The 72,089-nt window shown below is 36.6% G+C and overlaps 1 protein-coding gene, 1 long non-coding RNA gene and 2 pseudogenes across 3 annotated transcripts; 3 read left to right on the forward strand and 1 right to left on the reverse strand.

Moving 5' to 3' along the window:
- The first annotated feature begins 8,660 nt into the window (after window positions 1-8,660).
- LOC147504113 (uncharacterized) lies at window positions 8,661-10,197 on the forward strand. Its single transcript, XR_015220340.1, has 3 exons — window positions 8,661-9,236; window positions 9,347-9,405; window positions 9,511-10,197. It is a non-coding gene; the product is annotated as an uncharacterized LOC147504113 (long non-coding RNA).
- Window positions 10,198-25,591: 15,394 nt separating this feature from the next.
- On the forward strand, window positions 25,592-27,002 carry LOC147504114 (germin-like protein subfamily 1 member 7; annotated as a pseudogene).
- A 4,477-nt stretch (window positions 27,003-31,479) lies between these two features.
- LOC147504115 (putative germin-like protein 2-1) lies at window positions 31,480-32,461 on the forward strand (annotated as a pseudogene).
- A 9,376-nt stretch (window positions 32,462-41,837) lies between these two features.
- On the reverse strand, window positions 41,838-49,510 carry LOC147504116 (chromatin remodeling protein EBS-like). 2 transcript variants are annotated; one of them, XM_086557205.1, is made up of 5 exons: window positions 48,935-49,510; window positions 48,514-48,856; window positions 48,346-48,414; window positions 43,298-43,436; window positions 41,838-42,140 (listed from the first exon to the last, which is right to left on the reverse strand). In XM_086557205.1, the coding sequence occupies exons 1-5, from the start codon at window positions 49,005-49,007 to the stop codon at window positions 42,114-42,116; spliced, it is 651 nt and encodes a 216-aa protein (XP_086413331.1). In that variant the 5' UTR covers window positions 49,008-49,510; the 3' UTR covers window positions 41,838-42,113. The 2 variants fall into 2 exon arrangements, with proteins under 2 accessions (XP_086413331.1, XP_086413332.1); XM_086557206.1 differs by lacking the exons at window positions 41,838-42,140; window positions 43,298-43,436 and adding an exon at window positions 47,499-47,699 and having other exon boundaries at window positions 48,935-49,143.
- Between the last annotated feature and the right edge of the window lie 22,579 nt (window positions 49,511-72,089).

Genomic DNA, 72,089 nt, shown 5'->3' on the forward strand with positions numbered 1-72,089 from the left:
ATGTTAAGTTTTTTGAATTTAGTTGTTAGATTTGTATTCGGTAGTTAATTGTATTTGAATTTGAATTTTAATATAATTTGTTTTCTTTCAAATTGTGCTTTAATTTTATTGTTAATTCAACCTTCCCGAATTGTTTGGGGGTGATATTATTTAGTCTAGCATGATTTTTATATGATCCAAAATTTATTATATAATTTTGCGATGATTGTTGGGAATGTTGCCAATATGGGCATGACTATGAGTAGATATTGTGGTAGGATGAAATCTCGATGAGTTAGGCAGTTACTATCCTAAATTCAACCTAAAAGATATTAGGTTTGTTTTGGAATAGAGAATATGGGTTGTTTCCGTTTTCGGGTTCGGAAATATTTTGTTTCCGCAATTGCCTTAAAACTTTTTGGCAACTTGCTGATTCGTTTTGGAAGTTCTCAACCTATATAAACTTCCTTCATTCGACACTCACAACCCACACTACATCCCACTTTCATCTCTCACCTTTCACTCCCACATTTTCCTTTTTTTTCCTTCCCATTTCTGCATTTCAGCATCTCGGAGCGCACCTGCGCCCTAGGCACTGCCAGTTAAAATTTCTTCAGAGCGCGACCCGCGCCCTACCAAGCCCAAACCTGAGCGCAACCCGCGCCAAAAACACTGGAATTCCAATTTTCATCCTGAGCTCAACCCGCGCCCTACCAAGACTACAAGTGAGCGCGCCCTGCGCCTAAGTGCCTGAAACTCGAAAATCACCAAGGCGCACCCCGCGCCCTACCCAGGCATAGGTTGAGCGCACCCCGCGCCCTGACCCCTGTGGGCATGAAAAATTCCAATTTTTTGTGGGTTGTTCCAGGATCGTTTGCAGCTGTTCTAGAGAGTAGTTTTGTGATGACATCTCTTATAGTGATAACGGAGCAGTCTTTCGAACACTTGTTGGGAAGTGCGAGACTTATGGACATTGGTTCCGCGAAAGGATCTTGCAGTTAGGATGGAGGCATCTACTGGTAAGTGAAGACGACTCGTATTCACCTAAGCTTACTGAATATTTTTACAATAATGTTAGTTTATATTGTAACCAGGATGGAGAACAAGAATTCTCCGTCATGGTTGATGACACGCCACTAGAATTTAATAAGTATTTGGTAGCGTTAGTTTCGGGAATACCAATACCTGACCCTATTAACACAGGGGGATATATGACCGATAATGCATACCTCTATGACTATACATATTTCCATGAGTATTATGGGGGAGGGGTCTTTTGTATAATGGACCAAGGGAATTATAACATAGCCCTTGGTAACATGTCCCTCAATGTAGGCACCACCATGTTATTCATCCTGATGAATATTTTAGGGATTGGCAGTTTACCTCTGCAAATAGTACTGTTGGTGACGTTTTCCTTGCTTTAGCTGAGGGACGTCGTTGATATGACATTCCCTGAGTATTAGTGGCTAATCTTAAGAGAGCCCAAAGCATGAGGCATAAGTATCTTCTTATGCCTGTTTTGGTTTGCCGCATCATTCTCAGTTGTCTACCTGAATTCTGTACCCGGTTCACGGATTGGAAAAGGGTTAAAGTTATGAGACCCACCAATTGGGTGGTTCGCTCATTTCGAGTAATGACTTGGTTGGGATGGCATGTGCAACCTCATTTGGTTGCTCCTTACACCCCATCAGACATAGTAACACTCGACAGGTTAGCACAAGTTGATGACATACGGCGACGGGTTTGGCAAGTTATCATGGCATGGCAGGATACGAAGGAACCTCATCTCTTTGAAGAGGAAGGATAAGGAGGATGATGCTTAAACGGGAGAGTTAAGGTAAGTTTTAGTTTCAGTTAGTATCTGCTTATGTCCCAAGCAATTTAATTCTTATTAACCCCATAACGGGTGGAACTCCTATAGAGTTGCGTCAGTTTTTATTTTATATATTAGTATGTTAATGTTGTTTTGTCGATGTTCCAAAATTTCACGCGTTTCAATGGTATTTCTCTACCCTTTTTGTTTAAATACTTTGAGGACAAAGCATGCTTCTTGTTTGGGGGGGGGGGCATAGAAACACGTGTAATTAAGGCATCTGTTAGGATATATATATATATGTACAGTATGCACTTGTTTTCTAGTAAAAATTCAATTTTTTTAAAAATATAAATAAAAAGTTATGCTATACATTTAGGAATATTGGTATTGTTTTCTTTCTCTATGCTCTGAATAATCTAGAAGTCTCACGTAGCTTTTGCATTAGAATAATTTTTAGAAACTTAGGTTAATATGTAGATAATAATCTTTGCATCTATCTATAAGTATATTACATGAGTATTTATGATTGTTTGGCAGTAAGTTTCTGAAATTTTGGCTAGAGTACTTATTCTACAAATCCTGTGAGAATATAGCCTAAAGCCTTATATGAGTGAAACATTTGAGAAATGACACAAGGGAGAAGTAAAATCCGGATAGAGAAATTGCACGTCCACTTGCTTGATCACTATACCATATCCTAAGCGAGAATTTAGGCCCTCTTTGGATCGATATAGCCAAAAATTCAAACCTATAAAATTATTTTCCGCTAGTCGCCCCTCTGAGCCTTTCTTTAGCCTTCCATAAGCCGCAAATTCTTTACCCTATTACAAAAACAAAATAAAAAATATATCAGCCTACCCATTCTTTGAATGAGTCTGAGAATAGAGATGAAGAATAGAAAAGAGAAAGACCTTTGAAATCAAGAATTTGTTAGTCACTTCAGAATAAGAAAAAAAAGTTTCCATCCAAATAAAAAAAAAAATAAAAGAAAATAAAGATTTAGAACTCCAAAATTAGAATCAAAGGAGTCAAAAGCCAAAGAAAAAAAAAATATGGCTAAGGATGGAAACAAAGTGTAGAAGCAAAAGTAAAGAACAAGGTTTTCTCTAGTTACATAATATGAGGACTCTATTATCTCAGACTTGTCTTTTTTGAATATCCATTTCCTTCCTTCTTAAACCATCTCCTAATCCCCGCAACACCTAATAAAGACCTCTAGCTCAATTAGGAATAGGTTAGTGTGATAGTAAGTGGCAGATGTGTTTGATCGACTCTGGTTTCCTTGTGTGTCATTGAGATTGTAAGGTAAAGTGTGCCCACCGCATTAATCGGAGTAGATGTAAACTTGAGCGGAAAAAATCGAGTGGTTTTTGTCTTGACATTTATGTGAGGACCTACTTAAGGACGCTATTTTGAGTATCAGAAATGGACCTGCTAGTGCATTTCATAGTATTACTCATTGTATATATGTTTATTCGTAGATGATTGATTATTATGCATATATTAGATTAGGTTTCGACTTGATTAATCTGTATTCATTGCTAGTGAGATGTATAGATAATTGAGGCATAGTTAAAGAAACAATAGTTTTATTTCTTAGTCGTTGTATTATAGATGAAGTTTGTGAGTACCTGCATTGGAAAACTCTCACAAGGCTATAACTCGTCCACTAGGGAATTCCTAGTGGTTTAAGGCTATGTTGCATATGGTTAATACAATCGCACTCGGCGAAACGAGATTAGTTAGAACTCCATTTTTGGTCACTTATGCTAATTTCTCATATTTGCTTGAGGAAAAGCAAAATGCTGTTTGGGGGTGGTTTGATAAGAGCCCAAAACTGTAGTTTTAACCCCTTAACAATAATACTTTTAGACCAATTATGCGAGTAATAAATAAGAGTTAATGCTGATTACGTGCTTTTATGTATTTCAGGCATTGAAGTCAATTATGTGCAGAAATGTGCCACTTTGGCGAGATAAAAGAGCAAGGGTTGGTTGCTAAGGAGTTCTGTGATTAAAGGCCAAGATTTAAGGAGAAAAAGCCTTTGTAAAGCCCAGTCAAAAGCTGAAAAGTCAAAGTCAACGCGGGCAGAAACAACACACAAAAGTCAGCAGAACTTTCGAAGACCGTATCCTTGGACTCAGGCCTCAGAATTGGGCCTACCTTATATAAAAACGACCGGCTCGGAAAGAGCTTTCCAATGGTCTAAACCTTGACCCAATCATAGGAGCAAAAGTGGACGAAAAGCCTATTAAAGTCAGATCCAGCTGAAAAGGGCCCTGTGGACGGAAGAGATTGGGTTTTGGGCTCGATTTTCCACCCCAAAACATGGCTCCTCAGCCTATGCATGAAAATGTGGATCTGGTCTCCTCCATTTCAACACATAAGACTTAGCTCTTAAGAAATACTTAGGTTAGGTAGCAAGTAGCCATTAGAGAATAGTTTTAGATCTAGATCTAGTTTTACATTCCATTAATTAGTTTTCTATTATCTTGTTTTAGTTTAGATTATTGAATGATTGTTAATTCTTTATTTGATTAATAAAAATAGTAGTTCTTCATAATTTCGGTTTTGATTTATTAAAGTACTTAGCTCTAAATTAAATTACTTAGTTGTTAATTTTTTCATAGTTGTTAATTTAGTTTTGAATTAGTGATTAGAATCTTTATATTAATAAAGTTAGAATCTTTATATTATGTCTTGTTTGAATTCCATGAGAAATGATAGCATAATGATTCTAGACTAAACCTCCATTAGAGGGGGTTGAAGAAGCCTTGATGAAGCTTGATCTTTGTTAACTTAGAAATTATCGTGATAATCTATTCAATTCTAGAAAGTGATTAGTTCACCATGAGAATGGGTTTGGTTACTTCACATGCTAGTTATTAATTGGTAGAGATTGTCATGTATAATTAGGGATTAGAAATACAATTTTGATATGCGAAAGCATTGAAATTTGGATCACGACGAATCTTTGTTAGTTGATTAAGTCGAGTTAAGGTAGAATCAATCACCCCAAATTCCTTATCATATAGTCAATTTAGAAATTCCGTAGTTTGAATTAGTGTATCTTGTTATTTGAATTTGCATCGTAGTATAAAATTCCCACCATTACTCTCACTAACTTTGGCTAGGACTGATAATATTAGAAAACATTGAATGCTAAAGAACTAGGAGTGGAACGAATCTTTTACTCCACTCTATTTCGATAGATTCGAGAGTAGACTAAACTTTGATAAATATAGTAAAGTCGAGTTTTAGTTTTACTTGTGTTTGAGTTTCATCGTTTAGCCGTAGGTAAAACTATTCAATTTACGTTTTATCAATTAGGGCGTACAAGCTTTGGAACTACTTTAGAAAGCTTCCTTTCCGTGTTTTAATCCCTTTTGGAACTATCCAAATCGAGTTGAAGTGGTGGAGGAAAGCTGCGAAGGGTGCTGTGAAAACATTGTAATTCTGACAAATTCCGAAGAAGGCGCGGGTCGAGCTCTGACATAGGCTTCTTAAGGTGCGGGCGCGCTCTGAGCTCTTGACAACAGTACCTCAACTTTTCACAGTAGCTTTATTTTATCTCCTTCATAATATTCTCCACCTTGTTTCATGAATTCTCTATCGTATTCACGTTAATTCCTGCAAAACTAGTGAAACAGACTAATCAAAGGAACTTATACTAATTAACTAGACAATATAATATAAATATGGGCATAAATGCATAGCAATTTTGCACTTATCATTAGTTCATGTAAAGAACTGTCCAACAACCTTCAGATAAAAAAAACCACCCCAATTCAAGCATCTTTCAAACTCAGCTATCTTTCATGAGAAAAGAAGACATTATTAAAATCACCTATCATGCACCATGGCCCAAAACTTGAGTTACGTAGAGCACATACCTCAGTCCAACATCTCAACCTATCAGTTGGGGAGTTACTAGCATACACTACAGTTATTAGGAAGCTAGCATTCAAAGGGAGTAAAGTGACTTTAACATGAATCCACTGTCTTGCTTCTTTTATCTTAAAAACTCAGACCATCAGAGGGTCCCAAGTAATCCATATCCTACCATTAGGATCACTACCATAATTTTCAACAATAGACCAGCTAGGACAAACAATATTTGAAATACTACTAACATTGCTTTCCATCACCTTAGTTTCCAAAATACCTAAGAGACACAATTTATTATCAGAAATAAGCTTAAAGACTTCCTTAGCTTTATTTTTGTCATTCATTCCTCTGACATTCCAATTACCGACACTTATCATCTTTTTTTTTATTGGTTTTGCTCCTACCTCCCCCACCTCTCTTAGGTTTGCCATGCGATTTCTTACCCGAACCACTACTCTGTTGGGACTATGCTGTTTGAGCGGCTTCCTTTCTAGCTGCTCTTGAGTTTTGTGTTAATTAGGGTATTACACCTATATAAAGGATGGTCTTAGTTTGTATTAGGGTTTTAGTCTTGATTGAGATAATAATATTAGGAGTTTATTATCTTGTTTCCATTGTTTTGGTATTCCTTGTGTATGAATCAACAAACTTTGAAGCCATTAATCCCTGATATTTCATAAGAAATACCACTACTTTGTCGTGACTATGCTACTTGAGCGGCTTCCTTTCTAGCTGCTCTTGAGTTTTGTGTTAAGTAGGGTATTACGCCTATATAAAGGATGGTAGTTTGTATTAGGGTTTTAGTTTTGATTGAGATAATAATATTAAGAGTTTATTCTCTTGTTTCTATTGTTTTGGTATTCTTTGTGTATGAATCAACAAACTTTGAAGCCATTAATCCCTGGTATTTCATAAGAAATCAATAGGTTTTAGCTAGTGTAGGTTGTGGAAACCTGCAATTTATAAGTTCTTTCCTAAATCAACATGCCTTAATACAAATTTTATTACCATTAATACTGACTTTATTATAGGAAACCCTCATAGTACTTACAAACAAGAGAAATGAGATATCGCCTAAGTTTAAAAGCATGTACATCAAATGAGCTAAAATTCCTCGATTAAGAAAGAAGCTTTAAGATCTTCAGATTGGTCGGGAATGTAGTTTCACTGAGACAGAAAATACACAATTGAGTTTGTTATCACTTATCTTCTCTTGCACCGTTTTCACTCTAGCATTTATTGCACTGGGATGTGATACCTCTTCCCACATATTTCATCGTTCTTATCATGTTGCTTCTAATGAACTAAGGAACCTGTGGGCACCTTTAAAACTTAAGATGGCTTTCAGTTTCTCAAGAAGTTGGCCAGAAGGGACATGTCACTAGTTTCTGCAAACAAGGACGAGGAAAAATGTAGCAAATGAGGTAGAAGACAAGGATTCAGTTAAGGAAGACAAAGAACCAGTGATCGAAGACAAGTTGCCAACAAAGGAAGAGAAGGAGCCAGTTAAGGAGGTACCGACTAATTCTATTTGATGGTCACGTTAGTATAAATTTTTTGGTTTATCTATTTGAAAGTCATGTTAGTATGAAAATTTTGGTTTATCATTAAGAGATGTTGAAGTATGTTCTCTTGCTTTTTTGAACTTTTCAATAATCTATCTTCAATGAAATTTTCTTTATGGTGAAATGTATACCTTAGCTGAAATATCCAATTCTCTGTGTGCTTTATTATGTCTATCTGAATATTATGTCATGTGGCTTGAAGTGTTGAAAACAAAGGACCTTTTGGTGCTTATGGCAACTCCCTACCTTAAGAAATATCCATTTACCAATAAAATTGTTGTGTGGCTTGAGTTTTTCAGTCAGATACAAACCTCTCTAAAAAGACATTTGATTTTGATTACTGATCATTCATTTATTTTAGATACATGCGAATAGTTCATGCCTGAGCACTTTTGTTTTCACTCTCTATACAAATTTCTATTTGTCTCTATTTCTTTTGGGTGGCTTCTATGGTGTAGGTGCCCTAATAGGTAACCAAAATCTTGATGTTGGTACCAGCAATCTAATCTTAGCTCGTCATTTCTCCAGGTCTTAAATATTCTTTCAATTTGGTTTAGTACAGTATAATGTTTAATTTATTCAGCTAAACATAGCTAATTGTGTTCTTTTAATTTGATTCGTCATCGAAGCTTTCTAACATGCATGGAATACGCAAGCTGGCTTGAAGAGAACCATAGGCTGATGTATGTGTGAGCTACTACCTATTCTAATAGAAAAAGAAGATACATGGTTTAATACATAGCAAAGCACATTTAGTTACTTGGTTTGTTTCAAAGGTGTACTCTAAAATTTAATATAGAAACATCAACTTTTCTGTTCCATCCTTATTTATATTTGATTTGTGACCTTGGTGTTCTATTGTAAGAAAGGTAAGGAATTATATAGCTTTGGTCTCATCATTATTATGGATCATCTTACACTGCAAGAACAAATCATAATGAAATCGTTGTGTGTGAACTGCATGCACATCCCGTGCTTGGTGATATGTCCCCTACTGGGCTAAATCAGCACAATTTTTATAGGTTCTAAATATATATATATATGGGGTGGGATAGAGGCACAGTCACTATAGTCACATTATAGGCACAGTTAATCTAATCCGTCGATCTGTTTCCAATCCTACGGTTGGATCAGTTTAAATCAAACACCGAAATATATCTAAACGCGAATGGTTTTCTCTCTTCTATTCTTCTCTCTCCAACAACACAAAATCAAACAACAACAAATTTAGCAAGCAACCAACTATTTTTTCGATTTTCAGCACCCAAATTTGAAGAATCCATCTCTGATTTGGGGTTTAAAATTCGATTTGAACCAATTCTCGATTTTTTTTTTTTTTTTTTTTTTTGATTGGTCTGGAGCAGTAAATTCGTTAAAATAGATATATATATATATATATATATATATATATATATGATCGATCTCGATCTGTCGTGAAATAGTTCCCGTTGACCGATGCTTACCCGAGCTCCTTGCTTCTCTTTATCTTGGAAGTGAGGCTGAAGCCGCCTTGGTGCATTGGAAAGCTAGCTTTGTTGAGTAAAAAAGCGGATTTGGACATTTCGCTTGAGGAATTCAGTATACTCTTGTTTCTCTTGAGAGGAAAGAGACGCACTCACTTTTTTTATCTTGGGTTCTTAAGGAGTTACCAAGTTCACATATTAAGTTTCTTCCATGATAGCCTTCGATTTTTATTCGAACCGATCGAACACACGTTTGAACTCCTCATCACCTGCTGCTTGCTTTTGGCTTGCACGTTCGTTTTAGCTGCTATTCGCCCCCCTTTCCTTGGTAGAAGTGAGTTTGCACAGTGTAGTTTAGTTCTTCAAGACCATACCTAGGCTTAGAGAGTTAAGTTCCTCGAGACCTTGAAGTGTATAGTAAGCTTTCTAGACCTTGAAGGGAATATTACGCTTTCTAGACCTAAGAAATAAGTTAGCAGCAGCGTAGTCGCTTCGCTCTAGTTGCTTCTTCGCTCTCACAATGTATTGAACCCATTTTCAGTAAGTGTTTTTTTTTGTTTTTGTTTACGTAATAGTAAAATGTTGGTATTGTTATTATTTTAATTGCTTTATGTTATTATTTGTTGAATTAGAGAATGCTATGGCGGAATTAGGGAGGCTACTTATATATGAAGCTTGTAGGGATTGGCTGGTGAGTTGATAAATTTTGTTCATGCGTGTCGTGGGTCGAATGTTTTATATTATTGTTATTTGTTTGGACTTTGGATTTACATTTTTAATGTTTGATTGTTTCTAGCCTACTGTAACTGGGGAAATTCAGTCACCTATGGGGGTGGCTTCAGTTGAGTTTATTGATCCAAGAGGCGTTGAAGGGTTTGGAGTATCTTCACAGGCAAGGGTGTATACATCGAGATGTCAAGGCTGGAAACATCTTAGTCGACTCACATGGAGCAAGTAAGCTCGGAGATCTTGGTGTGTCTACTTCTCTTTTTTTATTCTGATGATAGGTGGCACAAAAGAAATACAATAACAGGGACACCTTGCTGGATGGCGCCGGAGATCTTGGATATGGAAGAAGGGCATGGATACGACTTCAAAGCAGATATATGGTCCTTCGGCATCACAGCCATAGAGCTTGCCCACGGTCATGCTCCTTTCTCAGAGTATCCTCCTGTGAAACTGTTTCTTACAATCCTGACAGATGATCCACCGCGTTTAGATGATATAAAAGACCAGAAGTTCTCAAAGCAATTTAAACAGATGATTGCTAAGTGCTTAGTAAAAGATCCATCAAAAAGACCTTCAGCAACAACACTTTTGAGGGATCGATTCTTTAAGAATCACAAGTTTAGTTGCGTACGAGTACTGTTGGGAAAAGCCCGAAAACAGTGAAGGTGAACGTAGAACATATGCAAGCACCTAGTAATATTCAGGATGTGCAAAAGGAGGAGATATATCGCATAATCGGTATGTAAGGGGAGTAAGCAACCTGGAATTTTGATATCGAAGAACCAAGGCAGGCAGCCCTTATTGAGGACGAGGAGGAAAGTTTTTCTGTTGAAGCATCTTCAGAAAATGGCGACGAGGGAGACAAAGATATTAATGGCCAAAATCTCCAGCAAAAAGGGCGATCGATCAACGTGATATCAGAAAACGCCGACTTAGACAAGGTTTTGGTTTTATAATGAAAAAAAATAACTACGTGTTAGCTTGATCCCGTCAATGGGGCAAGGCTTTATGTCCCCTCCATGGGTGCGTAGTCACCTTTAAGAACTTGGATTCAGCACCAAATATAAATATATAAATAAAAAGTTCAATTCTGTGCAAATTTTTGAACATGTATAATTTCCTTTCCACACTTCTCTTTTTTACACGAACAATACAAATATTTTTTGTGTGGGCTGCAAGTGATTCACATGAAGGTGTTCCCTGACAAAAAGGGTTTGTAATGTGAATTACTATAAATATAAAAAAACACTATTGATAATCATAACTGAGAAACTGACGTTGGGACCTTTGGATTAAAATCTTACGAAACAGTACCTCATTACAACTAAACAAAAACTCTTCAAACTAAGCTGCAAATACTTCTGGCTACATTCTCATAAGTCTGAGGATCTTTAGAACAACACACTGCAACAGGTAACATAAACAAAACAAAGGCCATCCTCGAGCAGTGCAACCCTATAACAGTTCCCAACAATCATTTGGACTTCTTTCCTTGCTTCTTCTTGATGACTTCATCAACATACATGATACCTTTGCCTTTATAAACCTCGGGAGGTTTACAACTGTGGAATAGCGAAGCAAAAACTGGTGCACCCTCGTTTATCTGTCCCAAAGGCAAACAAACTATGTTGGGTTTGAAACAAAACACGCTAACATTTGGTGGAACACTCAGTTCCACTTCATGGTTGTAACCCAATTTCAAATACGAGAAAGTTGCCCCTCGACTCACTCGGCTTTGAATCCAACCCCAACAATCTTTAGAAAGCGAAAGAATTTGGCTTCCATCTACAACTTTTGAACAAAGACGCTTGCAATGTCTTCGTACATGAAAAAGGGCGAAGGAAGAAAATATGTAGAAAAATAAGCAAATTTAATGGTAAAACCAACGAAAAAGGAAGAATGAAAGAGTGATATAACAAAAATTCTTTACTTTCTTGAGTCAACCACTTATCTATTTTTTTTTATTTATCAACATTATTAGTAATATTACCTTAATCGGTAGAATTGGGTTTGATACCCACAAACCTCTCAATCGAGACAGACCGGGAAATAAATGAGATTAATTAAATTTAATAAAGACAAACTATCACTCATTTATTAGGTAGGCGCCTACTTGGCAAGATTAGCTACTTCACGCTTGCTTGGCAAGATCACTGCTATTTGGTAGGCGCTTTACAACAACTAATAAAAAATGACATTCTTATCTACACTCTTCACTTGAGTTTCTCCACAACATTATTCACCTCTACATTCAGTGGAGGGGCAGAAAAAAAGGGCGCTAAAAAGCCCGCAGCTTTACTAGATTTTTCTTTTTTCTCACCACGTTAACAAAACTCAGAGTGGCTATGCTACAATATAAAGATATACCGAAAGCTTCTAGGGAAATAAATAAACAAATTCAGACCAATCGTGACATCTAACCTAAGGAGATTCAATAACTAAAAATTTCTAAGTTTTAATCCTTGGGCACTAACTCTCAATTTTTTTTTTTGTTTTTGTTTCTTTTTAGAAATCTTAAGTCTCTCGAACCCTATCTCTTGAGGAGTGGACTTCTTCGTCTCGACAATGTTTATATTAATGGCAGAGAAATATTGCTTACCACAATGACACATCACATAAGCAAAATGTGAAAGGGCACCTAGCATCCAACTTCAGTGGATACATTACTAGTTGGAATCCTTAACGTTTTGCTACATAATATAATCTGATGGAAACCATCCAACTTTACCTTTGCATTCCCCTTCAGACCATCCCGATGGAGCCACCTAAAAAAGATAAAGTTTCATGACATTAAACAAGAATCCTGGACCTCAATTCACAAACACTATGCATACAAAGAGAGCACATAACAAGAGAAATGGTCACTATTAATCTCCTGGCATTACAAACTATGATAGAAGCTATGAGTCTGACTTTCATGAATGAATATACAGACATCCAAAAGTAGAACAAACCTTATCTTTTTCTCCACGAAACTCGGTAGTAGGATTTCCATAGTGCCCATATTCCAAACTTGCATAACGTCCCATCGTTCTGGTAAAGTTCCATTGTTTTGCAAAGAAGGAACCAACAGTTCGAATACTACCCATGACATCGTTTGCAACTTGACAGGAAGAGCACAAGCCAGTAGACCACTTCGAGCGTCCAAACACTTTCATGTTTAACTGCAGCTTGTAGCAGACTACTACTACTACCCCAATCTCGATAAGTTGTCAATGAGAACAACACCATCTACCTATGGAATCAGTCGACTAGGGAAAACGAAATTGTTGCAAATACTATACCTGTCTTGAAGATTTACCTTGTCAACTTGGTATACGTTATATGGCTTCGGTACATTTAAAAACAATTAACAACCAAATTGAAAAAAAATAATAAATAAATAAATAAAATCAAGGTCTAAAATATAGTTAATTGATTAAAAATTATACTTGCAACTAAAAATAAAATAAAATAACAACCAAATCGAAAAAGTAAAAACATCGAGGTCTAAAAAATAGTTAATTGATTAAAAATCGAAAAAAATAAATAAAAATAAAAATTATACTTGCAACGAAAATAAACAAAAACAATTCACAACTTGTTCTTCTACTATTACCGAACCCATTTCATTAAAATCGAAAATAAAAAATTGAAAATCAACAAAATACATACCTTCTTCCAATTTGTGCTTGATTTTCTCAATTTGGAGAAAGGAGAAGGACAAATCTAGCTTTTCGGTTTGAATTTGGAGGTGTTTCGGTGTTGAATTTGGAGGTGTTGGTTTAGATTCGGATAAATTTGGTGAGAGAAGAATAGGAGAGAGAAAACCCTTCGCGTTTAGATATATTTCAGTGTTTGATTTAAACTGATCCAACCGTAGGATTGGAAACAAATCGACGGATTAGATTAACTGTGCCTAGATTGTGGCTATAGTGACTGTGCCTCTATCCCACCCCTATATATAGAGAAAAAAGAGTTTTTTCTGTTTTTCACGTTAAGAGCGCCTGGCCAGAGTGAAGCGACCCGCTCATGGCTCGGTGTTTTGGGCGACCAGCGCTTTCAGGTCCTTTTTTGTAGGCTTATTCACCGTGAACCGTGATTTTGGTTTTTGGTATAAAAACAAAATCAATTTTTTGGAAAACCTAACTTTTTCCAAAACCAAGAAAGAGAGAGATTATAAGAGAGCAATTCTTTGTGAGTTGAGTGTTCATTCTTTGTGAGTGAATTGAGAGATTTGTAATCTGTTACTCAGGACATCCAGTAAAGCTTGGAACTCGCAGTGTGGAAGTAGGCAAATTGCCGAACCACGATATATCTCGTCTTGTGGTTTGTTCTTCCTTTACATTAATTGTTTTACTTTATATGCTTGTTATTTGATATTGAGAAGTGTTGGGATATTGTTTGGAGGGTGTTGAAGTCTTGTCTAGTGTGAAGGATCGATCTTTGTGTAGGATTGATCCGTTTGTTGTGGGTAACGTTGTTTCCGCACTTATATATTCACAACAATTGGTATATCGAGGCGTAAGTATACGACCTAGGATTTTGAGTTTAGTCCTCAAAAAATTTGTGTAGACAAGGTGTTCGATTAAATTCGAGGTGAAACGTTTCTTTTGGGTTATTGTGTGTAACTTGAAAGATGGCTCCCAAGATGTCAAGCGCAAGGTTTGAAGTAGAGAAGTTTAATGGGAAGAATAACTTTGGGATTTGGCAAGTCCAAGTAAAAGACATCCTCATCCAACAAGGTTTGCCAAGGCTTTAAAGGGATTAAATCTAAGGCGAAGTATGAGTAATGATGATTGGGAAGAGTTCGATCTTCAAGCTTATTCATCAATCCGGTTATGTCTTGCTAATGAGGTTATGTATAGTGTGATGGGAGAAAATACCGCTGCCGGTATTTGGCTCAAACTAGAGTCTATGTATATGACCAAGAGCATGACGAACAAGATGTACCTTAAGAAGCGTCTTTATCGGTACATGATGGTCGATGGTTCAACGATGCAAGAGCACGTTAGTGAGTTCCGTCGACGTCTAGCGGATTATTTGAATGTTGGTATGAAGATGGATGATGAGGATCAAGCGGCATGTTTAATATTCTCCTTGCCAGAAAGCTATGAGCATCTAATGACTACATTCATGAACAGAGAAGTCGTCGATCTTGACGAAGTTCAAAGTGCACTTCTTTCTTATGAGTTGATGAAGAAGACACGTGTAGAGAATAACATTGATGCAGGTCAGGGGCTAGTGGCAAGAGGAAATTCGTATGAACAGAATTATTCAAGTCAAAAGTAATGAATTATTCAAGTCCAAGTCAAAGAAGCCTTTAAAATATGTACAGTGCTACAATTGCAATGAAAAGGGACATTATGCAAGTAATTGTCCTCACCCGAAGAAAGAGAACAAGAGAGATGGTCAGAAGAAAGGTAAGGCAAAAATTGAGGCAAATTATGCTTCAGGCTCTGAAGAGGATGAATTCAGTCTCTGTGTGCCCACATAAGACTATATGACCGAAAAGTGGATTCTTGATTCTGGATGTTCCTATCATATGTGCCCGAATAGAAAGTGGTTTACTTCTTATGAGAGCATTGATGGTGGTTCCGTTTTAATGGGTAATGACGTTGCTTGTAAGACGGTAGGAATTAGAACTATACGGGTCAAGATGTATGATGGTGTAGTGAGGATTTTAACCGATGTGAGACATGTTCCTGAGCTAAAGAAAAGTCTTATTTCTCTTGGTACCTTGGATTCCAAAGGCCACAAGTTTGTGGGCGAAGGTGGAGTCCTAAATATTGTTAATGACTCTTTAGTTGTTATGAAGGGTCAAAAATATGGAACCTTGTATACTCTGATAGGTAGTACGGTGATAGGCGATGTAGCAGTGGGTGCATGTAGTAATGATTCTGAGTGCACTAAGATATGGCATATGCATTTAGGGCATATGAGTGAAAAGGGTTTGTCTGAGTTGTGCAAGCGAGGGTTCTTGAAGAGCTTGAAGAAGCTGGCACGGGTTCCGCGGAGCATTGCGTCTATGGGAAGCAGTGCAGAGTCAAGTTCAAGTCAAGCAAGCACACGACAACATGCATCCTTGATTATGTGCATACGGATGTTTGGGGACCCTCCAGGGTGGCTTCCAAGGGAGGTAACCGCTATTATGTCTCATTCATTGATGATCATACTCGCTATGTGTGGGTGTATATGATGAAATCGAAAGATGAAGTGTTTGAGACATTTAAGAAGTGGAAGGTAAGGGTTGAGAATCGCACAGATAGGAAGGTAAAGACATTACGGTCTGACAATGGAACTGAGTATACCTATGGACCTTTCCAAGAGTTCTGTGCGCAACAGGGAATTGCCAGACACTGGACAGTCAGGGGCACGCCACAGCAGAATGGAATGGCAGAGAGGATGAATAGAACTTTGCTTGAAAGAGCAAGATGTTTATTGTCTAATGCCAGTCTAGGCAAAGAGTATTGGGCAGATGCAGTGTCCATGGCGTGTTACCTGTACAATAGGTCACCAGTACCAGCTATAGATTGCAGGACACCTTATGAGGTGTGGTCAGGTAACCCAGCTGATTATAGTATTTTGCGAGTGTTTGGATCGACAGCTTACTACCATGTGAGGGACAGCAAGCTAGATCCTAGAGCTAAGAAGGCCATATTCTTAGGCTTCGCAAATGGGGTAAAGGGATATAGATTGTGGTGTCTAGAAGACCACAAGTTCCTGGTCAGCAGAGATGTTACCTTTGATGAGACTTCCGTGTTATCTTTCAGTAAGCCGGAAGTAGCTGGGCAGAATGGTGAGTCTATAGAAGTTCAAGCTAATGAGCTTGAGTTGTCTGATGCAGCAGATGATTGGTTAGATCATGATGAGGTACCAAATTATGGAACCACCACAAAGAGGGAAGAAGAGCAAGAGCATCCGCAACTTGTAGTGGCTGACCCTAGGCCACAGAGACAAGTTAAAGAAGTGCACAAGTATGGGCACGAGAAGCCGGTGAAACACTATGGTCAGGTGGATTTAGTGGCATATGCACTGAATATCGAAGATGATGAGCCAGATAGCTTCAAGGAAGCTGTTAGAGATGCTCATTACAGAGATTGGTTGGTAGCTATGCAAGCAGAGATGGAATCTCTTGATAAAAATCACACATGGGACCTAGTTTTATTGCCAAAGGGCAAAAGGACTATCGGCAGTAAATGGGTGTTCAGAAAGAAAGAGGTCCTTCCTGAGTCCGACAGTACTGGGTACAAGGCAAGAGTGGTAGCAAAGGGTTTTTCACAGAAGGAAGGAGTTGACTACAATGAGGTATTTTCCCCGGTGGTCAAACATATGTCCATTTTTTGTGTTATTAAGCTTAGTTGCTTACTTCAACTTGGAGTTAGAGCAACTTGATGTGAAAACTGCTTTCTTGCATAGGGACTTGGAAGAAGAGATCTATATGAGACAACCTGAAGGTTTGTCGTTGCTGAGAAAGAAGATTATGTATGCAAATTGAATCGGTCTTTCAGATGCGGGTTAAAGCAATCGCCCTGCAATGGTACAAAGCGCTTTGACACATTCATGATGCAACATGAGTACACCAAGTAAGTATGACTAGCGTGTCTACTTTAGAAGGCTTCGTGGTAATGACTTCATCTATCTCTGCTTTATGTGGATGACATGCTTATTGCTTCCAAAAGCATGGTGGAGATAGACAAGTTGAAATCTCAACTTAGCTCTGAGTTTTAGATGAAAGACTTAGGTGGAGCCAAGAAGATACTGGGCATGGAGATTGACAGAGATAGGAAGAAGCGACGGATAGTTGTATCTCAGAAGAAATACATTCAGAAAGTAATTTCTCAATTTGGTATGGAGAATGCAAAGTCGGTTTCTACACCTTTAGCTGGGCATTTTAGGCTTTCAGCTAAGTTCTCTCCTAGTTCGGTGGAGGAACAAAAGCATATGGCAAATGTTCCTTATGCAAGTGTCGTGGGCAGTTTGATGTATGCTATGGTGTGCATTACTGCATGGACATTTCAGGCGATTAGTGTTGTCAGCAAGTATATGACAAATCCTGGGAAGCAGCATTGGGAGGCAGTGAAATGGGTACTAAGGTACTTGAAGGGTACCTTGGATGTGGGATTAGCTTATGGTGGAGGCACTTGTTATGTCAGTGGGTTTGTGGATTCTGATTATGCAGGTGATCTAGATGAGCGACGATCGACTCACTGGTTATGTGTTTATGATGCATGGTGCACCGGTTAGTTGGAGGTCTATGCTATAGGCTACAGTTGCTCTATCTACTACTGAGGCAGAGTATATGGCAGTGGCAGAGGCAGTGAAAGAGGCACTATGGCTTCGAGGTCTTCTAGATGATTTGGGTATTGAGCAGAACAGTGTTGCTTTGTATTGTGATAGTCAGAGTGCTATTCATTTGGCGAAGAACCAAGTTCATCATGGTCGGACCAAGCATATTGATGTCCGTTATCACTTTATACGGGATGTCGTTGAGGATGGTGATGTAGCACTTGAGAAAGTAGACACCCATGACAATCCTGGCCGATATCTCGACGAAAGTTGTCACCGGAGTTAAGTTCCAACACTGTTTGGACTTGCTCCAAATCCTACATGTTTGAAAGAGCCCTGTGTGGGCATAGCCCGCCAGGCGGTTGATCCGCGAAGTCTTCCTTTTCGGAGGTGTTCCCTTTGGATGTGATCTTGCTAGATGTGTTTGGCTTGGTTTTATGTGTTAAAACCTCACCGAGGTGGAGAATGTAGAGAAAAAGTTTTTTCTGTTTTCACGTTCGAGGCGCACTTTCGAGTGGGCCCGACCGCTCATGGCTCCATTGTTTTACGACCACCCGCTCGGAAGAAGCGGCGCTGCGCTTCAGGTCTTTTTGTGGGCTTCGCTCATAAAGAACGCGATTTTGGTTTTGGTATAAAAACAAAATCAGTTTTTGGAAAACCTAACTTTTCCAAAACCAAGAAAGAGAGAGATTATAAGAGAGCAATTCTTTGTGAGTTGAGTGTTCATTCTTTGTGAGTGAATTGAGAGACTTGTAATCTGTTACTCAGGACATCTAGTAAAGCTTGGAACTCGGAGTGTGGAAGTAAAAAAATTGCCGAACCACGATATATCTCGTCTTGTGGTTTGTTATTCCTTTACATTAATTGTTTTACTTTATATGCTTGTTATTTGATATTGAGAAGTGTTGGGATATTGCTTGGAGGGTGTTGAAGTCTTGTCTAGTGTGAAGGATCGATCTTTGTGTAGGATTGATTCGTTTATTGTGGGTAACGTTGTTTCCGCACTTATATATTCACAACAGTATGTATGTATTTTGTAGTCAATTATACATGTTTACAACTGTAATGATGATATGGTTATTTTCAAGAGAGAAGCACATTATACCAGTTGTAACATTAAGTTGCAATTATTATCACATATGATTGAATATTAGCAAACATCACTTATATTTTTGGATCTAAATTCTGGCTAATGACTCATCTAATTTAGCTTATTGAACCTTGCTTAAGCTTTTTCAACATCTCAAGTATATGTTATCATGTAACTATGAAGGCTTCTAGCGAAATACTTAGCATGAATGAAGTAAAGTAGTCATGCTTTGATAATGAAAAATACTAATTCATGCATGTCAGCCCTTTCGTTAATTTTGCTACCCATGAGTCTCGAGGCTTAGGTGCAAATAGACTGCTCCGCAAGGTGATCTCAAAGCTATTATTACTTTATTCTTCTGAAGGCCAAGGATTGAATGATGTTTTTTTTGTTGACTTTCATCTAAACACTTGGTTGTCTCTCTTCAAGTCATGTAAGTGGATTTTTATTTTATTTTTGTTTGCTTGCTGTAGAGAAAAAAAATAGTTTTTTCTCTTTTTGGTGAACAGATTGTTAGGGGCGCGCGACTCTATGTATGCCTGGACAAGGGCACTCCCGCGCTTTTCTCTTTGGCTACGAACAGGTTGTTAGGCACACGTGCACTCGACTTTACTTTCTTCTTCTGCAGGCCAAGGATTGAATGATGTTTTTTGTTGACTTTCATCTAAACACTTGGTTGTCTCTCTTCAAATCATGTAAGTGGTTTTTATTTTATTTTTGTTTGCTTGCTGTAGAGAAAAAAAGAGTTTTTTCTCTCTTTGGCGAACAGGTTGTTAGGCCCGCCCGCGCTCTATGTATGCCTGGACAAGGCCACGCCCACGCTCCTCTCTTTGGCTACGAACAGGTTGTTAGGCGCATGCACACTCGACTTTTTGCGGCATAGCGCTGCGCTCCCCATTTCAGCGGGGACTTATTTGTTTCGGAAATAGTATAAATATAACTTTTTTCTGTAAAAACTTAACCTAACCAAAACCAAGAAAGAGAGAGATTGTAAGAGAGCAATTCTTAGTGAGTTGAGTGTTTATTCTTTGTGAGTGAATTGAGAGCTCTTGTAATATGTTACTTGATAAAACATAAAATGAAATAGTTTACCTACGAAATGAACGATGAACTCAAAACGTAAGTAAACTAAAACTTTTTTACGTGTCTATGTTTATCAAAGTTTCTACTCTCAATTCTATCAAAATAAAGTGGAGTAACAAGTTCGTTCCACTCCTAGTTCTCTAGCATGGAATGTTTTCTAGTCTAATTAATCGGTCTTAAGTCTAATGAGAGCTTTATGAAGGGTGTTATACTACGATACCTATATGGAATATATTATGTTGAATTTAACTATGAATGCTATGGAAATATGATTGTTTTTGAATCTAGATAAAGGATTAGAGGGGAATTGAATCCACCTCGAATCCAACTTAATAACCTAGTATAGATTCCTGTATCTCGATTCTTACGTTCTTACGGCAAGAATTTGAAGTTCTAATCCCTAGTGTTCATGGCATTTCTACCGAATACTAACTAGCATGTGAGGTCGTCCACCCATTCTCATGGCGAATCACGACCTTCTAGATTGGAATAGATTCTACAATGCTTCTACACTATACCACTAAGTTTTCGTCAAGGCTTCATCAACCCCTCTAATGGAGGTTTTAGCCTTTAGTCATCAACCCATCATTTCCCATTGAATTATAACTACACATCATATTAAAATTCTAACTTAACTAAATTAACTAACAATGTTTCAATCTACTTAAACTACGAAATGGTAATCAACAAGAATTAAAACTAGATCTATAAATTGAGATGACAAAAATTGAAATGGACAAAATAACTATTTTATTTATCTAATCAATCAAGAACAATGATTCAAAGACTTAATCTAAAACAAGAATTGAAAATAGAACTAAAACTTAATTAAAATATTGGAAACTAGATCTAGAATTATCTATATTGTTTTAGGTCTAACTAGCTACCATTAACAAAGAGCTAAGCTTTTGTTTTTATGCTTTCAGATCCAAAAATCGTGCATGGGCTTAGAGCCATGTTTTGGGCCAGAGAATCAGGCCCAAAACCCAATTCTTTCAGTCTAAAAAGGTCTCTTCAGCTGCAGTTGGCTTCAACAGACTTTTCGTCCACTTCTGCTTCTCTGATTGGGTCAAGGCTTGGACCATTGGAAAGCTCTTTCCGAGCCGGTCGTTTTGACATAAGGTAGGCCCCATTCCGAGGTCTGAGTCCAAAGATATGGCCTTCGGAAGTTCTCACGACTTGTGTCTTTGTTTTACGCTTGGCGTCGACTTTTCAGCTTTTGATTGGGCTTTAGAAAGGCTTTGTCTTCTTGAATCTTGGCCTTTAGTCACGGAACTCCTTAGTAACCGACCTTTGCTCCTTTATCTTGCTAAAGTGGCACATTTCTGCACATAATGGACTTTGAAGCCTGAAATGCATAAAAACACGTAATCAGTGTTAACTCTTAATTATTACTCACATAATTGGTCTAAAAGTATGACTGTTACAGGGTTAAAACTACAGTTTTGGGCTCTTATCATTACTCTGGACATCTAGTAAAGCTTGGAACTCGCAGTGTGGACATAGACAAATTGCCGAACCACGATATATCCTTGTCTTGTGGTATGTTCTCTTTTACATTAATTGTTTTACTTTATATGCTTGTTTAATTGACATTGAGAAGTGTTGGGATAGTACTTGGAGGGTGTTAAAGTTTTGTCTAGAGAGAATGATCAATCCTTGTGTAGGGTTAATCTATTTTTAATGGATAACGTTGTTTCCGCATTAATTTATCCACAACAATTGGTATCAGAGCGGGGTATACGACCTAGGATTTTGAATTTTGGTGAAGAACTATAGTGCTCAAAATTTGCGTAGATAAGGTGTTCGAGAAAATTCTCAAGTGAAAAATATTTTTTGGGTGATTATGTGTGACTTGAAAAATGGCTCCAAAGATGTCAAATGCAAGGTTTGAAGTAGAAAAGTTTAATGGGAAGAATAACTCTGGGATTTGGCAAGTCCAAGTAAAGGACATCCTCATCCAATAAGGTTTGCACAAGGCTTTAAATGGGATTAAATCGAAGGCAGTGAGTATGAGTGAGGAGGATTGGGAAGAGTTTGATCTACATGCTTGTTCACCAATCCAGTTGTGTCTTGCTAATGAGGTCATGTATAATATAATGGGAGAAAATACCGCTGTCGGTATTTTGCTCAAAAGCTAGAATCTATGTATATGACCAAGAGCATGACGAACAAGATGCACCTTAAGAAGTGTCTTTATCGGTATATGATGGTGGATGGTTCAACGATACAAGAGCACGTTAGTGTAAAGTCCTGAATTCTTATTAAAGGTAAATTAGTAAAAGACACTTGAACCTTAGGGGCGATGCATTATGTGGCGGTCGGATAGGCGGTTAGCCCTGACGTAACGTAAATTAATTTAACACCGAATCGAAACCAAATTAGTTCGGAAAACCACTTGAAAAGTTCTAAGATTTCATATAATTGGTTACTTAGAATATACGAAAATTGAAAAGAAGTTAAATAATAAGTGATAAAATAATTCGATACATAGTAAACTCGTGGGCGCCTAACTAAATAATTTAATAGTCAATAAGAGTTTGTCGCCTGTAAACCTGGAAACTGTAAAATTGGACAAGTCATTCGACGACGATTGTCGCATTGATGCGGTATCACGCGTCATAAACTTGGTGGTGTAACACCACGAGGCGGGGGATTCAAAACCTTGTTGGATGCTAAATTAGAAGGTAAGGGTAGGATGGTCTTTTGGCTAAAAATTAGACAAAATCGCACCAAACAAAATTATCGCACCCAATTTCTTCAATTCGTTTCGTAACTTAAACCTAGGTGAGGGAAAACCCAATTCTTGCAATTCCCATCGATTAAAAACCAAAAATTCAAACACCCAATCCTTAGAAACCATAACCTCAAGCGTGGGAGTTCGAATTTTCAGCGTACCGAAGTGAAATCACAGCGACAGGTGAGTTAAATTCTTCTCAAATCGATAGTTTAAACTCGATTTCGATGGAGTGGGTTGTATTGATGAAAAATAATTGAAATGGGGTGGTATTCATGTCGGCAGTAGCTCATTGGAGGGATATGGCGTAGCGAATTGGTGGAGAAGAAAGCTAAAGGAGCGATTTTTGCTGACTTGGTAAGAATTTTTGGTTATTCACTCCAATTTCGAGAAATTCATGTCGCGGTTTATAATTGGTTAAGATTTAACTGAGTAATGATCGAGAGATAAAGGTGTGGAATAAGAGTGGAATTAATGTGAATTGAAGGGTGTGGAATTTGTTGTTGTTGTAGTTGGAAATTTGGAAGTGATACGATTGGTGTTGGCGTGAGGTACAGTGCTAGAGATGGCCTGTAGCTCTGTTAACCGTAGTTAGAGGAAAAATTTTCTGAAACCAAATTCGTAGCGTCGAGATTCTTCTCGACTTACGTTAGATAAGAAGTTATCGTTCGTTCAATAAATTTTAATAACATACGTGTATATGATGTTATAGGAGTTAAATAAGAGTGGATTCGGTTGAGTGGGCTTGATTTGGTTAAGTGGGCTTGCGGAGAACGGAGCTTGCTAAGGTAGGAACCTACATACCAATATGTAGCATGCTTATTTTCATGCATGATTTGATTTGATTTGATTTGTTTAAATTAGTAATAGATTGTTTGCGTATCAACCATGCATGTATATATATGATATTCATGTTTTGCATTGTAGTTTTCCTCAATATAAACTAAGTATATGGATAGCTTTTGTGTTAAAAGAAATGAGTTTGTGAAATCGGGATAGTTGGGATTGCTTTCTTTGTTAAAAGAGTAAAACTGGTTTTGGGAAGGGTTCTCGTCTCTTGTCTTAGTAAGGAGACAGAGAGATGGATTTTGTAATGCGGGTAAGGATTACCCGGTTGTTTGTAACTATGTGTGAGGTTCTGGATTGTTCCATGGATGGTTCATTGTTATTTATGATGATTTGTCGTTTGAGAATCATCGGTTGTCATTTACTATGACTGGCCCGTTTGGGAGTCATAGGTTGCATTACTCGATTGTTGGAAATCCAGGAACTCACACATACAGAACCAACAGTTTTAAAAGAAAAACTAAATATGTAACTATAGTATTTGGAAATAATTGGTAATACGAGTATATAATACTATTCTTATCACGAGGGGATTTGGAAAATAACTGGTGAATTCCTATAAAGAAGGAACTGTTGTCGCATTTTAGGAGGCGGGTTAAAGCTCTAAGATTCCAACCGTGGTGTACACCTTCGAGGTGGTGGGCCATCTTTAAAGAGATGCATCACGGGGATGGAGTCCGGAATTCTTTTCCACTTTTCTAGATAACCATGTTTGTACATGTATTGTTGTATGGTGTTTAGCTTGTGTGAGGTTACATGCTACCTCGATGAAGTTTAGGCGAGGAGTGAGAGTTTAGTCCACTCACGGATGTGTCGGGATCCTGAAAGCGGTCTGCGGTCATCGAGCGGTTGACCATCGTAAGTTAGGTGACAGCCCAGTATGGGGGTCGTGGTCACAGGCCCCCGAGTCCTAAAAGCTTTGGGGATTTTGTGTGTACGAACACGACAACGGCATTTCAGCTCCCTGCCGGTAAAATCAGGAAAACAACGATGCATGGTTCACACTGGAAAGTACTAAACCGAGATATGCCTGTGACTGGGGCTGAGTACCAGTCGTACCCTCACCATTCTAATAGGATGCAGTGGCCACAATAGTTGTATAATGATTGTGAAAACTATATTTTGAATATTAACGAAGCATGTCGAAATGATTTCTACTAGTTAGTGATGTATTATATAGTCACGATATTTGGATATTATTATGGAAACCCTGCATGTTTTAAATGTTTTCTATAAGTAGACTATTTATTGGTTATGTGCGTTTCTACTGGGCATAGTTGTTTGCTTATCCTACATTAACATTTCAGTCGAGCCAGTTACGGAGGAGGCTTTTCCTACCACTAGTGAGGAAGGTTACGGGGATTTGGGCTGATTTTCTTATGCTTGACGAGGGACAGGGTCAAGTCATTTTGTGGTATAGGGTGAAATTAGCTCATTTTGGTTGTATAGAGAGAGCTTCGCTCATTTTGATGTAATACTTGATGTATTTGAGTTGCAGTTACACTTAAGCATTTGGTGGATGTATATACTATTGTGTATAAGGTTGGTTTTATATAGATATGGTTGTTGGAAGGTTGTAGTATATGATTTCCAGGTTATGACAGGTTTTTTTTGTATACGAACGTCGATAAAACAAAGGAAACTCTGCTGAAATTTCGTTAGAATTGGGATGGTGTCGGCCTCGAGATTCACTCCTTGTCCTCGGGATGTGTGTTGGGTCTCGGGGCGTGACAGTTAGTGAGTTCCATCGACGCCTAGCGAATTATTTGAATGTTGGCATGAAGATGGATGATGAGGATCAAGCGGCATGTTTAATATTCTCTTTGCCTGAAAGCTATGAGCATCTAATGACTACCTTTATGAAAAGAGAAGATGTTGATCTTGACGAAGTTCAAAGTGCGCTTCTTTCTTATGAGTTGATGAAGAAGACACGAGTTGAGAATATCATTGATGCAGGACAAGGGCTAGTGGCAAGAGGAAGGTCATATGAAAAGGCTTCTACAAGCAATGAGAAGTCTAGGTCCAAGTCAAAGAAGCCTTTGACACATGTGAAGTGCTATAATTGCAATGAAAAGGGACATTACACAAGTAATTGTCATCACCCGAAGAAAGATAACAAGTATAATGGTAAGAAGAAAAGTAAGGCTAAAGTTGAGGCAAGTTTTGCTTCAGGCTCTGAAGGGGACGATGTGAGTCTATGTGTGTCCACACAAGACTATATGGCCGTAAGGTGGATTCTTGATTCCGGATGTTCCTACTATATGTGCTCGAATAGAAAGTGGTTTACTTCTTATGAGAGCATTGATGGTGGTTTCGTTTTGATGGGTAATGACGTTTCTTGTAAGATATGATGGTAGGAATTGGAACTATACGGGTCAAGATGCATAATGGTGTAGTGAGGACTTTAATCGATGTGAGACATGTTCCTGAGCTAAAGAAAAACCTTATTTCTCTTAGTACCTTGGATTCCAAAGGCCACAAGTTTGTGGGGGAAGGTGAAGTCCTAAAGATTGTTAGTGGCTCTTTAGTTGTGTCATAACCGTTTAGTTTCGACACTTCGGTTTCTTGGAACAACAGTCATTGAGCTTCTCAAGAGACTTGAGAAGTTATGGACAGTAACGTTATGACATTTGATTCTAACGAGTTTGTTTTTAGAAGAATATGATTTGCTATTCCGAAAGGACTTGCGGCGCAGCTTGTTACACGCTTGTCCTAATTATTTGGAAAATTTCTCATCAGTATCAATAAAATTTCCACTTAAAAAAAAAAAAAAATGGTGGCATTACCTTGTCCAACGGAATGTGGATAAAAATTATTTTGAGAATCACATACATTCTGAATACTTATTTGGTGTTTATAATTTGTTTACATATACATTTCAGAATACTTACTCCAAAATTTCTGCTTCTAAACCTGATTATTATAAATATTGTACGTTTGTTAAATTATTCATCTATCTCAGATTTCCCCTTTTCCTTCTTTTGTGTGTATGTGTGGCAGCACTAGTGAACGGTAAATTCTGCAAGGACCCAGAAATTGCTGATGCAAAGGATTTCTTCTACTGGGCTACACTTACCTGGAAACACATCCAACTTCTTAGGATCCAAGATCACCCCGGTCACTGTGGCTCAAGTACCAGGACTCTAACACTCTTGGAATTTCCATGGTAGGCATAGACTTCGCGCCATGTGGTGTCAACCATCCACATTATCACCCTCGAGCCAGCGAGATCTTGACAGTATTGGAAGGGACACTTCATGTTGGTTTCGTTACCTCGAATCCTGAAAATCGTCTAATTTCCAAAGTCCTTCTAAAGGGAGATGTTTTTGTTTTTCCAATGGGTCTCATTTATTTTCAACGAAACATTGGATGTGGAAATGCTATTGCCATAGCTGCATTCGGCAGTCAGCATGCAGGTGCGGTAACTATAGCCAATGCCGTATTTGGATCAAATTGTAATATCCCAAGTGAAGTTCTCACTAAAGCCTTCCAATTAGAGAACAATGTAATTGATTATCTAGAAGCAAAAATCTAGAGGAACTACGGGACAAGATTAAGAACTCTAATTTCCTTCATCAATGTGTGTGCCATGTATTTTTTCACTCGGAACTAGTACCGACTTGATATATTATAATTTTATTTACACATGATTTTATGAACTAGTGAATGATCTAACACTCTTTGTATGTAAATTTGCTAATGCATGTCTCAATTCAAATGGAAACTAATATTTTTACAGTTTGATATATTGACTTGTGGTACACAGCATTAATCACCCGATTTCTGATAAAAAGTAAAATCACATAAAAAATCAGATAACATATCGATTTAGTTACCAACAAACTAATATATATTGATATGCAGCCCTACCTTCCTCAGATGAATGTGAAATTACATGCTAGAAGTTCATATAATACTGTTTGTAGTCGGTCAATAGTATCCAAATATTATATACTTGCAAACACGTGTTGATCGGGTCTTTCATTTTAAATAACTCTTTTCAGTGTTCACCCTTAAAAGATTTATGTTTATGTTTATAAACAAAAGTTCATAAAATTGATGCTGGTACAGTGTACTAAGGCTGGGTCCTGAACTCCTGATTGTGGTTTGTGATAAATTATATATTATATAAAAATGGCTAACTGGGACGAGGAATGTTTCAGTTGGATTTGGTTCTAGATAGTGAGACCTTGTCAATATATGCAAGTTTGGACTGCAATACAAAAGGGTCCTGTTAAATACACTCTCCGGTTCATAAGAGGGCACTTTCCGACTCGGAAACCGGTTTTGGTTAAGAGTAACCCAGTTGGTTCACTAAAAAATTAGAAGGGCACGCTTTTGAAACCGGGTGACTTTGTATGCAGGTTTTTAGTACTATTTTCATAGGTTACTAACAGTGTAAAGTATCTTCGAGACTTTCTCTTCTCTCCTCCTCACGGCCACCCCCACCGCCTCCTCTCCTTTCTTTACGTTTAAATTACTACCGACATAAAAAAAAAAAAAAAAAAAAAAACACCTAAGTCTCGCTTCGTTTGGAGTTTTTGCTTTGTTTTTTGGAGAAATTGGATTTTGGTAGTGGGATTCTAAATTGAAGACATTGCATTTACTGTTCAAAGCATATTAAAGTGGTATCTAGTTGCTCACAATTGCTCAAAATGTTGGTGTTTAGTTGCTGAAAAATGTTGGTATCTAATTGCTGAAAATTGTACTAGTAAAATGGTAACCAGTTACCGAAATTAAAACTCAATTTCGGTATCAAGTTGGTAATTTGATAAATGGTACCTAGTTGCTGCAAATTGCTCAAAATTTTGGTGTTCAATTGCTGAAAATTGTATTTGTAAAGCGGTAACTAGTTACTAAAACTCAATTTCGGTATCCCTAATTTGAGATAATTGCTCAAAATTTTAGTGTTCAATTGTTGAAAATTGTAATAGTAAAGCGGTAACCAGTTATTGAAATTAAAACTCAATTTCGGTATCCAGTTGCTAATTTGATAAATGATATCTAGTTGCTGAAAATGACTCAAACTTTTGGTGTTCAGTTGTTGAAAATTGTATTTGTAAAGCGGTAACCAGTTACTAAAACTCAATTTCGGTATTCCTAATTTGAAATAATTGGGTGAAATATTGAAATATCGAGATGTCTAACCCTAAACCCTAAACCCTAAATTGAAATATTGATAAATGGTATCTAGTTGCTCAAAATTTTGGTGTTTAGTGGTTGAAAATTGTATTTGTAAAACTCAATTTCGTTGTCCCTAATTTGATAAATGGTATCTAGTTGCTCAAAATATTGGTGTTCAGTTGTTGAAAATTGTATTTGTAAAGTAGAAACCAGTTACTGAAATTAAAACTCAATTTCGGTATCCAGTTGCTAATTTGATAAATAGTATCTAGTTGCTGAAAATTGCTCAAACTTTTGGTGTTCCGTTGCTGAAAATTGTATTTGTAAAGTATTAACCAGTTACCGAAATTAACATAAGATTGAGAATACTACAACATTCTACGATTCCTCTTTTTTCCCCTTCCCTTTCACAATAACTTTTGTCCCAAACCTATGACATATGTTGTCAATTTCCACTTCCAATTCCAATGTAAGCTTTCAATGTGCTTAAATTAGACTTAAATCCAATAAAAAGAAAATAGATAGACATATACCCAACTTAAAGAAAACAATTGAAGTGGAGAAGATAAGTCAAACAAATTACCTTGCAAGTGTGTGGATTGGGTGAGTTTTCATGCTCACCACCCCCCATAGTTTTAAGTTTTTGTAATTTTCTATATTAGGAATGGAGAAGACGTGTTTAAAGAGAAGTAGATTTGAGGGTGGGGAAAGAAAGAGAGTAGAAAAGGGGCTAAAATTTGGGTTTGAATTTAAGTTTGAATTTGACGGGGAAGTCAAAAAGTTGAAAATGAGTTTTGAGTTTGAGTTTGAGAGGAAAATTCAAATCAACCTAAAAAGATAATAAATTGATTTCGAAATTTCATATAAACAATTGGGCAAAATATTGAAATAGTATTGAATTATTGAATAATTGGTCGAAATATCAAAATTGTTTTGAAATATTGAAATAATTGGTGGAAATGAAAACTCAATTTCGGATGTCGAGATATCAAAATAGTTGAAATATTGAAATATCGAGATGTCTAACCCTAAATTAGGAATATCGAGGAATCTCAAATTTTGATACCATTATAAATTAAAATAATAAAAATAAAAACATATATAATAAAATAGGTGTTAGATTAGATAATGAATATTAACTTCCAAATGTACTAGATGATAGATACTAGATTCAAAATATAGTTAGAACTGTATTTTTTTTTTTTTTTTTTTTTTTTTTTCGAAATATAGTTCTATTATTGTTAGAACTGTATTGGCTAAACCCTAAATATATGTACAGTTGCTACATACCAATTATGAAATCATAAATAATAATCAAAATGTTTTATTATGGAATGGGAAATGGGTTTAAATTATATCATTTAATCAAACTTTAATTTGTTGGTAAAAATTAGATGTTAAATCGATTCAAATAAAGTCTAGTTAGAACTATACTATTTCAAACCCTAAATCCTAAACATAAATAAAGTTGCTACTAATTCTGAAATAAAAAATTATAACCCAAACATTTTATTATAGATTGGAGAACGGGTTAATTTAAATAATTATATCGTCTGATCCAATTTTAATATGTTGGTAAAAATTTAGATATTAGATTCAAAGTGTAGTTAGAACTGTACTAATTCAAACCCTAAACCCTAGACATAAGTATAGTTGCTACCAATTCTGAAATAAAAAATTATAACCTAAACGTTTTATTATAGATTGGATAATGGGATTAAATTATATTATATAATCCAATTTTTATTTGTTGGTAAAAATTTAGATATTAGATTCAAAGTCTAGTTAGAACTGTATTTATTCAAACCCTAAACCCTAGAGACATGTATAATTGCTACCAATTAGAAAATAAAAAATTATAACCTAAATGTTTTATACTTATTAGAATTAAGTTATATATCACCTAAAATAACTATAAATAAGTTAAAATATGCTAATTATTAATCAAATTATTATAAAATAGATGATGAAACATTTAAATATTGGAATTTGACAACACAGCAACAAGATACTGAATGGTTTAAGAATTTTCAGTGTCTATTTGTTGTATCTTTACTTGGTAAATGGTAACCCGACACTATAATTTATGGTTATATTTCAGCAACTCGTTACCGTGGTTTATAGTATTTTACGGCAATGTGTTACCGTTCCTCAAAATAGCACATACATCAAGATTACACAAAATTTATTTTGAAATCTAAGATTCAAACTATCGTAATCTATTTAGTTTCAATTTCATTAGGCAATTTCAATTACATTAATCTCCAATTTATTCTTTTTCATGTTCAATTGGTTCTTATAACATCATATAATCTTCAATTTATTCGACATTGAGATATGAGTAGTTGTATTGCGATAAATCGTTCATTTGAGAGTTGGGTAATGATACATACTCCATTTAAGAGTTAAAATACAGAGGTATTGAGAGTTGAGAAGTAGAGGAAAATTGAGTTGAGTTGAGTCAAGAAAAATTGAGTTGGATATAGATAATTGGAGAAGGAGAGTGTATTTTGATAGTGTATAGAGTTGCATAGTGCAAATTAGTTAGTTAAGGGTAATAGGAGGTTACCACTATTTTTTATGGGGAGTGCCCTCTTAGAAAACATAGGTTTTAAGTTGGGACACAAATGTAATAACAAATTTCCGGTCGGAGAGTGCCCTCTTAGAAATTGAGAGTGTATTTAAGATTATCCTAAAATAATTGGTGTTTTCTTTGGTTCACAGTGCCTGCAAGCAATCTCTATGACTATATATAGACTTATAGAGTACTCAAGCTATGCTAGTTTCATAGCTTTAACTGAATCTGCTCCTCCTACATTCAAACACTTTGAGACATTTTTCCTATTCTGTTGCGAATAGTGATCGAATTGATATAAGGAAATTTTGTCATGGCCAACCACATTCTTTTGTTGATTTTGTTAACCCTCACTTATTCGTTTGCATTTGTGTCAGCTGAGCCTAGTCCATTGCAAGATTTTTGTGTTGCAGATTTTAATAGCACATGTATGTTAATCCTTAATGTTGGTAATTTTCCATTTTATTATATTGGTAAGATTGCATTATAACGCTGATTATTACGACATTTTCATAGATTGCTATGGAAGAGTCTTTAAATTTTTGGTCATTTGATCGTAAGATGTTAATATTTATTCCACCACGTTTGGCAGTGCGCGTGAATGGTCTAGTTTCCAAGGACCCAAAGCTTACTCAAGCGAACGATTTCTTTTTCTCTGGAGCACGCTTACCAGGAAACACGACAAATTCTGTGGGATCTAAGGTCACCCCTGCTAATGTGGCTCAAGTACCCGGACTCAACACTTTTGGTATTTCCATGGTACGCATAGACTTTGCACCATGGGGTATCAACCCACCACACACATCCTCGTGCTACTGAGATGCTGACCGTCTTGCAAGGCACACTCTATGTTCGCTTTGTCACCTCGAATCCTGAAAATCTTCTAATTTCCAAGACACTTCAAGTGGGAGATATGTTTGTGTTTCCAGTAGGTCTCATTCATTTCCAATGCAATGTCGGAAATGGAACTCTCATTATTGTAATCGCCAGATTGAAAGCGGTCGAGAATCCGTGTACCGTCATTGTAGTTAATGCAGTATTCGGATCAAACCCGCCCATCCCAAGTGATATTCTCACCAAAGCCTTCCAACTAGATAAGAAAGTGGTTAAAAATCTTTAGACCATATTCTAACTGATGATCAATGAAAGGAGGAAATGTGGATGATGAAATTCTGGCGATTATATGTTTGTATTCATTGAAGAATAATAACTATATAGTTCATGTCATTTTCTTTATGCTTTTGAATGTTTACTCTTTTGTTATTACCAAACAATATAAATGGTCATTCTTTCTGGTTTAATTCGGTTTGTTGTCCCAATGTCCCATTGACATAGTTGTTGTTGTCCCAATGTCCCATTTATTACTATATATATATATATATATATATATAATAATTAATGGATATATTAATGAGTTAATGGGCTTAATTGTTACTAGGAATCCATTTTTGCTGCAATTTTTGGGATGCTAAGTTTGTTTCTGGATGAATGAAAAATAGTCACGTGACCTATAAATAAAGGATCGTTTTCCATTATTTCCTTCTTTTTTTGTTTTCTTCCCAGTATTATCACACATAAACTTAAAAACAAAGCAAAATTAACTGTTTCATAAGGTTACTAACAGTTCATCTCAAGGTTTTGAAGTAGCCGAATATCATAAATTCATTTCGATTAATAGCGAACTCTACAATCAAAAGTCAAAACATCTAAGTACCATTCAACTTTGGTTGTTGAAAATTAAACTTGAACTAAAATTCAATTGTTTCTCAATAATAATAGAAATTTGATTCCAAACTTCAAATGTCAATAGGCCTTGAAGAGTTAAAGTTCATCACACTCCATCCAAAAAACAAAATCATCACACAAAGAGATGGGTTGGGGTGGGAGTGAATTTAGAGATTGTTGACGAAGATAATAGGATATGTTTGGCATTAATTGGCTTTTGGGGGTCACTTATTAACTTAAAAAGTTGACAAAAAGTAATAAAAAACGGGGTTTGTTTCAATTGTGTGTATGGTGTGTTCTCATTGGGCTAGAAGCAAACTCAGCATACAAACATTGCAGCAAAAATGGGCTCGTTGTACTAGCAAAAGTGCACGCTCTTGCACGTGGTCAAATCAGCAGTGTAGTTAAAACGTCTTGATTGGAAGAATAATATATACATGCATTTATCTTAGGGCTCCAGTATTGGCACCTCATAAAATAGGACTAGCACCCCTTTTGGATGTTATATAGTGTCTTGACCATCTTATTTAGTGTCTTGAACAGTTTATTTGGTGACCTATATCATCTAAATGGGTGCTAGTCCTATTTTATGGGGTGTCGATAACGCCACTCTTTATCTTATATCAAATGTGACTGAGTTCTTCCTTCAATAGCATTTTTCGTGCCTTTGGTACAAAGAATTTTCCATCAACATGCAAATTCAAATGCAAACCAAACTAAATACAAACTAACAAAATGAAATTTCAAATAGGTGTGAGAAAGTAAAAGCTACCAAGAGTACTGTAGACCTGTAGTGATCATCAATGGTTACATATGAACCATCAAAAGTGATTTGAATATCATAAATAGCAATGACTACAACAAAACTTACAGACACATATAAGAGCAAAACATTACCTTTGGCGTTAAGTAGCAGGCATATGTAAGTGTATTTTCACTATTTTGGTTGAATTTCATAACAAAAACAAAATTTACCAAAACAAATAAAATCAAATTTGAAAATGGCATACACACAAAATTACTAAGAATGAACCGGATCTCCACCAAAACAATTACCACCTTCAATTGATAGACGACATTAATTGATTATTGGTAACTGAACCCTATAAGAAACTGAAGTTGCACATAGTGATTGCAAACATTGGTCAACCTTAAATGATATTTCAGTTCAAATATTTACATTAATATTGCATAACCATGACTAAATATTTGCTTTGTTGGTTAGCATCCTCACCCAATGCTTAAGTTTGCATCACCCAATGCTTTAGCTCTATTCTCGAATACAACTTTCCCTAGCACATTAATGTTTGTTGTGGCATTAATTCAATCATTTTTTCCTCCCTTAAGCTACGTGTCATCAAGATCGTTTGTTCCTATGCAATTTGCTTGAAGAACTATGAAATAGCAGCTTCCTTTAAACAAATGCACATATAGCTGCAAGTTGAACAATTGACAAAAAGAAGGCTCTCAAACATAACTCCACATAGATAATAAGCAAAGAGAAAAAAAAGGAAAAATACATAATAAGACAGGAGAAGTGTTTGAGAACATACCATGAATGATGTGTATAATACCCGACCCTTGATTTTCACCTCCCTTTTATTCAACCGAACCCCTTTTATGCAATCAGAAACCTAATATGCCAAGAGAACAAGAACAATTCATCTAAAGAAAGTTTTACTAGAAGTATTGGATGGTTCATAGATTGTCAAATGATATATGACAGTTTCCATTCAGCTTCAAATGAAACTAAGAACTCTTTCTATAAATCTATAAAGATTTTTGTTAGAACTAAGATTCTAAAAATACTTCTCTACATTATAGGGGTGATCAAGAAAAAAAAAATTACATTATGCTTATTGAAACTGCATGCAATTTTGAGAGCGAAAAATAATGAATGCACCAAGTATAAATGCAAGTTAAGAAAGTTTGCAGTCATAACACAAGTATAAATAAGGTATTTGAGTTTTGACATCGGCATTGCCTCAGTAGCGTCCTGGTAGGTGGTCAAATAGTAATTTAATTAAAACTTGGTAAGTGGTCAAGAGTTAGTTTGCAACTCCTCATACTACATCAGCCACTCAAGAATAATTAAGGATCATAATAATTCAACCAATTGAAAGAAGATAGCAAGTGTTGTGGATAAATTAATGCGAAAACAATGTTATTCACTACAAATAGATTAATCTTACACAAGGATTGATCCTTCTCTCTAGACAAGACTTTAACACCCTCCAAGTACTATCCCAACACTTCTCAATGTCAATTAAAAAGCATATAAAGTAAAACAATTAATGTAAAAGAGACAACACCACAAAACAAGGATATATCGTGGTTCGATAATATGCCTACGTCCACACTGTGAGTTCCAAGCTTTACTAGATGTCCAGAGTAACAAATTACAAGAGCTCTCAATTCACTCACAAAGAATGAATACTCAACTCACTAAGAATTGCTATTTTATAATCTCTCTCTTTCTTGGTTTTGGTTAGGTTAAGTTTTTACAAAAAAATCTTATATTTATATTGTTTCCGAAAACAGTCGAAGTCTTGCTAAAATACGGTGGTATGGCCGCCTTTTGCCAGAACAAAAGTCGAAGCGTCAGTGGCTAACTTAACAACTTGTTCGTAGCCAAAGAGAGGAGCGCGGGCGCACCTAACAACTTGTTCTCCAAAGAGAGAAAAAACTCCTTTTTTCTCTACATTCTCAACCTCGGTAAGGTTTTAACACATAAAATCGAGCCGAACACATCCAACAAGAAGTACTAGTCTCGGAACTCGCCGTCAACTGCCCCGAAGGGCCATGCCCACAAAGGGCTCTTTCAAACATGTAGGATTTGGAACAAGTACAAACAGTGTTGGAACTTAACTCCGGTGACAACCTTTGTCATCATATCAGCAGGATTGTCATGGGTGTCCACTTTCTCAAGTGCTACACCCCCATCCTTAACGACATCTTGTACAAAGTGATAACGGACATCAATATGCTTGGTCCGAGCATGATGAACCTGGTTCTTAGCCAAATGAATAGCACTCTGACTATCATAATACAAAGCAACACTATTCTGCTCAATACCCATATCAGCCAGAAGACCTCGAAGCCATAGTGTCTCTTTCACTGCCTCTGCCACTGCCATATACTCTGCCTCAGTAGTAGATAGAGCAACTATAGCCTGTAGCATAGACCTCCAACTAGGGGTGGGCAATGGGCCGGGTCGGGTTAGCCCGGCCCTAAACATTTAAAGCCTTTCAGTTATTAGGGTCGGGCCGGGTCATAAGTCTAAATTTCAAGCCCTGACCTACCCTAAGCCCTCTTTAACAGTTTAGGGCCGGGTCGGGCCGGGCCTATATATTTTCTTCTTTTTACTGCATCAGTTTTAAAACTCATTTATATTACAAAAAAATTTCAAAGATTTGCAAACTCAAAGTCCCACCACTTTGAAATTTGAATAACAACCAATCTAGTAATAATTCTTTATAAGTCCAACAATTTAAAATGCATATCCACAATCTAATAAACTGAAGTACATAGAGACTCATATTTATATTTCAAAATTACAGTTAAAATGCACAAGACATATTTTGGAATGAGCTTTCACTGACATAAATCCATTATTTCTTGTACTCAAATCTCACCAAAATTACATTTAACATTGAAGAACACAAAGACAAATAAGAGTATGGAATGAGTTTTTACTGACGTCAACCTATTTTTCATTAGGCTAGTGCCCAGTGCTCATTATTGTTCTTGGCGACTAGGTTAGACGGGGAGTTGTGAGGTGTACGTGAGTTATGAGATAGAAACAATTAAGTTTACAAGTTTTTATGATATAAGACAAGTTATTAGAAGTACCCATACGGTAAGTGATAAATTACAAATGACAGTGTTATTTTAATTGAAAATATGTAACAAGGAGTTGGATAGTTTTAGTTGTATATTTTATAGTGAAATTATAACTAGGGCTTAGTTAGGGTCGGGCCTATGTTTTATAACCTTAGCCCTGACCCTGCCTTAGAAGGCATTAGGGCCGGGTCGGCCCTACCCTAAACTCTGTGAGGGCTTTAGTTGTAAGGGCTTTATAGGGCTTAGGGTCGGGTCGGTCAGGGCCGGGTTAGGATCGTTAGGGCCAAATTCCCACCCCTACCTCCAACTAACCGGTGCACCATGTATCATAAACACATAACCAGTAGTCGATCGTCGTCTATCTAGATCACCTGTATAATCTGAATCCACATACCCACTGACATAACAAGTGCTTCCACCATAAACTAATCCCATATCCAAGGTACCCTTCAAGTACCTCAATACCCATTTCACTGCTTCCCAATGCTGCTTCCCAGGATTTGCCATATACCTGCTTACAACACTAACTGCCTATGAAATGTCTGGGTGTGTGCACACCATAGCATACATCAAACTGCCCACGACACTTGCATAAGGAACATGAGCCATATGTTTTTGTTCCTCCACCGAACTAGGAGAGAACTTAGCTGAAAGCCTAAAATGCCAAGCTAAAGGTGTAGAAACCGACTTTGCATTCTCCATACCAAAACGAGAAATTACTTTATGAAGGTATTTCTTCTGAGATACAACTATCCGTCGCTTCTTCCTATCTCCGTCAATCTCCATGCCCAATATCTTCTTGGCTCCACCTAAGTCTTTCATCTCAAACTCAGAGCTAAGTTGGGATTTCAACTTGTCTATCTCCACCATGCTTTTGGAAGCAATAAGCATGTCATCCACATAAAGCAGGAGATAGATGAACTCATTACCACGAAGCCTACAAAAGTAAACACAATAGTCATACTTACTTCGGGTGTACTCATGTTGCATCATGAATGTGTCAAAGAGATTGCTTTAAACCATACAGTGACCGATTCAACTTGCACACATGATCTTCTTTCTTAGCAACAACAAAACCCTCAGGTTGTCTCATATAAATCTCTTCCTCCAAGTCCCCATGCAAGAAAGCAGTTTTCACATCAAGTTGCTCTAACTCCAAGTCGAAGTGAGCAACTAAACTCAATAACACACGAATGGAAGTCTGTTTGACCACCGGGGAAAATACCTCATTATAGTCGACTCCTTTCTTCTGTGAGAAATCCTTTGCTACCACTCTTGCCTTGTACCCAATACTGTCAGACTCAGGAAGGACCTCTTTCTTTCTGAACACCTATTTACTGTCGATAGTCCTTTTGCCCTTTGGCAATAAAACTAGGTCCCATGTGTGATTTTTATCAAGAGATTCCATCTCTTCTTGCATAGCAACCAACCAATCTCTGTAATGAGCATATCTAATAGCTTCTTTGAAGGTATCTCATCATCTTCAATATTCAAAATATATGCCACTAAATCCACCTGACCATAGTGTTTCACCGGCTTCTTGTGCCCATACTTGTGCACTTCTTTAACTTGTCTCTTTGGCCTAGGGTCAGCCACTACAAGTTGCAGATACTCATGCTCTTCTTCCTATTGTTGCGTGGTTCCATTATCTGGTACCTTATCATGAATCAACCAGTCATCTGCTACATCAAACAACTCAAGCTTCAGTAGCTTGAACTTCTATGGGACTTACCATTACGCCCGAGCTTTTTTAAAACTTCATAAAAAGATAACACGAAAGTCTCATCAAAGGTAACATCTCTGCTGACCAGGAACTTGTGGTCTTCTAGACACCACAATCTGTATCCCTTTACCCCATTTGTGAAGCCTAAGAATATGGCCTTCTTAGCTCTAGGATCTAGCTTGTTTTCCCTTACATGGTAGTAAGCAGTCGATCCAAACACTCGCAAAATACTATAATCAGCTAGGTTATTACCTGACCACACCTCATAAGGTGTCTTTCAATCTATAGCTAGAACTGGTGATCTAATATATAGGTAACACGCCATGGACACTACATCTGCCCAACACTCTTTGCCTAGACTGGCATTAGACAACAAATATTTCGCTCTTTCAAGCAAGGTTATATTCATCCTCTCTACCATTCCATTCTGCTGAGGCATGCCCCTGACTGTCCAGTGTCTGGCAATTCCCTGTTGCACACAAAACTCTTGGAAAGGCCCATAGGTATACTCAATACCATTGTCAGACCGTAGAGTCTTCACCTTCCTATCTGTGCGATTCTCAACCCTTGCCTTCCACTTCTTAAATGTCTCAAACACTTCATCTTTTGTTTTCATCATATACACCCACACATAGCAAGTATGAGCATCAATGAATGAGACATAATAACGGTTACCTCCTTTTGAAGCCACTTTGGAGGGTCCCCAAACATCCGTATGCACATAATCAAGAATACCTGTTGTTATGTGCTTGCTTGAACTGAACTTGACTTTGCACTGCTTTCCATAAACACAATGTTCACAGAACCCCATACTTGGCTTCTTCAAGTTTTTCAAGAACCCTCGCTTGCACAACTCAGACAAACCCTTTTCACTCATATGCCCTAGACGCATATGCCACATCTTAGTGCACTCAGAATCATCACTACATGCACCCACTGCTACATCGTTATCACCGTACTACCCATCAAAGTATACAAGGTTCCATGTTTTTGACCCTTCATAACTGTTAAAGAGCGACTAACAATCTTTAGGACTCCACCTTCGCCCACAAACTTGTGGCCTTTGGAATCCAAGGTACCAAGAGAAATAAGGTTTTTCCTTAGCTCAGGAACATGTCTCACATCAGTTAAAGTCCTCACTATACCATAAGGCATCTTGACCCATATAGTTTCAATTCCTACCGTCTTAAAAGCAACGTCATTACCCATCAAAACGGAACCACCATTAATGCTCTCATAAGAAGTAAACCACTTTCTATTCGGGCACATATGGTAGGAACATCCGAAATCAAGAATCCACCTTTCGCCCATATAGTCTTGTGTGGACACACAGAGACTCAACTCATTCCCTTCAGAGCCTGAAGCATAACTTGCCTCAATTTCTGCCTTACCTTTATTCTTACCATCTCTCTTGTTCTCTTTCTTCGAGTGAGGATAATTACTTGCGTAATGTCCCTTTTCATCGCAATTGTAGCACTTCACATGTGTCAAAGGTTTCTTTGACTTGGACCTAGACTTCTCATTGCTTGTAGAAGCCTTTTCATACGACCTTTCTCTTGCCACTAGCCCCTGACCTGCATCAATACTATTCTCTACACGTGTCTTCTTCATCAACTCATAAGAAAGAAGTGCACTCTGAACTTCGTCAAGATCGACGTCTTCTCTGTTCATAAATGTAGTCATTAGATGCTCATAACTTTCTGGCAAGGAGAATATTAAACATGTCACTTGATCCTCATCATCCATCTTCATACCAACATTCAAATAATCCGCTAGACGTCGACGGAACTCACTAACGTGCTCTTACATCGTTGAACTATCGACCATCATGTAACGATAAAGACGTTTCTTAAGGTACATCTTGTTCGTCATGCTCTTGGTCATATACATAGACTCTAGTTTGAGCCAAATACCGGCAGCGGTATTTTCTCCCATCACACTATACACGACCTCATTAGCAAGACATAACCGGATTGATGAACAAACCTGAAGATCGAACTCTTCCCAATCATCATTACTCATACTCGTTGCCTTAGATTTAATCCCCTTTAAAACCTTGTGCAAACCTTGTTGGATGAGGATGTCATTTTCTTGGACTTGCCAAATCTCAAAGTTATTATTCCCATTAAACTTCTCTACTTCAAATCTTGCATTTGACATCTTGGGAGCCATTTTTCAAGTTACACACAATAACCCAAAAAACAATTTCACTTCGGAATTTAATCGAACACCTTGTCTACACAAATTTCGAGCACTAAACTCAAAATCCTAGGTCGTATATATACCTACGCTCTGATACCAATTTTTGTGAATAAATAACTGCGGAAACAACGTTACCCACAACAAATAGATCAATCCTACACAAGGATCGATCATTCTCAATAGACAAGACTTCAACACCCTCTAAGCAATATCCCAACACTTCTCAATATCAAATAACAAACATATAAAGTAAAACAATTAATGTAAAAGAAGAACAAACCACAAGATGAAATATATCGTGGTTCGACAATTTGCCTATATCCACACTGCGAGTTCCAAGCTTTACTAGATGTCCGGAGTAACAGATTACAAGTCTCTCAATTCACTCACAAAGAATGAACACTAAACTAACAAAGAATTGCTCACTTATAATCTATCTTTTTCTTAGTTTTGGAAAAGTTAGGTTTTCTGAAAAAAACTTATATTTATACTATTCGGAAAAACTTCAAAAAGCGATGAATTTCGTGCTTAAAAGCGGATTGGGCTGGTCAATACTCGGCCAAGCAAAAACGAGCTCGGGTCGCGCCCTGCACATGAAAGAGAAAAAAATACCTTTTTCTCTACAAAACATTTAATAGAAACTGTGCACATGACTTTACTTAAATCGGCACTTGACTTATGTTTTTTCCCGTCTAATTTCACTTGTTAGGGCATCACCAACGGCCTGTATCCAGGCCTTTATCTTCAAATTTGGAGGACCCAAGGCCTTTATCTTCAAATTTGGAGTACCTGACTTCATTTCTATGGATGGTTTTCAAAGACCCAAAGGCCGAAGACATGACCTCACTTAACTCCACACGTGACTCCAGTTTTTTTTTTTTTTATCATATTTCACGTGGTTTAGAGGAGCACTTATCTTCTCCGCTGAAAGTCTAGAACAACCACCAATATAGAATTTCGCTACTCTTTCTACTTCTTGAAAACATGACGTTGTCCTGGGTTTTGAAGCTCTGCATTGGTGATGCCCATAAAAGAGGGGTTATCTTCTTTGTTGGAACACCAAAAACTGACATGGCCCTGGGTTTCAAAACTCTGCATTGGTGATGCCCTTAACAATCCTAAGGTTATGTCAATATGTACTGTCTCCACATTTGAGCCAATTTATATGGACACAGCAATTAGAAATCCACAATTTCCATTTCTTGATTAAATGCGGTCGTAGAAAATCAGATATGTATAAAACAACACCGCTACTTTGCACAGTTTGTACACATGTCAATGCAAAGATAACACAGTCATCTCCTACACCTACAACATCCAAAAATAAGAGGAAGACCTCTTATTTGTTTAAGTACAGTATTCTCTCTGAATTGTACAATTCCACAAAACATTACCAGTCACGGGCTAAGATTAAATTAAACAAGTCACACAAAACAGATTCTCCCTCCAACTGATCATTTCTTCCGTCGCTTTGGTTCCACCTAAAACAAAAAAAAATTAATTAAATAAGTTCACTAAGGGAGAGCGAGAGATTCAGCTTTTCTGGCATGTCATACGAGTATAAACACACAGATACATCATACATGCATTCATGCCTTTGTTATAGGAACTTTTAAGTAGCATGCATCCATTATAGTAAGTACTATTGTTCCTACACAAATTGGATTAATCCCTATTTGGCTATCCTGTTAACCAACAATCCTCGCTGTGTCACGTGAACTCTTCAAAGGATGTTGGACACGTGTCAGAATGTTCAGTTTCCAGTGTTACACTCACTCTTGTTAGTCGCTTTTCATTCTCTTTTTGAATTTCAGAATATTGGTCAGCTCTATATTCTGCCCTATGAAGTAAGATTTGACTCGGTCTAATATAGGATTTATGTATTCCTCCTATAGCAGGTCGTTCGATAAGTTTCCTAGTCTACTACACAACCAAATTTTACGACACATAACTAGAGAACCTTTTTTTCAGAAGTGAAACAAATGCCTGAGTTCACGAACTCATGATTTGGATTTTGCTGAATCCAACACTCCATACCGGAGTCTGACTCCTACAAACATACCACTGCCAGCAGCACAGAATCCAGGTAATACATTCTATCTGGTTTGCACCCCAATTTGTTACCAAAATAATTATTGTGGAATATATAAGTGTTTCACAAGCAGATAGCCATAAAATGTCTACAACATACATCATACGGACAAGAAATATACTAGGTCCAGAAAATTATTCTTCAAACGAAAGGGAAAAAAACTTTCCAAGTGCCACATACAACAGGGACAAAAACTCTCAAGAATCAGAAAACAGAAAGAAAATGTCATACCAAGTAGCACAAGTGATGCCAAAAGCATCATACTACTCAATATCTTACATGTCTCTTTTGGCGACAGGGCTTTCTAACTATTATTTGTTATGGCAGTAAGGTACTCCCTGGGCTACCTGGTTCTTCACTCGATGTTTAGACGTTTGTCATAGTTCTCCTAACAAAACCCTCCGCTTGTTCTTATAGCAGTATACATAAAGGCAAAGGTTTTATCAATATAATATAACCTTGTCATGGACCACTGAAGTTTCCTTACTGTGTATTACTCATAAAAATATTTGTCAAGAAACCATAACCAGAAATTCAGAACGTCACCTTAGGCTCATTAAAATTCGAAACAGGAAATGAGTTGTGCGATCTTTTGGCATCATCATCAGAGGAGCAATCAGCACATACAAAGTGATCCAGTTTCTTTGCTTCTTCAATTTTCATGTTCAAACACTTGGGATGAAACCTGTCAAGATAAACAACTACATTATACATAAAGGTTCTTAAATGGACGAAATATGATTAGTATCAATGTCAGAGAAACGAATCAAACTGAAAATCAATATACTATGCCCACTATGCCAACAACCAAAATGCCTTGTCAGAAACAGTAAAGTTAATCTCAATGCACCTTTTTACTTCTTTCAATTTCTTCCAACTTTGTACCTTCAGGTATACTGGCATACCATATTCCATGGAAGTCAAATTCACAACATCAAGACAACTCATCACTTAGAAAGTTAGAATTTTGCCCTCATCCAGAAAATAGATGGACCAGATTAAAAATATCGGGATTTTTCGTTCTTCTCTGACAAAGGTAAGACGAAAAACCCATTCGCCCTCTTGGTAATCGATCTCATCTCAATCTCATCTCCCAAGGTTTGACTGCTATAATTCTCCCATAATCATGGAAACGAATGGCAACATTAACCAGTAAAGCAATATCCACATTCTGGAACTTGTGTTATGCTAACCTGAATTGCTAATTTATAGTTTCCCATACTAGGAAAAAATAATAGCATAAAGCATTTTTGTTTTACATTTATAGTAAACAGTCAACCAAACTACTTTTACATGCATTGAACTCAATGTACTGTACATGAATTTGAAGTATTAACTTACATACAGACCCCAGACAAGATCAGAAATTTACCATAAAAAAAAAATAGGACAAGATCAGAAATTCCATATATTAATCTTCAGTTTTCCACATTAAGAATGAAGAGACGAAATTTAGTGAAATGAGATGAAAGAAATTTCATAGAAGGAAAACTGGTCTTTTATTCCTCACCCCACTGTTGGAGTTTGATTTGTGCGCGCACAATAATTTCTATGTTCGTATTAGAGTTATTTTTATTTTCTTTTTCATTTTTTTTGGTGAGGGTGAAACCATACGTGACAAATCGAGATGAAATTGCAAAAGCTGTCCAATTTTCACGGACGGAGGTCAAAACGTGAATGGCTCAAAGAGAGGGTGGACTTGGGAAAACTAGGAGCAAATCCCTTAAGAGCAAAAATCTCCTCAGTTTAAACATATACACTAACAAAACATAACACTAAAGGAGGTGATCACAATATATACATATGCATAAATATTCATATGGAGGGATATTCTCACATACTAAAAGATGAAACTAAATGACAGGACTGTTGGGTGCACAAGAAGAGTTCTGAGCTGATTTTTTGAGGATGAACTAATCATTATGAAAATCGTCCTCGCAGAAATCATCTCATTATGAAGATCATCCTCATGGAAAATTAGCTCTCAACTCTTCTTCACGTGTTCCCAACAAGTGTGTCATCTTTTGGTGTCAGAATATCTCGCGAATATAGATGAATATCTTTTGATGTTGGGACCACTCCCACTAAAAACCTGGCACCATACCATGAATTAAGGGCTGATCTTTTGGAGATGACTCCATGGCAATCATCCCCACAAAAATCTGCTCACTTGATCATGTCTAACATTGCCAAAAGTTGAGTCCATGTTTTAGGATTCATTTAAAGGTCAAATTTTCAACTTTGCAACACTCTTGTGATTAGGTTAGACATAGTCAAATGAGCTGATTCTTCGGGAGAATGGCTGTCACGCTAGGAAGATCATCTCCACAAAAAAATCAGCCCTTCATGGTTTAGCTTATAGTTTTAAAACACACCAAGGTTTAAGCCTCAAGGGGCGCCTTAATCCTCATACAAAAAATGCACCAAGGCTATAGCCTCTTTGTTACCTGAAAAGGTGTACACATCAATACCTACGCCTCGAGGGTTATGATGGCTTAAGCCTCAATCCAACCCTTTTCAGCTCTTCTTTTTTCTCTCCTTTTGTTAAAATGGATAAACTTATCCTATTTAGTGTGAAAATAACATATAAGTTTCACTATATAAATAGGATATGTTGCCCTAAAACCTTAATTATTATTTTTTTTATTGGTAAGCCTGTTTTAAATGAGATCAGTAACTCTTTGATGTTGGCGGGGTTCGAGCCCCAGACCTCTGCTATCATCACCCAAAGGTTTTACCGACTTTGCTAGTCGGCACTTGCTAAAACCTTAATTAGCACACAATAAGAACTAAACCTGTCTCTTGCTTTGTTCAAGCTTTATGTTATGCATTTCATCAATGTCACTTCCAAGGTAAAGCTTAAAGCCTCAATAAAATTTGTTCTTGTCTAAGCCAAGTTAATAATATTACATAAGGTTTTCTATTTTCTTGAATTATTTATATCTCTTTCTACAATATTTCATATTTGAGGTTAACGCCTCGTATGCCTCTGAGACTAGCCTCAAGCCTTCCACCTCAAGGCTTAAAAGACATTTTCGTCAACCTTGGTATAGCTACACTTTGTATATGGCAGTTGTTCTAACGGACTGACTTTTATGATTACTCTTATAAGTATGCTGTAAGTATATAACAGTTCAAAATCATAAAACAGAAGTTTTAGAAAAACTTCAAAACTCTTACCCGACAAATACGATTAAGGGTGATTTAGGGATTGATCCTAGTTGATAATAGGTAATTAGACACTAAAGACAAAATAATATGTAATTAGAGTTTGGTCCTAATCCCATCTGTTGACCAGTTTGACCGCCAGTTGAATGTTAAATATTTCTTAATTAGTTAATTCCCATAGTGCCCTTTAATGTGGGATCATGTGAGCCATAAGGAATTAGGACAGGTGTCAAAAACTTGTTTGTTGTAATCCAACCACTAGTTAAGAAGTGCAAACTGTAAATGTCAGAAACTTTAGAAACCAAAATTTCGTTTGGAATATCAGAGACAGTGGTGGAAATGTGGAATTATACCATCCTCTCCAATTTCCTACTGTACTACATGTTTACACCATCACCTATGCACCATTGCCGCTGCTTCCAACAAACCACCACCAATCACTACCCAAACCCCAAACAAAGGAACCCTACCAGTTCCTTAACCATTGAATTTAGTTACTCTTATTAAAGACCCAACCAGGCCATCTCTTGTGCCACACCCATTTCACCTTTTAATTATCAAATGTAGTAGCTATCCCCCTCCTCTTTTTAAAATTCCCACTTCCAAATATCCCCACATCCCACCCCCAAACCACATATGTTAACAGTGTTTTTGAAAACATTCAAACATCAAAAAACAATTAGAGAATTGAACTTCATGGAAAGAATTTGGAAAAAAAAAGGTATTTCTTCATGGAAGAGAGTAAAATGAGTACAAAGATAAAACAGAAAAGTGAGTTAGCAATGACAACCTGATGAGCAAGCGAGAGAAGAAGAGAGACCAATGGTTAGAGAAGAGACGAGATAGAAAGAAATAAGAGAGAAGTGATACAATAGACCAGATGTTATTGAATGGATATGTTTTCCATTGTTACGCATGGCACTTTTTAGTTTTGGTAATTATTAATAAACAAGGGTTTGACACATGATGGGTATTCTACTCATTACGTGTAGTTTTACATGCGGTTTGAGTCAAGTAACAGTTTGCTCACGGTCAACTGACAGGAGTAGGACCAATCTCTAATTACACATTATTTTGTCCTTAATGTCTAATTACATATTATCAACTAGGACCAATCCCTAAATCGCCCTAAGATTAATTGTGACAACAAAATTATACGAACCAAACACCACATAGGTTTAGCCCCTAAATATTTAGACTCTGGCTAGGCTTAACTGATAACTCACTGTCCCCCAAGTTATCTATACAGAACAAGGCCCACTACCTCTAACAAAATTAAGAATTACTTCAATTCAAAATAATAGAATAAAAAACTGGGAATCGCAAACAATAAAATCATCAAGGTAAGTGTATCTAGTAAAAGATAAAAATTAAAAACAAGAAATAAGGCTCAATGCACAGTCCAAAATAGAAAATAAACTTCTTCAAAAGAAAGCGACAAAGAGCAAGTCAAGGAGACAACCCCTCTAAAGTGCGTGCTTCAACACATTTTCACCTTTATGAGAGTTCAAAAGATATTCCCAATTAGCGGAATGCCAATAGTCAACGAACTAAAGGGTTGCACTTGTTCAACTTGGGGCAACTATGACACATATTACAAAGGTCCAAGGTTTCAACTTCTTTTCCAATGACCATATGTAGGCCATCCAGTTCCGAGAAAAATGGCAAGCAATTGAGCATGTTTACAAATTCTTATAGACTTTAAAAGTAGAGGCAATGAATAACCTCCACAGCCTTTCCTAGATATATATGGCATCCAGTACAAATCCAGTTTAGAAGCCTGCAAAGTTTGTTAATAAATGCAGCCTTAATTTAATGGTAATCTAATAGATAAATCCAGTTCAGAAATCATCCAACAAATTAATGGATATTGTTACACTATGAATTGTTCATAAGAATGTACGCACTAATGCAAGAGCAGCTTTGCCTAATTAACCATGTAAGTTTCCCCAAGTGACATGTAACCCATTCCTGACACATACTTTCCCAAAACATCACAAATATTTTGTCTGCAGTTCAGCTGGTTATTAAAAAGAAAAAGATTTAAGGAAGACAAAGAACAGAATTACAAGAGATCATGTATAACTTGCATGACTCAGTGGATTGGAAATCGTCACTTCAGTAAGACAAGTATTTTCAACCAAAAGTAAACATTTCATCGACCCAGCTAATCTATGTTACTGGAAAAAATGAGTACATTCTGAATAAGCATAACAAGTGCCCAAAATTCGGTTCAGATAATAGTAAAGAAACCCAGAAGGAACACTTACAGCACTCTAGATAACCTATTGCCCATCAAAGCCACTAATGTATGCCACAAAGAATCTAGATAACTATAGATATTGCATCCAACCATTTTCAGTATATGAGCATTTCACATGCAACTACCAAAATCTAAAAGACAAATTTCTGAAAAAGACCAATACCAGTCCTTGCATTCATCACACTGAACCATGAGGTCATCTGGATTATAAGGCATCTCACATTTGCAATACCTTCACATCAACAAAACAATATAAAAACACGATTCAGACATTGTAAGTAACCAGAAACTTATTATCCAATATCGAAACGAAAGGAGAAGTGAAACTCACACTGCAACTCTATCAGGTGTGAAACCACCAGTAGCAGCCTTATATTCAAATCGACAAAAGTAATCCTCAGTACCAACATTCTCAAGCTTAGTATAATTCTTAAAAGAGTGCACAATACATTTCCCTTCAATAGTATGTGCACTCTGAACATCATAATGATCAGATAAAAACAACTCCTTCACTCCATGAAACTGTCTTCGACCCCCGAGTGATTCTTCAGGTCTATAATACCACCTCACTTTCACCTTCACATTGTTCCGGTTATCCGCCTCGATTTTCTCAACTTTAGCTACATATGGTGCTTTATCTGAATCTGATGGTCTCATTAATACACAATCCCCAACTGTTTTTCATTGGAGCATTTTATCAAACACTTGGAAACAAAAATGTGAAAAATGAAATAAATTAAAAAAGAATGTACCTTTGACGACTTTGTTAGTTCCTTTGATTGTGTAAGAGTCTAGGTCTCTTTTTCCTGGTTTTGTCTTTGCCATCTTTTTAGGAAGACACTGAGTGTGATGATAATTGAGCTGGGTCGATGAAAAATAAATACTATTGGTTTAAACACATTGTTTGAGGATTATCTATTTTTTTTATTATTAGGTGTAAATGAAAAGTTATAAAATTTGGAATTTGAGGGGGAAGAAAAAGGAAAGCCCTAGTTTTTGAGAGAAAGGGTAAGGGGAAGCTCACTTCACACTGGAGAGAGAGAGGGGTATTTAAGGTAGTTTGGTTTACTGTGGTGGATACACGTGTACAAGAAAACAAGTTGAAGTTGTTTGAAAATTTTGTCGGGAACCTGCTTCCTTTTAATCGAGAGTCAGGAAAACAACTCACCCATTACGCGTCCCAATTCCTAAGTTTTGCAAACACACAAGGATCTTTTTTGTTTTTGTTTTTTTGAAAATTAAGTTGGATAAGGAACACCACGTGGGGGCCCTAGGCGGGCTGCCTATCCCGCCGACCCCTCAGAGCCGGTTCTGCTCCTTGAAGTCCTAGATTTACCAACACCCATTGAAATAATTTGCCAAGTAGTTGTACGATCCCCATGTCTTTGTACCGATTCCCCATGTCTTAGAGCATTTTTAGGAAAGTAACTAAAAAAACACCAAAATTTTGAACCAAGCCAAACACCAAACCAAAAAAATTCAACTATATTTAGGAACAACATCAAATTTTCGACATCAAATGACGTGGTTTTGGAAGCCCATCATATAGCCCACACGGTTTTTCCAACGCCAGTGAAGCCCATCTTAAAAGCTCAAGCCCACTCGGTTTTTCAAAAACCGCGCAATAAACTTTTTTATTTTTTTTCTTTCCCAATTCTCTCGCGCAGTTTTGGCAAAACCGCGTGATTGAAGCCCACAATCTAGCCCCAAGCCCACGCGGTGTTGGCAAAACCGTGCGGTTTTAGAAAAACCGCGTGAGTGATTTGATACAGCACCAAAGCTAGAACCAAATATTGGCCGATTTGGTGTTTGGTTTGGTGTTTTTTTGGTGTTTTCATCAACATGTGACTCTCCTAAAGTTGAAAAAATACCAAATTGTTGAAAATTTAGTGTTTGATGCTAAGTTGGTATCACTCCTAAAGATGCTCTTATGATGATAATTTATATATGCAATAGCTACTAGTGGGATAAGATCATCAAAGAACTCTATTTCCTCCTCATCAGAAACGTCATTATCCGAGTTGCAATCATGTAGTAACAAATAATTTTCCTTCTCCATATTATACCCTTGCGGGGTAGGAATGGGTGCATCTAAACCGGAGGGGGGTGAAGCAATATACCTATGATTTGCTCTATAAGTTGGTGCACCAACTCCAAGAGCTTGGGCATGGCAATGGCATCTCTTTGTTGAGGTATATTAGCAACAGCTACAATTGAAGAACGAGCAGTCACTAAAGGCTCGTTAGTAGGAGGGGGAGCCAGGATTAGAAACCGATTAGCACAATTAACTGCATTAGATGAAGTAACTGTTGTAAAATTGGTTAGATAAACGAATATAACAAAAATACAGAGGAAGAACGGGTTGTCAAGGCGTATGAAAATATTGTCCTTAAGAAAAGATTTCGCCCCCTCATATGGTATAAAGATATACTTCAATAATTTACTCTACTAGAACAACAACATAACTCTCTCTGGCGGCTAAGGCTTAAATGAAAGAGATAGGTTTAGGTATCTGTAATTGAATATCTTTGGTTGATGACTACAAGCCTTTATATAGATGTTCAAATCACTCACAAAGAGTTAACTAACTAATGTGGGACTAAAATAATAATATATACTGATAGGGTTATATACTAAAAGCATTACTTTTGTATTAACTCTAATTCTTTATATTTTGAATGAGAATCATATGGGCAAATGTTATGCATATTATATATGTTATTAGTTATATGCATGTGTCTAATACTTTATGTTGTAAATGATATGGTGTGGACACACAGAAAATCATATCATCAGTACCTTATAAAGTATAAGTAATCGTTCACAACCTAGATGGATTTTGACAAACCATTAGTACGGTTGTAGTATAATATGGTATTAGTCTATCTTGACTAAGGATTACACTAGTATCCTTTGTGTGTATTAAACAGGACCAAGTGAAGTTGTTTCTCCTTATACTGACTATATAATAGAACAAACGCCTCTGTTATTATGGATGCTTGTCCTCCTAATCCGGATATAATAACAGGCACTTACGTGCATTGTACATTACTTTAAATCATCAATGAGTGAGATTCATTGATGAATCAACAAACTCGATGGATTGGGTAATGACATTGTATGTAAGGTGTGTTGTTGATTATAGAAGGAATCTGTGTCCCGCAAGAAGTCGGGTTGATGATGTCCCCTTGAGGAGCTCAAAAAGATTGTCATGTAAACCCTACAGGTGGATTTATTCTGACATGACAATGAGGTTGAGTGGTACTACTCAAGGACATAAGAAGTTGATTAATGTAGTTGTCAGTAACTTGACTTAATCAATGGACATTCGATATCTTAAACACGGGGAGATCAACGAGCATATAATATGGTGCCCATAAACACTGACACGTAATTTGGGATTAGGGCGATAGTGCAACAATGGCCTTTAGTGGAATAAGCCATTTGTTGACGGATTTAGGCCGTGTGTTCGGGGCGAAAATGGGAAACCCAAGCACGTCAGAAGGCCTAACCCTAATTTCTCCTCATGGTCCCTGTTGTAGCCTATAAATAGAATACTCTTTTCTCTGGTTGAAATTCACTATTCACTGGTTCTGAAAAAGAGGCAAGAAAAGTAGATCTGAATTCGTTTCTGATCTTGAGAGAAAGAAGAGGGTTGGTAGATCGTTGTCCACACAACGTCCAATTTATTCTAAAGGAATACAACAAAAGATCAAGAGGTTGATTTCGGATTTCATAAAGCTTGGATTCTCAGAGTTATCTAAACCGATTCTCAAAGGTATGTTCTCCAATCACAAATCGTGGACGCCCATTAATTCCGTTGCGCGTGGTGTTTGCGGTTTGTAGAAATAGTCATTATGAAATAATGGTTCCTACAATAGACTGCAAAATTGGTTTCCAAGAGTTTACCAACCAATGTGGGACTATCACACAAAATACAAAGAGGGAAAGAACGCACTTGTTCATCTTCTCAACCAAGCTCACACAAGTAATTTGAAATATCAAAATGAGAATTCCAATAGTAACTGGCCCGGTTGCTAAGGTAGTAAGGACTACAACTATATAATTGGTTGCATTTTGAACCATAGAACCAGAAGGTGTGTCACTAATGAAAGCTTGGACACCACTAATAGTAGTTCAGTGGATAAAGAGTGAGAGAGGGGTATTTATGGTAGTTTTGTTATTACCGTGTGGGGTTTATAACTCCATTTTTTTTATTAGACTTGCTTGGTGATAGCACTTTTGTGGGGTAAAGAATTGAAATTTCTTTATCTGTTTTGGTACTAACTTAAGTTCCTTACTCATGTTCTTTGTGTGTATTGTTAGAGTAAGGGTTTCGTTCCAACTTAAGACTAATATAGCATTACAATTAGAGTTTGTTCAAGGGAAACTAGTGAGAAGGATTTTTTATGGTTGAGTAATATTAAAACTACTTAGCTTGATTTTAGATATCTTAAGTTAAAAGTTACGTAAACATGCACCACTAAAAAGAGAGATGGATAGATGGAAAGGTGTGGAGAGTTAAATCCACTCATGTGAAGAAAAAATTTTATTGCTTGAATCTAGTTTATTGTATCTCTAATTTTTCTTAGAATTCATAGACAAATCTTAATAAAGATAAGAGTTTTGATCCCTAACAATATGTTCTTATCTCTAATATCATATTGCTAGTATGAGAAATAAAAGCAATGACTTATCTCTAAGAAATCACCTCAATTCCTAACTAGACTCTATACCAACTATTATTTTAGGGTAGGATATAAAGTCTAGCTTATTTGTCCTAAACAAATAACTAGAAATCAATAACAAAAGTTGTTCCTCACATGAGCATTATTAACCCTCCACAAAGGAAGGTTTTAGCTCCTGATTCTTGGATTAATGAAATTCTAAAAGTATATATATATATTGAGAGAGGGGAAGAAGAAGAAGAAAAATAACACAATCTTTACCTAAAGGAATGTAATATTTATTTCAAGAACTAGTTGTAATGTTCCACCATTAAAATGTTGTACAAAGCTTAAGCACTTAGAGAGAAAAAAAACATGAAAAGTGAGAGAGTTACAAAAATGAGAGAGTGAATGTAATATGAACATGTGGCTAAGGACTTAACTCCCAAATTAGCCCACACTTAATCTTTCTCTCCTTTTCCCCCATGTGAAATCATCGCCCACATTTATTACATTTATTACAAACCTATCTTCAAAACCAAATCATGCCAAAATTACACTATTTTGGATAACCATGCATTTAACCACATGCAAGGTGTCCATTTGTGCCAATAATTTGGCACTTTTGTCTTAACATGCTCCATGATTGATGACTCATCTTTTCTTATGGGCCCAGAAAGTGAGTCCATTTGCTATGTCCATTGGTGGGCCCGGACATCGATTTCTGTAAATTCTGGCCTAAGATAGAGCTAGTCCTACTGATCATCTGGACAGTTTACTTGCCGAAACCGAAGTCCAAGTTCAAGAGATATAAGCTCCGAACATTGACGTTTTTCTTTCTCGTCTTTATTGAGCTTCACACGGCTGATTTGGAAGACTTCAGATATACATCGTTTCCGTGCTTTAATGCAGGTTTAACCAATATTTTCATGTTTACTGTGAAAACCTGCAAAAGTAAAAAAATATAATTATTTCATGATTATTAAACACATAATTAACCAAATTGATATGTCTCTATGGGGTTTAATATTACAGTTTTGGGTACTTATCATACTACCCCCAAACAGCACTTTGTTTGTCTTCAAGCAAAAGCAAAGAAGAGACATTAAAACAGATAAGTGGCCAAAAATATGTAGTCCTAACTAATTCTCATTTCACAGAGTGCGGTTGCATTGACCGTATGTAACAATGCCTTAAACCACTATGAATTCCTTAGTGGATGAGTTATAGACTCGTGAGAGTTTTTCAGAGAAGATACTCACAAATTTTATCTATACTACAATAACTCAATAACAAAAGATTGTTTTCTAAATTAATCTCAGATATCTATACATCTCTATAGCGGGGAATGATGATTAATTCCTTTGAAACTTAAGTTAATATGCATACAATAATCAAAACATTTACAATGAACATGCATGCAGTGAACCTTACATTGAAATGTAGCCGTTTTTGGATCCTTTGGAGAGCGTCCCTAAATAGGTTCTCACAGGTATTTGTCGAAACACAAATTCACTAATAATTTTTCCACTCAGGTTTAGCTAACTCCAGTATGCAGTGGGTACACGTTTCCTCACATACTTAATGACAGTAAGAGGAGCCGAGATCAATCAATCACATTTACTACTTATTATCACATCATCCTACTCCTAATTGAGCTAGAGGTCTTTATTAGGTATTGTGGGGCTTAGGTGGTGATGTAGAAGAAAATGTGAATGGAAAATAAAAAATGACTAGTATGAGAGAATAAGGTCTTCAAGATATTTACATTAGAGAAATCCTTGTTTTCTTTTCCTACTTCTACCCGAGTTTTCCTACTTTGCTCTTAAGCCTTTGGACTCCTTTTTTATTTTTTTTTTTTTTTCAAAAGCTTAAAAAACATAATTCTATTTTTCTTTCCTGAAGCAAGTAACTGACTTTTATTTGGGACAATCTTTATCTTTATTTTTCTACATTTCATCCTATTTCTCATACTCATCATTTAGGTAGGTTATTTTATTATAGATGGGTAAGGAATTTTTGGTGAAAGTGAAAGGTTTGATGAAAGGTTCAGTGGAGTGACTAGCGGTAAAATTTGTAACAAGTATGAATTTTTGGCTATGTCGATCCAAAGACGGCCTAAATTCTCGCCTAGGGTTCGGATGGTGATCAAGTAAGTAGATGCGTGATTTTCTTTATTCGGAAAAACTACTCCTCTGTGTCATTACTCACATATCACACATATCGAGGCTTTTTGGTTAGATTATCACAGAATTGATAATTTAAGTAGACTAACCGTGTGTTCCATAAACTTACTACTATGTACAATCGATGATACTCAGTGCATGAATACTCATGAAAAGATGTAAAAACTATTGCGTACGTATTATCTTAAGTTTCTTAAAATCAAATCCTAATTCGAATGCTAATTAATATGAGATTTTTAGACGATTTTCATCATCGAAAAGGAAACAAGACTTTGTCACTAAATACATTCACTAACAAGAAACTAGAAACTATATATAGCCTACAAGTTGCCTAATTTTTGCTACAGATTTAAAGCACCCCCAAACTGAATGATGTTTAGTCCTCGAAGTATCAATAGATAAAGAAAGAAATTACCTGAGAACCGTGAGCAAAATTAGGGCTGGTTTGCTGGAACATAAAGTTATTATAACATAATATATTATACAGAAATAACAAAGAACAACAATAACATAGGAAAAACCCATATAGACAATTAGATATATATACACATTAGCCATCATCAAATTTACCATCAGTAGGTCCTGATGTTCTCGCGTCATCCCACGTGAAATGCATTTCCTTAGCATCGCGCCAATAGATAATGGCCTGCCAAATGGTGCTCCATTTTTGTTCACCCGACTCATTCAAATGTGCCAACATATTATCGTCGTCCGGGTAGCAACGAACTTTCCTCAGGTACCATGAAGAACGTGCACGCCATTGCCGAAACCTTAATGAACGAATTATTCTATTCGCTGGGCACATAGAATCTACTTTAACCTAATCATTAAAAGTAGCCAAAAATTGTGAGAAATAGGTCTTCATAAATCGGCAAGTGGTTACAGGTAAAAGTATATACTGATGCCGAAAGGTGCGAGCTTTTTTTAGATTGGTGACAACATAATTATGATATCAAAGTATGTATAGGGGAATTTCCGAGTATCCTCTGATCTTCCTCTGTACCTTGTAATCTAGAAGTTGTTACTTGGTAGAGAAGGGATGAGATAATTTTGAGTTTAGGGTTGAACCGTCTGGCGGCTGCCTACGTATCTCCTTGTTTATTTAGGAGAATCAAACCTTATTTTGCGTAGTTCCTATAAGCGAACTCCTATGGTTTATATAGGAATAGCTTTGAGAGTCCTAGGGTTAGGGCTGTCCTCACTACTTATAAGTTCCCTTCCATATTTGGACTCTACCTTCCTATTAGGAATCCTCTCCTTATGGAAGTCTGAATCTAGATGTAGGTTTCCTTGTTGATCATAATGTCTCATCGTACATAGGAAGATTATATCTAAAAGGTAACTCTTAAAGATATGCCATCACGATTCTTTCCTTATCATTAAAGATCGCCCTATTCAGTTTCCTTCTGTTCAGGAACTGTCTATATAAGTTCATAATGACTTGGAGAACTATTATGCTTAGAAGCGGTCAGTCACGTGCCTGGCACATGCCTACTAAACACGAGATCACTTATTCGCAGAACTGATCCGATGGTTCTCGTCTCATTCTAGACATCTATAGTCCTGGGTTATTTCCCATACACGTGTCATCCATCTAATGACGGGAAATCCCCCTTATAGTATGTATGACCTTGAGCCAGAGCATTGAATATGACACATGCAACATCATTGGTAGTAGAAAAATGCCAATCTCCCATGATGTTGAAAAAGCACGCAACACGTAATTATTTGTGTCGTTGTTTGTGTTACGTATCTTTTGCAAATCTTACTTAGCCTATTAAATATTGATTAGTATAGTGGCTAGCAAGGTATCAATCCTACTCCAAATAACTAAGTGATGATAATAGACATTTCTAATCTAAATTACTCTAATGGATGCAAGTAAAAGATGTGGCTAAGTAATGATGAATATATAATTGATTTGATTTGAGATTTAAACTATGCATAAATTAAACTAAATTAAATATATGAATATGAATCAAGAGAGAGAATATCTTGGGAGAGATGAATCCACTAAAATCATAGAATTAGTCTAATAGATTTACCTACCATGCTTAATATAAATCACCAATAGAAACTCACCATACCTACAAACTTTATGCTCATAACCATGATGATAATATGTGGCTTTCAATGTGCTTTCTATCTTTCCATTAAATACTTCTTCAATCTCCAATGATATCTTCTATCTAACCAAATTGTGCTTTAAGTGGCATTCAATATACAACTCTAGGTGCCATGGAAAATCCACATGTGGCATTAACCATACAACTAATTGAGGTGCCATAAAGAATCCAATCATCATACTAGAACACTAAAAACAAAAGAATCTGGGGTTTGTGGTATTTGGCTCTACACAATCATGAATTATCCTAAGATCTCCTAACCTCCACAGGAGCGTTAGATCAATAGACAAATAAGAAGAAACTCAATGAGGGATTTAAACTAAAACATGATAGAAGAAGAACTAAATTAAAACATACGAAAAATGCTTCATCTCCCCTCCCAAGAGAAGGGAGATTAGCCCCTCATACTATGCTATGAACACAATATGAAAATGAATAATCTTTTTAACTATTAATGGTGAAAAGATCTGAACTTTCTTCTCTCTTAATTCTAGATCTAAGATGCAAAACACTAAATTTCCTAGATGATGTAAACTGAGGTTTTTGTGCCTTATATATTGGTTTACATGCTCGTCTGGGTAGAGATCCAAATCCTATGTTTATTTGGTGTCAAACTCTCTGTAATCTTTCTAGAAGCAATCTTGGAAAAGTTAAATTTGGTTACACCAAAGTTGGACGTGGTCCACTTTTCCCTGCAGGCTATTTCCCAAACTGCAGCTTCTGACAGCTTTCAGTTTCCTAATTCTTGTGAAACTCTGACTTCTTCTCCATGTTGATCTCATCTTCCTATGAAGTCGAAATTAATGCTTTGAGATCAGATTGAAGACTCTTCTAACTCAATTATTATCCTCTTTTAGAGTCCCATTAGGCTTGGCACTTATGGAGACAAATATGACATTTTTGCCCTAGGCCTTTTTGTCAGTAATTCCGGTGACTCTTTTTTACTTGTTTGACTTCTTTTCCCTCTATATTTCATATTTAGGTTCTTTGACCTACAAAAACTCAAATTGCATCATATTAGAATATTTAAATATAAAATTGAGACTAACATACACATTATTGGGGTTATAAATCATTACTTTTGAGCACTTATCACAACCCCCAACTAGCATTTTGCTAGTCTCTTAGCAAATATGTGGTATACTAGAGAAGTGTTCAAAGCTAACAATACTAATTAAATAATAAACTAACTCACTTTCGCAGGCATCGCGATTGCATTTACCATATGCAACAAGGCCTTAAACCTTTAAGTTACCCTTAAAGGACGAGTTATAGCCTCGTGAGGGTTTTCAGTTGATATACCCACAAAATCAATTTTACATATGAACTATGGTGAAATCTAGAGAAAACAACTTTTTCAGTTAAAATGTCTAAATCAAAAGGTTACTACTTATCACACCCATGATCATAAAACATTAGGCTAAGGTTCTATTCATAAAGATAGAAAAGACTGACTAATCATCCTAACTAGAGCTTATTCATTTTTAACCATTTTGATTCCTTTCTTTTCCAAGCAAATGTAATTTCTACCTCACCTTTGGATTAGTATTTCGAATTCAAATCTCACCATTTCATACACTCACAAGGAAATCTCTCTCAGATAAGTTTTCTCTTTTACCTCTATATGCAGGGAAATGAGTAAAAAGTAGAGCATCCCACATATTTAGTCAGAAAGATGGAAATTTGCAAATATATAAATAAAGCCTCATGGAAAGAATGTCAATCACATTTGAAGTGTCGGGTCCTTCACTTTAGCATCCTTTCACCTATTGTACACTTCATATCATACTTTAGTGATAAGTCTGGGTATTAAAACAGGGCTTAGGACAGGTTAACAAGAAAAGGGTAAAAATGATTCAAAAATTTCTGAGAATATACTAAAGACTTTGTGTTTTTGACCTTCTTGGAAATTTTCTTCACTTGTAGACTGCAACACTTGAACTCTATCACTACTTTTGCTCAATTATTTATTTATTTATTTTATTTTTTGAGCAAAAAGAATGATTTTCTTCATTTGACTTTGGTAAAATTTCCTTCAAAATCTTCTTCGTTCTAGCTTTCTCTTTAGTTCTTTAGAAATCCTCAGAAATATGGATAAGGCTAATAATATGGGATATACTCCTTATCTGGAGTTGGGTTTAAGATGATTGGTTTAAGAATAAAAGGTTTAATATATAAGGCTCAAAAGTGGTTAATATGATAATCCTACTAGGTGGGATAAAGGCTGATTGGTTCACTGCTTGACTTATCAGTATGATATTCCGCTTTGAATAGACTACAAGACCTAATGGCTATCTCCCCAGTTGATGCCACATCGTGATTGACCAAATCAAGAATGAATGAGACTACACAACGAATTTAAGCACAGAAAAATGGTTGAGTCAACTTGGACTCAGATTTACGTAAAGACTCTCCAAGAAATTAAAATTGAAAGGCTCAAGTCTCACAGGTCAAGTCTCTATACTAATCATCTAGTTTGGTAGAAGTTTAAGTTGCTTTTTCATTTGAAATTCCTCTAGTGGTGTATTATATGAACTTACTCTAGACTAAGACTTTTATCAGTGAGATCTATTTCTAGTAATAGAAACTTAGTCTAAAAGTCTTACTAATCTTGGTCATGACTTATAATTTCCTATTTCATTAGCCAGTTTAAACGATAAAAATATACTTTTCACCTAGAATCACCATAATTCACATATAAACTTTCCAAATATTGTAATTAAAATATTGCAAAATTTTAATTCTCACCCCCCTAACTAAATTAGGCATTGTCCTCAATGACTAAATAAAATAATTGAAAACTTACCATAATTGAAATAATCAGAGAAAAGGAAGGATATTACCTTAAATGCGTGCAAAATTACATCAGCTCAAATCTGTAGAATTTATATCCTTAACAAAAGAAATAGGAGTAATGATTCGTGAGGAATAAAATTATTACAACGACTAAATATTTGTCATGTGCATGTCCATAGAGTTATACGTCTCCAAAAAGGTGGAGGTAGAATGTAAGAGTTACATGTACAAATGATATGACTGAAAATTTTAAACAATGAATAATACTAATAATACTAATAATAATAACTTAAATTAATAGTTTCATTGTTGCACGCAATACAAGATTTGTCTCTGCCTACAAATAAGAGTGATAAAACCATAATAGACAATCAAGTACATGAGTGATCATATTAAGAAGTACTGGAATACATAATCCTAGATAAAGGACTCTATTTCGATTTTGGACGACCTCGCTTTTGAACGGATGTTTCAGCTTTGTTGTTATGGAGCGTAAGAATATGTTCCATCAACTCCCTATGTCGCTGAATATTCATCTCCTCCTTGTTTTTCTGATAATTATACAATTTGTGCATACCCTTAAATAGTGTTAAACCCATGTCTCGCACATTCGAATCCATCTGAGCATCAAAGACACTAATGTTTTCAAAATAAGGAGGTGGGGAATCAGGGTCGTGATGAGCTGGTGTCATACCAAAAACTGGTTCACCCTCGTCTGTCAATAAACTAGGCTCCCAAAATCTAGGTGGACAGTGTAAAATCTGCCTAGGAATCTGTCCTTCTTTAAGTTCTATTCCTTCCGCCTCAACTATTTCTGCACTAAACAATTCTAACTCGCACAAAAGCCTAGTGATAAAAGCTGGAAGGATGAGATACCCATGATTTGCATTTTTCCTCTCCATAATATTCTTCATTATAGTCTTTCCCAAACAAATTTTGTTATCCCTCTTCATTAGCATAAATAGAATATGACCACCAGGTTCATAGATCGTAGAAAAATTACTCGACCCAATGACATTATCACAAATCTAACGATATGTCAAAATTTGATTCACCTGAAGGGAGCAAACTCGGACACGATTTGCAGAATCTACTTCTACTCTTTCTCCAAGCACGGCTCGATAATCACATGATTGTTTCGCCTTTGTTTGTGGTCCATAGTGTGCTGAAATTCCCATTTTTTCGACTAGAAAATCAAGAGTGATGATGGTGGGTTCAGAGTCATTATCCCAATACAATTTCATTTTCCCATTCACCTCTTCATAATCGATTCTGCAGTCGTAGAAACGTCGAACAATACCTTCATGATATTTGTCTCCATTAGAATAAAATAGACAGTCCCAACCCCGAGTTTCGCATTCTTCTTTAAAAAATCCGTTCATGGCATTGTTATCAAACATCTCTCCATAACAGAGTTCAGCGTGAATCTTTCGTTCGGTTGTCATGTTCAATTGTTTGCGAACTTGTCCTCGAGCTGTCGTAATGAGTATGGCCAAAAGAGGGGGTAAGATAACACAACAACACCCCAGGAACAATACTACAAATATTTTCTCAGTAATAAATCGTCCTGGACACAAAAACCTTCTTTTCTCGAAATCTTTCAAGCCAAACAAGTATTACTACGGCACCATTCCTTCCTCTCAGGTCAATACCCCCTGACTACCTTCACGTTCTCCCATTCTCCTCCGAGAACAGCTAACAACAAAGAAAAGACAGAAACCCGAATTCAAATCGAGAATTTCAACAACCCATAACCGAAGCTGAGCGGTGATACAAGTAAAAATTTGAGCGGTTAATATGGAAAGCAGGACGTCCAAATTGGGAATTAACCGGCGGTCAATCTTGCCGGTTATAGCAAGTGTTCCACGTCTTGGATAGGTGTAACTGGAAGTTGCAGCACCTGGTAATGGGTAGAGTTAAATGACGATGAGGTAGTTGTTTGTTGTGATGGATGCGGCTAGAAGAAGAAGAAGGAGTGGTGGGTGCGGCTGGAAGAAGAAGAGATTTTTTTTTTTTTTTTTTAGACCCTAGTTGTTGGGATTTTTTATGGTATTTAGGCCCATTTAACTAGATTGATAAACAGAGTAGGATTTGGTCTCGAAACTAAAATGTATTCTACCTCACTTGACCAAAACAAAGAGGAGTTTCACCTCACTAGTTCGCCCAGTGATACAGATGCATCACACCACTTCTAAGCTCATATAAATTAACTTCTTATTCATAAAAAAAAAATTCATATTCATAAACTATTGATAATATAAATAATTAAAAGTAACTAATCTCATGACAGGAGAAAATAAAACTACTACTACTTTCTTCCTAATACTATACTATACCATAACGACTAAAAAAAAAAAAACTCTCCTTACTCTTGATACTTCAAGCTCCTTTCCGAACCTTTTGTGGTGATGGGATAGAGAATACAGAGATATAGAAAGTGTTGATGTAGTGAACGCAGGAGACGCTACAAAATATAGCTTTATAGAAAAACTTTCAGAAGTGATCCACGTTGTTACTAGTCCTAATCGTGAATCTACAGCTTCCTGACGCTGGGTAGATTTCAACTCCTATCTTAACTCGAATTCCAAAATCTATCGCTTTTCGCCCTTTTTTTTTCCTTGCACCTCTAACCGGGCTAGTTATCCTGGTTATATTGGAACTCCCCTAGTCCTCTATCATTGTTTGAATTGGATTTGGAGAAAGCTATTCACAGTTGGAAATATAAAAAGCTCAAGAATCATCAACTCACCGAATTCTTTAGCTTTATATTTTCAGCACAGGTTCAGGTACACATCTATTTTATTTTATTTTTTTTCGATTTTCTTGTCATGAGCTACTATCTATTTAAACTACTTGGGTTGCCTCCCATAAGCGCTACGTTTAATGTCGCCAGTCGACACAGAGGGGGGAAACTTAAGGTTACCCCCCTAACTAGCTTAGGTAATTAATTTTTTTAAATTTGTGGGTCTTTTATAGGCAGATTTCCTAGACTTAAAACTTGTTTGTAATCCAATTTTTGCTCTTTTTATCTTTCTTTTTTTCCATGCGTGGCCTATACATTTTAGTAGAGGGCGAGTCATCTTAATTAAATCTTTGATAAATCTATGATTAAAAGTAGCTTGACATAAAGGTGCTTGAATGTCTTCTATTTTTGTATGAGGTTGACCAGTGTCTAGCAATGTATTAATATGGTGTATAACACTATCCTTGTTATAATTCATGCCTAATTGTGATACACATGATAAAAATGGATCTTTGTAGTGAGTGTTCCTAAAACTTTTATTAGCTATTATTGTGTACTACACATAGATCATCCATCTTTTTCGTATTATCATCGTCGGGGTTTCTAAATAGTGTAAATATGTTTACATCTACTATCATATTCGAAAGTGATAGACATGTTCCCATTCGTACAATTAATTAAAGCTGGTTTGTAGCTAAGAATGGTCTACCCAAGATGATAGGAATTTGGTTTCCATTTGTAGGTAAAGTGTCAAGAACTATAAAATCAACGGGGTAATAAAAATCAGAGACCTTGATAATCACATCCTCTATTACTCCTCGTGGAATCTTAATAGATCTATCAGCTAACTGTAGTCTAACATTTGTTGGTTTCAAGTCTTTTAACCCTAGCTGTTTATAAACTGAGTATGGTAATAAATTCACACTAGCACCTAAATCCAATAATGCTTGATCAATGTAGTCCTCTCCTATTCTACACGTAACTGTAGGACTACTGTTGCAACCCATTTCACAATTTTTTATATTTTTATAATTCTCGACTCCTTGGTTAGATGCTGAAGGCAAGCAATACACCTAATTTGACTTCATCAGCTGAACCCGTTTGGGTTGCCTACGTACCCCCTTATCGAGGGATCAAGCTGCACCGTAGTTCTCTCCTCTCTCCACTCTTTTCTATCTCACTCTTGGATTCTCCACCTCTCTAGACGTCATCTCCTCCGGTTGTCTCCCTATTCTCCTCTCGTTGTCTCCTCATTCCAGCTCCTCTGCTCTAGATATCTCCTCCTCTCTTCCTCCTCATCTTGGGGCATCATCTCCCTACTCCTCCTCCTCTCTGACCGTCGTCTTCTCCCTTCTCTGCTATAGATATCTCCTCCTCTCTTCTTCCTCATCTCGGGACATCATCTCCCTACCCCTCCTCCTCTCTGGCCGTCATCTCCTCCCTTCTTTGCTATAGGTATCTCCTCCTCTCTTCTTCCTCATCTCGGGACATCATCTCCCTACTCCTCCTCCTCCCCTCTCTGGCTATCGTCTCCCTTCTCCTCTTCTCTAGATCTCCCCTCCTATTCCTCCTCCTCTCTGACTGTCGTCTCATCTGGCCGTCGTCTCCTATGGCCGTCGTCTCCTCCCTTCTCTGCTATAGATATCTCCTCCTCTCTTCCTCCTCATTTCGGGACATCATCTCCCTACCCCTCTTCTTCTCTGGCCGTCGTCCCCATTATCCTTTTCTCTAGATCTCTCATCCTCTTCTTCCTCTCTCTGGCTTACGTCTCCATACTCCTCTTCTCTAGATCTCCCCTCCTCTTCCTCCTCCTCTCTGGCCGTCGTCTCCACCTACTCTGGTTGTCTCCTCCCTCTTCCTCCCCCTCAACCTCTCTCTTTTTCTCTATCTGGTGCCTCCTTCCTCCATTTCTTATTTCTCTTTCTTTTTCTCTCCTTAAGTTCCTTTCTCTTCACTTTTATATCTCCTCCTTAAGTTTACCTCATGGGGCCTAGCATGGTCTTGGGCCTATTCTCTGGGCCCAATACATACAATGGCCCATCTTATGAAAATGGCTGTTACAACTACCGGGGTCCTTATGTTTTACTACGGCTTTGTTCTGTAGAAAGGATGAACAACTTTGTGCAATAAAAGCGTCCTTAGGAATATTTGTTTTCTTCTTTACTAGGTCTTTTATAAATTTAGCATATGAAGGTATTTGTTTAATTGCACTTAGGAAAGGAATATTGATATGTAGATTTTTAAAAATATTCATGATCTCATTATATTGTGCTTCCTTTTTGTTATCTTTTAACCTAGAGGGGAATGGTGCGGGTGGAATTTTTTCGGTTACCTGCTCTTTGGTTTTTTTAGTTTCAACTAGTTTTTCCTTATCTTTTGTTATAACAACTTCATCAGAATCAGGTATGTCAACTTTGTTATCTACTTTCTTTCGTGACCTAAGGGTAGATATCGAGTTAACTCCCTCTGTCGGTGCGGATGAAGGGGTGGTTTCAACTTGATAAACATTTCTACCTTTTGGGTTTTGTTCAGGTTTGCTTGGTAAGGTTCCTTTGGGTCTCTCGGCTAGACTAGCTAGTATCTGATTGAATTGTTGGCTTATCTGTTGAGTCATAACATCAAATTTTTGGTCAATCCTTTTGAATTCATTCTCGGTCTTGGTGGCTAAAGCTTTCATGGTTTCATCTATGGTGTTGGGTTGGGTTTGGTAATTAGCTATAGGATCAATGGTTAATTCTCTGTTCAAGTTTGTTTGTTGTTGTTGTTGTTGTTATTGTGGGTAATACTGTGGAGAAGGTGCTACCGCGCCTCTATTATTCATGTATTGTTGCATATTGTTCCCTTGATTACCTTGATAACCATATTGGTTTTGCTGTGGAGACATGTTTTGTCTCCATGAATTGTTTGAGTTATTCCTAAGATCTGGGTTATAGTTGTTGTTGTTGTTAAAATTATTTTGATAACCCTGTCTTTTGAATGTATTAAAAGCACAAACATCATCAGTATCTTGAGCAACAAACATAGAGCAAACTGAGGTGTCATGATCTGTAGTAAGGCAATTTTCACAAAATTGATTGACACTCATTGCTTGTTGAGGTTGATTATTCTTTGGAGGGTTTAAAGTGAATGAATCAAATTTCTTGTTTAAATTTTCGATTCCTATGGTTAAACTAGCAATGGCACCTTCAAGTTTCTCATTGAGTTCGTTTTTAACCTCATACATACCTGGTTTACTAAAACTCATCCCCCCATCTACCCGTGCCATGTCCTCATGGTCACTACTATTGGCCCAATCCTTAGAACTCTCGAAAAAAGTTTGCAAAAAGTGTATGCTTCATCGGGGAGTAAGACTAGTAAATCTTCCTCCATTCATTGATTCAATTAACTCGGACGGTTCATAGGTGAAAGACCTTTTTATAAAGTAATGTACGATGTTAAGTATGTCAAAACCATGATGTGGACAGCGGACAAGTAAATCATTAAATCTAACCCATGTTGTATGAAACTCTTCATTAGCTTTTCCTTTGAAGGTTGAAATAGCCAATTGCATGGCTTCAGTTTTACGTAAAGGGTAATATTGTTTCATAAACTTTTGTGATAGTTGCTCCCAAGTAGTTATAGAATTAGAGGGTAGGGATATATACCACGTAGTGCGGCATCCTCAAAAGTCAATGGGAACAACCTTAATCTAGTCTCTTCAGGGGAAAGATGAGGTGCTTTAAAAATACTTAATATGCTCAAGAACTTACTTAGATGATTATACGGTTCTTCATTTGTTTTGCCATAATATCTTGGCAACATATTAAGAATGGTGGGCTTAATCTCATAGTTATTGTTATTGTCGGGCATCACTATGCAGTTTGGTGGTTGAACCGCGATAGGTTGAAACAAGGTGCTAAGAGTTCTTTGATCAGCCATGGCGGCTAACGGTACTCTCTCTGGTGTATCTCTTAAGTCTACTAGTGGTGTGTGTGTTTCAGATTCAGAATCAGATCCTGAGTTCGATGGTGTGGTCTCCTCCAAAACCAGAATTAGAAGATTGTTACAAGAATTAGCTCTCCTGATTAAACGTTTACGAGGTGAATCACGAAACCAAGTTTTCATGCACTAGATAATAAAGCTATGTAAAATAATCTAATATGCACTTAATTAACTAAATTATATTATCAAACTATATGATGTTAACTATTAATGCTAATTATGAAACCGCTAACAGGGGATTCACGGTGGAAGAGAAGCACTTACTGTTACAGCAAGCAAAACAAGTCCAAAAATTTTGAAATTTTTATAGCAGCTACCTGATACATCTAGGAAGTAGTCTGTAAAATTTCAGAGCAATCAGAGCTTGCTAAGTTCCTCTTCTGTATTGTAAAATCCTGCAGAGTCCAGTGAAGAAGTTTTCTGCACACATTGTAAATAATTGATTAAATAAATACGTAAAAGAGCACTAAAAATCACAAAATTTTTACTGGAGTCTCCTGACGTGTCAGGGATGATCCTGTAAAAATTTTGGATTATTTGGAATTTTACAGATCCTTCTTCTCGACTGTTCGTCCAGAGACCTTGGTCCTGAAAAGCTGCAGAAACACACTGAAAACAAGCAACTAGTTAAATGGTCAAAACAGGTCAAAAATTACTCAAGTTTTTACTGGAAGCTCCTGACGTGTCGATGTTCCTCTTGTAAAAAACTTAGAATTTTTTATATTGTGCAAATAACTCTTATTGACTGTTTTTACAGATGCTTGCGTCCTGAAAACTGAAAATAGGGTACTGCAAAGACGATGTTAGTTACCCAGGTAAGACAAGTACTAAAAATTCGATAAAATTTCAATAAATTACCAATACTGTACAGATCAACTCTGTAAAATTTCAGAATTTTTTGAAATTTATAAATACATTTTTTGTACTATTCTTTTCTGTTAAACAAATACAAAACTTTATGAAAATACTTTCTACTATGTAAATCTAATTGAATTATGCTAAATTAATCTAATTATGCTAAATATGCAATTTATACTATATGAATTCCTAAATTAAAGTAATCTAAATTAAATATTCTATCACCTAATCAATTTAGAGCGGGCAGCGGCGCCATTGAAAAAGCACGCAACACGTAATTATTTGTGTCGTTGTTTGTGTTACGTATCTTTTGCAAATCTTACTTAGCCTATTAAATATTGATTAGTACAGTGGCTAGCAAGATATCAATCCTACTCTAAATAATGATAATAGACATTTCTAATCTAAATTACTCTAATGGATGCAAGTAAAAGATGTGGCTAAGTAATGATGAATATATAATTGATTTGATTTGAGATTTAAATTATGCATAAACTAAACTAAATTAAATATATGAATATGAATCAAGAGAGAGAATATCTTGGGAGAGATGAATCCACCAAAATCATAGAATTAGTCTAATAGATCTACCTACCATGCTTAATATAAATCACCAATAGAAACTCACCATACCTACAAATTTTATGCTCATAACCATGATGATAATGTGTGGCTTTCAATGTGTTTTCTATCTTTCCATTAAATACTTCTTCAATCTTCAATGATATCTTCTATCTAACCAAATTGTGTTTTAAGTGGCATTCAATATACAACTCTAGGTGCCATGGAAAATCCACATGTGGCATTAACCATACAACTAATTGAGGTGCCATAAAGAATCCAATCATCACACTAGAACACTAAAAACTAGAAGAAAAGAATATAGGGTTTGTGGTATTTGGCTCTACACAATCATGAATTACCCTAAGATCTCCTAACCTCCACAGGAGCGTTAGATCAATAGACGAATAAGAAGAAACTCAATGAAGGATTTAAACTAAAACATGATAGAAGAAGAACTAAACTAAAACATACGAAAAAAGCTTCATCTCCCCTCCCAAGAGAAGGGAGATTAGCTCCTCCCAAGAGAAGGGAGATTAACCCCTCATACTATGCTATGATGAACATAATATGAAAAGGAATAATCTTTATAACTATTAATGGTGAAAAGATCTGAACTTTCTTCTCTCTTAATTCTAGATCTAAGATGCAAAACACTAAATTTCCTAGATGATGTAAACTGAGGTTTTTGTGCCTTATATATTGGCTTACATGCTCGTCTGGATAGAGATCCAAATCCTATGTTTATTTGGTGTCAAACTCTCTGTAATCTTTCTAGAAGCAATCTTGGAAAAGTTAAATTCGGTTAGACCAAAGTTGGACGTGGTCCACTTTGCCCCGAAGTTATTTCCCAAGCCGCAGACTTGACTCGACTTTGGGTTTCCTAATTCTTGTGAAACTCTGACTTCTTCTCCATGTTGATCTCATCTTCCTATGAAGTCGAAATTAAGGCTTTGAGATCAGATTGAAGACTCTTCTAACTCAATTATTATCCTCTTTTAGAGTCCCATTAGGCTTGGCACTTATGGAGACAAATATGACATTTTTGCCCTAGGCCTTTAGCTGTAATTCCCAGTGACTCGTTTTTGACTTGTTTGACTTCTTTTCCCTCCATATTTCATATTTAGGTTCTTTGACCTACAAAAACTCAAATTGCATCATATTATAATATTTAAATATAAAATTGAGACTAACATACACATTATTGGGGTTATAAATCATTACTTTTGAGCACTTATCAGATGTTCAACAGGATAAACAACATGGCATTCCCCACCTTCATGGTCATGCTTGCTAAGGGAATGGTGGTTTCTGGCCATCTGCTAGGTGCAGTGCCTTCTTGTTTAATTGCAAGACTGTCACCGTATGTTGCAAGAAAAGTAGGCCATGAAAAGGAATGGCTAGAGTTCTGGCTGATGTATGACCATGTTGTTGCCGAGCTCGTGATAGGAAATATCCAAAGTTAGGGCAAGCATTGGCTCAGAAAAGATATGGTGTGTGCCACAAACTTGGATTGTGAACCCATCTAAGAAGAAACCGTGTGCATGGTTGAATGCTGGTGTGTCTCTTATATTGGCATAAAAGTATGCAGCTAAACTTGGATAATAAGTTTGGTCAGGTTGAAGAACAAGGGAAGACCACCCGATGTTAGTGATGTATTCACGGAAATAAAGGCCATAAGCACCGGAATCCATTATGCAGTGGGCACACGTTTCCTCACATACTCAATGACAGTCAGAGGAGTCAAGGTCGATCAATCACATTTACTACTTATTATCACACCATCCTACTCCTAATTGATCTAGAGGTCTTTATTAGGTCTCGTGGGGCTTAGGTGGTGATGTAGAAGAAAATGGGAATGGAAAATAAAAAATGACAAGTATGAGAGAATAAGGTCTTCAAGATATTTACACTAGAGAAATCCTTGTTTTCTTTTCCTGATTGTACCTGAGTTTTCCTACTTTGCTCTTAAGCCTTTGGACTCCTTTTTATCTGATTTTTTTTTTTAAAGTTTAAGAAACATAATTCTATTTTTCTTTCCTGAAGCAAGTACCTGACTTTTATTTAGGACAAGTCTTTCTCTTTATTTTTCTACATTTCATCCTATTTCTCATACTTATCATTTATATAGGTTATTTTATTTGGGGTTAATAGATGGATAAGGAATTTTATTTGGGGTTAATCAGGATGGTAAGTGTAGTTAGATATCCAGAATTAATATGTGGAAAACACAAGTGAAACATGTGTTGTTGTTACACATAATTATGTAACAACAACTATGGGTATCCATAGTAGGTCTTTTCATATCAGATTCCCAGAACAATTAATGAGCTGTTCACAATGTTAGAAAATACAGAGGAAGATTTCACATGGTAGTTAGACCAACACATATTTTCTATCTTGAGTTGTCAAATAGGGTATTGAAAATAACGTCCCTAAGACTGTTATTGAGGTATGCAAAGAGATAAAAAGTACGGAGGTGAAGTAGCCACAGTATAGTTAGACCTACAGGTAAATTCTGAATTGATGTAGTAAACCTCAATAATGACAGATGGATAGAATGATAGAGCTGCGTGCACGACATATGTTAGGCCTACCGTGTATCGTGCGCGACTTGCTATGAACACAATGAGTTGAAATTGATTTATTTTTGTGAGTTATTGATTTTGTTTATTTGTTATAGTTTTTATGATTTTTTTATGTTTATGATAAGGTAAAAATACAACTAATACACACAAATATTAAATAGGGGACTTCTCCATTTAATACGTAAACCGTATAAATGTTTGAGAATTATTTAACACACCACACTAATATACAAAGCGACAAAAGAAAAGAGAGATGTAGGTTACATAGATCTAGATATTCTGGAGGATGTTATGCATGATTAATAATATCACAACGATAAATACTGTTATCAGGAAGACTTAGAATGCAGCATCACGTTGCTGCTTTTTGAATTTCTCGATCGGATCCATTATGTTGAAAAAGATGAGAATTTGTGAAGATTAAGTTGTGGAGAGTGAGAGAATGGGATGAGTTAAGTTTGATGAGAAGTGTCAGATTTTATAGGCAAAAATCTGACTGTTTGTGAATTAGCGTGCCTAATCAAGCCGTTCGGCCTAGTGGGGTATCTGATCGTTGGGGGTATCTGACCATTGAGCCTATGTTGGATAACTCTGATGGACTTACTATTTGAATCAGTCCATTGGACTTAAAGATTAGTCCCAATGCATAAAGGAACAAACTAATATATTTATAGTAGGAAAACAATAATTTTATAACATAAATAATTTCTCATTATGTCCTGAACTTGTTCAAAAACTTCAAACGTGAAATCTCTATTTGTTTCAACTCCAAATGGAACGAATGAGCCGCGCCAAAATGATCGGCATTAAAAATGGCATCCAATGGGATATGACAAGTGCACATTCAAACTTTTTTTTAGGGGGTTGAGTCCTGTGGAGACATAACTCAACCTTTTTTTTTAAACTATGTACAAATGTACAAGGGGAGATTAACGTGTTAACAACACTAGACGACCAGAAGACTCATCACCACATACAATATTAGGCAACTGTCATGTCGGCTCTGGAGCGAACACAATCCAACCAGACTGTAGCTTAACCTTTATGTTTTGGGGGACTAGGGTGCAGGACGGTACCATCCCTGACCGATGCGCAATGATTTAATAATAATATTATCCTTAGTACATATGGCATAACTTCAAACTGCCCCGAAATGAAATCAAATAACAAACAGCTAGGGGTTGCCCTGGTGAAATCCATTGCCTGTCCCGAGTAGGCAACATCCGATGTTGATCATGAATCTCTTTGTGCACAATGCTTAGTGCAAAGGGAAAAATAAAAGACACTAATATATACATGTTGAGTCTTTTAACGTCATATCCTCAAGACGAGTGTGAGTCTTTTAACGTAAGATCCTCAAGACGAATCCCAACCTGTGGGAGGAATGGGGTGACGACGAAG

The sequence above is a fragment of the Coptis chinensis genome, chromosome 4 (genome assembly GCF_015680905.1).
Source record: "Coptis chinensis isolate HL-2020 chromosome 4, ASM1568090v1, whole genome shotgun sequence".
Lineage (NCBI taxonomy): Eukaryota > Viridiplantae > Streptophyta > Magnoliopsida > Ranunculales > Ranunculaceae > Coptis > Coptis chinensis.

Coding starts and splice junctions, on each gene's coding strand:
- LOC147504116 (XM_086557205.1), bottom strand. CDS start 49,007: ATGGCAAAGACAAAACCAGGAAAAAGAGACCTAGACTCTTACACAATC. Junction 48,857..48,934: donor AACTAACAAAGTCGTCAAAG/GTACATTCTTTT, acceptor AATGAAAAACAG/TTGGGGATTGTGTATTAATG. Junction 48,415..48,513: donor ACACCTGATAGAGTTGCAGT/GTGAGTTTCACT, acceptor GTTGATGTGAAG/GTATTGCAAATGTGAGATGC.